The following is a 72,089-nucleotide window of genomic DNA, read 5'->3' on the forward strand; positions in this document are numbered from 1 at the left end:
AATTCAAATTTTAAGCTTCAAAAGAACGCAGATAATTGAGGTACAACTTCTATTAATTTAATTAACATACGATTTATTATTTCAAAAGTTAGATGATCTATCTAAATTTATTATTTAGGAGAAAATTATTCTCGCAATATTTTTTTTGATCGATCATATGTGGGTTAATTGATTAGTCACAAAGAAATTGAGGTTAACACTTTTAATATGCATTCTGATGTTGTCGTAAGTGTATCATTAAATATTTACATCTAATTATGTACGCTCTTCGATTAAAGATATATACAATATTGATTTTGAGTAATTGAAGAAAGTAAAAATTTTGTCCATGTACGATCATTAGCTTTAGCAAGGTAAAGAAGTGACGTTGGACAGGATCGAAAGATAATAATATATTCTTACAAAATATTTTTTTAGTCGTGCTTTCTTAATTTTCTGACTTTTTTTTTCCCTTTCTGTTATATTTCATATTATGAATATTAGTCTCAACCCTAAATTGGATCATAGTGTACTAATAATATTTATGTTTTAATTTTATATGACGTATATGTACAACAAATGCTCCGTTGCAGCTTAATTTTCCTTTACATCTTTTTCTTTGATGAGTAAAATTTTTTAATTCGTTAAATTTTTTATTTTATATAAAATGTTATTTATTAAGATAAAACACTTATAATGTTAAATTATATCTTTTAAATAAATACAACATTTATTTTAACTCAATTGCTATTTCTTTTATAATTTTATTTCTTTGTATATGATTATACTTATCAACACGAGACACACGTGCAAAGCACGTACACTTGACTAGTATTAATTAACTATAACTACACATTGAAAGTAAATTTTTGTCATTTATTTAATTGTCTATCATGTTCAAAACTAATTTGATAATTAATAACTTAAAATATTTAAAAGACATAGAAATTTTATTGACTCTCATTATTTTAGCAATGCCACATAAATTGAGACAAAAGAAAAATTACTGCAAATCATAATAATTGACAACTTAAAATATTTAAAAGATATATAAATTTTAGTTGACTCTTAAAATTGTATCGAAGCCACATAAATTGGGACACAAGGAGTAAATATACTATTCGATAATTACTTAAAAATTATTATAAATCACAATAATTACAAGTTAAACTACTTTTTTAAAAATAGGTAAAAGTTCTATTCAACTCTCAAAATTTTATCGGTGCAGCATAAATCATGACAAAATAAAAAGTTATCTTAATTAATTGCAACTAAATATTTAAAGTAAATCAATTTTATTATTTTAATTGACTTTTATATAGAAAATTAATCTTTTTATTTATTTATTTTAAGTAAATTTAAATTTTAAAATTATTTTTTTTCCTATATAAAAATACTAATATTTAAACTTAACTTTAAATTTTTAAAGTACAAAATTAATAAATTTAATTTAATAAAATAAATTTCTAATGAATATTTTCTTAGAATTTGTGTGTCTATATTGCAATGACATACAACTTATATGTGAACATGAGTGATGCAGCCTAACTATGAAATATTTTACGTCAATAAATATTTACCTGGTATCTTTAAGATATTATTATAGTCTTCTGTATTTTAAAATTCGATCAATATATGTTTTAGAATAGCTAGTATATCATCCATATAAATAATGGTGTAAAGTACCAAAAAATAAAAATAAAAATCCCTCTATGCTAAAAAAGAAGAAAATAAAAAGATACAAATAATTACAAAAAAATAAAATTAGAAAATTTTAAATTAATATTTCTGAAGCATGCATCTCTAAATAAAAAAAGAAGAAACAAAAGAAGTAAAACCGAAGAAAATAGAAAGATACATATAATCATTAAAATGAATATTAGAGAATTTAAGAATATGAAGAATCGAAAAGTAAAAACTTACTTACAATTTTATATTTGAAGAATCTCAAATAATTCACCTTCACCATCAGAAATCCAAAGTAGTTCCTTCATTGCTATGTGTGCAGAAGAAACACAACCAAATAGCCAGCAAGCTAACAAGCTTATTCCCCCAACCCCCCAGATAAAATGAGCATCTGCAACAATACTGAATCCTTCAAGTCTCAGCTATTAGATACAGAGCAAGTTACTTCCTTCCATATGGAAGAATGTTTGGCATCAGATAGCTGAAATGATACTAACGATATTGAAGTCTTAGCTAATGGGATGAAAATTATTTCCCTATCCAAGGAAGAAACAGACAGACTGCGCTCCCCTTGGAAACATTCACTTATCATTAAACTTTTGGGCAAGAAAGTAACATATCAATATCTCCGGGATAAGATCATCTCTCTCTGGCAACTGGCCGAATCTTTCCCTCTGATTGACTTGGGATTAGACTTCTATACTGTTAAACTAACACACGTTGAGAGCGTTTCCAAAATGGGCCCTGGTTCATCAATGGTCACTATTTATCGATCAAACGTTGGGAACCAAATTTTGTTCCAGAAAAGGAAACAGTAACTTACTCTGCGGTTTGGGTTCGACTCCCCCAGCTTCCTACGGAATTCTATGATTCCCAATTACTTAAAAAGATCAGTAATGCCATTGGTAAATTACTAAAAATTGATGTTTGCACCAGTTCCGCCCTCAGGGGTCGTTGGTTTTCTATGTACTGCATGTGGTCGATTTGATCACACTATAGATAAGTGCCACTATAATCCAACGCCTCTACCACCATCTCCTTCCCCCTCGAGCTCGCAACCAGCTTCGATGGAACCCAAATTCCCCATCCAAGAATGGCACACGGTTAAATTTCCAAAACGAAAAATAAACAGTCGCAGACATGCCGGAGGAGCAGCTCAAGCTACTGATGTCCACCATGCTCGTCCAGCATCTGAACCTACTGATATCCGTCATGCTCGTCCTGCAGATGAAGCACCAACAACTAAGATAAACACAAGTACAGGTACGAAGTCGCCATCCTTTACGTTCTCTTCTGCTTCGCCCCTACGTCCTAACACTTCTAATTCTCTCCATGGCAAAGAAGATGTAAAAGGTAAAAATAAACTTGGGAGTTACAAAAAACGTATTAGATCACCCAATAGGGATATTGCTGAACATTCGTCTCTCACCTCCCTTTCCTGTTCCAATCAATTTGCAGCATTAAATGCTACTTCTTCATCTACTCCAAATATTTCCTTCCCCAAAGAAAGTAATGATGTAATACCAGGGCCCACGGCTGCAAATAATCGAGCCCCCAAAAAAAGAAATATCACTTTTTCATATCCTCCGTTACAAACAAGAGAAATTTTCACTGACACATCCCCCAGTGTCAGCAACGTGTCGTTTTTCTAAGAAAACTCTCCTAATCTTACTGTAGATAACCCCAAAAATTTACCAACTACGTCTGATCAAAGGGCTGACATGGCAATCATTTTGCCAAATACCACTCAACAAGAAAACCCTTTGTCCTCACTGTCAGCATACTTGACATCCGACCAATGCATGCAAAACATCTCAATTCTAAACTCCTCTACTACTAGCTCCGCTGATTTAACAGATACCAACACCTCTTACTCACTACTTCACTCTTCCATAAAATCATTGCCTCTCCCACTTCACTCTAACTCCCATTACTTAAATACTTCAGATCACTCAACTGAAGATGAACAGCTGCTTTGTTGTCCCACTTCATCAGAAAGTTCGACTTTTTCCTGTCCCTCGGCTTCCACGCTCTCTCAACATGGAAATTCCAACGATAGCACCTCATGTCCCCCGCCATCCTCTACTCTATGCAACCCAACCAGTTCATCCACTCCATCATCCACAAACATGGATCGAGAAGGCCCTCCAAGGGAAAGCTGCATTATTCTCGATGGACATCAATGGAGTCGAAACATTGGTCATTTTACAAAATCAGAAGTTTCTTGCCCAACTGATCTCGGAAGGCATGAAACAGGCCATCGAATACTTCGTGAACCAAATGTGGCTCACGAACATCATGGATCCACTACCCCAATCAATCACTCCACAGTTTCTCCACACAATGCAGACCTTATGGAATTTGCCTCATCTACTAGCTCAGTTCCCCAGCATGCAGGAAGTTGCTATGACCCCGTTTTTCACTCCTAAGTCAGTGATCAATGCGAACCCCCTTTTCTTTCCATGGGTTCCCATCCCACTCCAACAGGGCCAATTCTTGGTTCCCTCTACTCCGCCACTAGTCCCAATCCAAGCCCTCGAGTCGGAGCATATGAAGATAACCTCCTTCACGGAGATCTCCACCTTCAAAAAAGCGAGTCTCATGATCTTTCCCGAGGACGAGGACAAGAAGTATGTCCACCTCTGTCCAATCTCTTTATTGAAGATCTCCTTCGACCTGCGTCCGGCCATCAACAGTGCCATAGCCAAGTTCACAGTAGTGATGACAGCCACTCTTAGGTGCAGTCAATTTCCTCTTGGGGCCAGCTCCTCTTCTCACCCAAACTTTTTCACCCCCATGACTCAAGCCACTAGCTTTGTTTTTTGGAACACAAGGAGAGTTAATAATGAGAATTTTAGGTGAAACTTTAGAGAACTTCTTAACACGCAGAACCCTTGTCTGGTTGTGCTACTAGAAACTAAGAGGCATGGTCACTTGAGTCTTATGTTCGAATTCGGGTTTGACGACTACTGGGAGGTTCCTGCTCAAGGACAGTCGGGGGGCATCGTACTACTTTGGCATGCAAACTTTGTGAGTGTCACTAGACAAAGTCAGTCTGAACAAGAACTCTATGCCATGATACAGGTACATCCGAAAACCTACTACTACCTTTTATCCATTATTTATGCAGGTAATGATTTAAATAAGCGTCGTTCTCTTTGGCATAGCCTTGAAACTATTGCTAATGATATAAATGGCCCTTGGTTGATTGTCGGTGACTTTAATGAAATTCTCTCTCAATCTGATAAATGGGGCGGCCGACACATCCACAATAGAAGAAGCCTTGATTTTTGGTCCTGTATAAATCACTGTAATTTACTTGACCTAGGTTACAAGGGTAGTAAGTATACCTGGTCAAATTACCGTAAACATAACAAAGGGATCATTTTAGAGAGACTAGATAGAGTCTTTGCGAATAACGCTTGGACAGATCAGTGGCCGAATACCCATATTACTCATCTCCCAAGAACCCACTCAGATTATAACCCTCTCCTTATTTCCCTTAGTAATAAGTTTGTTATGGGCGGAAGCAACCATTTTAGGCTTGAAAAGTTTTGGTAGGACCATCCCGAATTTGATAATGTGGTCAAAGCTAGTTGGGACAGCCATACAGTTTTAGAGGCTATCCCTATCTTTAGGCAGACTGTTTTGAACTAGAGTAGAGACACCTTTGGAAATATTAAGAAGAACAAAAAACTATTTTAGCAAGGCTCTCTGGCATTCAAATCTCTCCTGCCTATCCCTTTAGTAGTTTTCTTCAGAATCTTGAAAAGGACCTTAGGACTGAGTTTAATAAAATCCTCAAAATTGAAGAAAACTATTGGCGCATGCGATCCTGTATCAATTGGCTTCAGCAGGGAAATGCTAACACTAGTTTTTTTTCACCTTTCCGTTCTCAATAGACGTCGCAGATATAAAATCTCTTATTTCTAAGACACTCAGAATAACTGGATCACTGATCCTGTCAAAATTTCCAACCACACTTTGGACAATTTTGTTAATTGTTTTACCACTAGTCACTCCACTTCCTACTGGAAACATATCACGACCTCCCCTGCTAGCTGCCACCAGTTTGATCTTTCATGTCTTGATTCCTCCCTTCAAGACGTGGAAATAACTCATGCCCTTTTCTCTTTCAAGCCTTTTAAGGCTCCGGGCCCGGACGGATTGCACCCCCATTTCTTTCAGTCCCACTGGCACATCGTCGGCCCCTCCATCAAGTAACTTTGTCACCAGGTCTTCACCAACCAAAAACTTCCTACTTCTATTAATGAAACTCTCTTATGTCTCATTCCAAAGTTTGCTAATGCTAACAAAGTTCTGAATTTCTGGCCAATTAGTTTATGTAATACTACCTATAAGTTGATTACAAAAATTATTGCAAATCGTATCAAACCCCACTTAGCGTATCTCATTGGCCCTCACCAAACTAGTTTCCTCAAAGGTCGTAGAGCCTGCGATAACGCTATTCTTGTCCAGGAGCTTGTTACCCATCTTCGCCGTACTGAGAGTACGAAAGGATGCTTTATGCTCAAACTGGATCTCGAAAAAGCGTTCGACCGTCTTGAATGGTCCTTCATTTATCGTATGCTCCTCTACTTCAAATTTCCTCCTAAAATTGCTTCCCTCATAATGAACTGCATCTCTTCTAGTAGCATAGATGTTTTTGTCAACGACACCTAAACGACTTACTTCTCGCCTTCCAGAGGAATCCGCCAAGGGGACCCCATGTCCCCGTATATTTTTATCCTTTGTATGGAGATGCTTTCCACTTATATAAACCATCAAGTCGATCTCCTGTCTTGGGATCCAATTACCCTTTCCCCTACGGGCCCCCAGTTGTCACACCATTTCTTTGCTGACGATTTGATGTTTATCTCTAAGGCTACTTTCAAGTCAGTTCACACTATTGCCAATTGAGTTAAATCTTTCTGCTCCCTTTCAGGCCAAAACATTAACGCGTCTAAATCCAAAGCCTTACTCTCTAAAAAATGCCCGGCGGCCGTTAAGGTCCTTATTTGGAGCCTAATGCGCATTTCACCTGCGAAAAATTTTGGAAAATATTTAAGATTCCCTATTCTTAATAACAAGCCTAAATGCAAAGACACCCAATTTATATTAGATAATATGCGCAGAAAGCCCACTTCTTGGAAAACTAATTTCCTCTCTCAATCGGGACATTGAGTACTAGCCAAATCTACTCTTAATCTGATCCTGACTTACACCATGCAGTACTTTAAGCTCCCTAAAAATATCTGTCATTCCATCGACCAAATTCAACAGGACTTTCTATAGGGGTCCTCCTCTGTCAAACTCAAAATTCATTATGTTGGTTGGGAACAAGTTACTAAACCAAAAGTAAACGGAGGCTTGGGGCTTTGTGACTGTGAAAACAAAAACAAAGCAATTCTCACCAGTCTTTCCTGGCATATGTTTACTCAACCTTCCTCTCTGTGGGCTTGAACGTTATCCTCCAAATATAATAATCGGCACCAGTCCTCCACTCGTTCCTTCATCTGGAAAAATATTCTCCTTGGCGGTGTTATTTGTAATAAATTGACAGCATGGGCTCCGGTTTCGGGTGCCTTCATCAACGTTTGGTCTTACCGATGGATTCCCAACGTCCCTCCCCTTCGCCAGGTACTCTCAGGCCCCCTTCACCGGAATGAAGATAAGCTTCGCTTATCCAATATATGGAATGGGCACTCCTGGGAGTGGGAAAAGATTTCTTTTGACTTACCCTCAGATATTATCCATCGTGTTGCTGCTATTTGTCCCTCCAACACTTTGGGTAATCAAGATAAACCTTACTGGGCCCTTAATCCTAATGGCCTCTTCTCTACCAAATCAGTCTACCTTTCTCTTATCAGCCATCACAGTAATAATTATGATTTCCATTGGATCTGGAACCTTCGCACTTTAGAAAAGATAAAAATTTTCCTTTGGTTGTGCTCCTATGGCAGGCTTCCTATTTTAGCCTACCTCCACCATATAGGTGTCTCTCCTTCCCCTCTTTGCAGTGTTTGTAATTCTGCTCCAGAATCTGCTGCGCACCTCTTCTTCCACTGTTTCATAGCTAGAAAATTCTGGATTGACATAGGTATTAACAGATCTCACTTTGATTTTTCCAATCTCCATTGGCTCTAAGTGATGAAAAAATCCCATCCCCCTTTCTTCAACCATCCTTCGGAATGGCTCAACTTTTTACCTTTTGCGTTATGGAACCTTTGGCTAAACCGTAATCAGAATGTTTTTCATAAAAATGTTAACTTTCTGTCAATTGAATTGGTGCATCACAAGGTTGGGGAATTTCGTTATTATTCGTGCTTACCTAGCAACCTAACCAACACTATTACTATCAATATTAAGTGGGTTCCCCCTAAGCGAGGAACTTACAAGTTGAATGTAGACGACTCGTTCTCAAATACATCCAACTGCAGCGACATCGGCGGAGTCATTCGCGATGCTGACGGCCAATGGATTGTTGGGTTTTCCAACAAAAGCATGGGTAATTCAGCCACGTTGGTTGAGTTGGAAGCTCTTCACCAAGGCTTGTGTATGGCATCGTCCTTTCCGTGCACACCTCTTGAAATAGAGTCGAACTGTACAGATCTTATCCAACTTCTTCGGCACCCAATTTCTCCTTATACTAACATAGTCTCTTCTTGCAGGTTAATGTTGAGGAACTTGGGGAATCTAGTGGTACGGCATAACTTCCAGCTTGCTAACACTGTTGCAGATAGCCTTGCCAAAGCAGGATCTCATCTATTACATATCCAAGCTCAACCCTTTTTGGTCTCTCCACCTCCTACTGTGAAAGCTTTGCTGCAACACGACCGAGATGGAGTTAGTACTAGTATATTAGTGTCGTGGCCTGTATGCCATCACCTAGTTTCACTAGGAAACCAGTCTGTAATAAGTAATTCTAGCGTCAATAACTCTTTCTTAATCTTAAAATATAAATAAATATTTAAAAGAAAAAGAGAGATTAAAGATAACCGTATTAGCAAAACTCTTACTGATTAGCATTTTTTGTTCTTTCTGCAATCTAAACTACTCCTTAACATGAACATAACTAAATCAATTTAATTTTCGGCCAAATTGAAAATCAATTGGCCAATTGTATTGCAATTGTGACTAATGTGATTTCAATTATGACCAAATTTAATTCAAATTCGATATGAATTAATACCTCATTTAATCGTGAGCTTCTTGATTTAATAAAATCAAACACATATTTATTCAAATAAATCATTTTTGAGTATAAATTATATTTAAATTAAGATTTTAATCATTTAAATTTATTTCAAGAAAATCCTTGATTAAAATCCGATATTCCATGAAATAAATATTTAAGCAACAAAATTATATAATTTCGTATAATCGAATACGATAATATATAATCGCTACTTAAAATGGCAAAATTATCCAAATAAATACTTTAAAAAGGTTTTCATTTGGATAAAATAAATATAGTAATTTTATTTAAATTGAAGAAACTCAGAACCAACTTAGTCCTGAAGGGCAAAAATTAGATGGCAGCAACGGCTCCCTTCCTTTGGGTAGGATGGATGCAACTAATCATGGGCAAAGGGAGTTTGACGTTCCTAATTTTTGTCCGACCACAAATTCATTTTTAAAAGAGGTTGATTTTCGCACGAGTTTCATGGATTTGTGGCCGGACCTCGGTATCAGGTTTCCTACATATTTCAGGTTACATGATAATTCAGGCCACTTGTAGTTCATAAAGTTTGATTTAAACTGAAGTTGCGCGGGTCAAGATGGTTGAACAAATACTTGGGCTAATACCCAACCGTACCCAAATGTATTTGGGTCAAGATGGGTTAAACTATGGGTCATGGGTTATAACTCAGCCCGCCCAAATACAAGTTTAATCAAATTAAAAATGCCAACAAGTTTTTTCTTTTTTCTATCTTTTTACCTTTTTCCTTTTTTTTTTTTTTTCATTTTTTATTACATTTTTCCTTCTTGTTTTTAATTTCTTTTTCCTTCTTATTTTTCTATTTTCTTTTTTTCTTTCTCCTTTTTTTCATTTTTAATCTATTTCTTGTTTTTATTAAGAACCTTTTTTTATTTTCTTTTTTCTCTGTTTCGTTTTTTTCTTCTTTTCTTTCAGTTTTTGGTAATTCCTTTTGCTTTTCTCTCATTTTTTATTGTTGAATCGAGAACAAAGTTTGGAATTAAGCTTGAATTGTGTGGTCTTGTAGGAATGGAAGAACAGAACATGTGAAATGAAGATTTATTCAAACAAAAATGAAAGAAAACATAGATAAACAGGAACAAGATTTCACACAAAACAAACATAAATGCTATCCACATTTGTTGAATAGGATAATGAGACAGCTACACATAGTGCAGAACCTTGTTTTATATACAATCAACTAACTGATGTGAAGGACTCGGCAAAATTACTCTGTTTAGATTCTTCAAGGTCGATGCAACTCTCGTCTTTTCCTTCCGATTCTTGCCAGGCTTTGACCATTTAGTTGAGTGGAAAACTGTAATCTATACCACACTCGTTGTCTGTATCTTCCTCAAGAGGCTTCCATTTCTCAACAAGGGGCGCAAATATGTTCACAACATGGGACATATCGGGCCGTTGGTCAGGCTCTCTTGCTGTGCAGTGACCAGCAGGTTCCGCAACAGTGTAGATGCTATCTAATGTACTCTCCTGTTTCACATCCAGAACTGGATCAATTGCTGCAATAAGTTTCTCTTTAGAGGATTTGATGTTCCATGCAACTAAGTATTGGCTCTCATTTGATCTGTCCTCATCAAGTGCCATCCATCCAGTTAACAACTCCATTAGGACCACACCGAAACTGAAGACATCAGCTTTTGTGGTGATTTTACCAGTAACTGTGAATCAACAACAAGCTAAATGAGTAAGCTTAGCAGATGGGCAAGAAGAATCATCTAAAACACATCAAAATGTAAGATTAAGCAAATCCCTTCTTTTAGTTGCTGCAGTTTCTTATTCATCTGTCAACAATGAATCAGCAGGACATTGTTAGATTAGAAGCAATACTATGTAAGTCGAATTGAAAACTTATCCAGATCCGAGAGATCAAAATAACTACACCACGGAGGAGAAACTCCATATCTATAACCCCTTTTCCAAACTGTTTGGCAGGCTTTATTAAGCTGAGGTTCTATCGGAAACAGTCTCTCTATCTCTACAAGGTAGGGTTAAGGTCTACGTAAATTCTATCCTCCGCAGACCCCACGGGTGGGATTACACTGGATATGTTGTTGTTACAAAGGAGATAACTATCAGTTAATATCATGTGATAAAAACAGGTTCCTAAACTAAGAGTTGGGAGGACAAACTTGTAGTGTAACCACAGAGAACTCCAGCGTTACATCAGTTCTGTGAAGCCAAAGGGTCGAACACATGCTAATTCAACATCAAAATTGAGCATTTTCATTTACCCCGACAACTTGACTTGTTAAAAGAACGTACTTCATTTTTTGCTTATTTCTCATTTCTTGTGCTTACCGGAGTTAATTTAAATGTAACGTAATGTTTAAATTTGATTAGGAAGAGGCACAACACCTTCTGTCGGCTCTGGTCCAGAAACATTGCGTTTGCCCTCGCCCTAACCACAAAATCCATTGACATTGCTTCAGGCCTTGTTGTAAGCTGCCTGGAAGATGACTAACCAGACTTTTTTCCCCTGCAGATTTTATTCGAGTTAAATCTTGAGAAAATTCACGATGCAGTGGGGACAGTGCCGAATCCAAAATACCGTAGCAACTTACTGTGCAAATCCAACCAAGTCAAGGTCATCGTCTCTAGACTCCATTCCTGAAGCTTTACTGACTGACCTATAACAAGATAGCAAGAGTATGACATTTGGTAAAAAAGCAAAAATGGAATATGCAGAAGAGTCGATGAACTGAACATACTAGATACCTTTTCATGGATGGCCGTCTGTACTGGGAACCCGTTTCATCTTCATGGTTTCTCATGTCATCAAACCTTGTGCTCTTGCTGAATATTGGTCGACTCTGGATCAAATACAACCAGTTGTCAATATTTATACACGCTAATACGTGCCTCTTCTGTACATTTAATACGTAAATGAACTCTACAGACCAATTATAGAAGGTCTAGATACAAGCCATCATCCGAACCAAAATAAATTTGAAAGAGTAGACAATGAGATGACAATGACATGATGATACGAAAGTCTTGTCTTACATCTCCCAAAAAAGGCAGTAAAGAAGGAATACACTATCAAATCGGCATAACCTATCCAAGAAACAAAAGAAAAAAGATTTCATTTAACAGTTTTTAATCATGGAGTAGAGGTCGGACTACCAAAGTTATTAGGCTGCAGAAATTTGCAACCTTTACTCCGTTTCTAAAAAAAGGGACGTGAAAGTTGAAGAGAATCGTTGCTTTACAGAAGCCGGAATATGTTGCATGTCTGCATCATATCATTCAGACACAGAGATAATTCTAAAACCTATCCAGCAATTTAGCAGCTAACAATTACCCATTTGTCAACCAATTCCTTAGCAAGTTTCCGGTTTGGTGTAATCTCCTCATCTGACTTCGACAGAAACATAATGACCTGGCATACAAGCAGTAGTCGATAGATCACCCCATTGTGGCATAAGGATAATTATGACATGATCACTTCTATATACAATCAAACTTGCCTTTCCAAGGCCACTCTTTTTCAGCAGCACTCTTCTATCAATTAGCTCCAGATCAATTGGATACTGCAGGATCAATAGCAAGTGTTGTCAAAATAATCCCACTAATGCAAGCAGAAAGAACAAACGTGAACCTCATAGCCATGTTCATATATCGGTAAGGATCTTTAGGATTGCAGAACGGATATTTGTATTGGGTAAACTTCCATCTAGAAGGGGTTCAACAAGACAAATCTTTAAAAGTGTCAACACTCCATGCTCTAAAAATTCTTGCAGAAATTGATTCCTGCAATCGAAAAAACAAAAGGAATGTACAAATGGCTCACAGTTCAGACTTCAGAGACATCAACAACAACAACATACCCAGTATATTCCCGCAAAAATGGGGTCTGGGGAAGTGTTAGAGTTCTAAGTTAAATTCACTCTTAGAAACAGAACAAAGGCAAGAAACAGAGAAAGTATTTGTTGCAGGAAAAAAAAAACAGAGAAAGTGTAGTTGTTGCTGGAAAGCTATTTTTTTCATTGAACTGAAATTGTGCTTAAATAGAAAAAATTGCAACAATCAAATCCTATAATTAAGCAACTACTTGTACATGATTCTATGATCAGCACATCCTAAAAAACTGAACCATTAACACCTAACAAACAACAACTAAACTAAGTTGAGAACATGGCTAAAAAACTGGATAATGTCAGTGAGGCAACAATCAACACTCCTCCTTGCTTCAGTTGCTGCAAATTCTAAGTCTTTCTCTGAGAAATTCAAATCTGCTCTTTGGCAAGGCTTTGGTAAACATATCTGCCAGTTGAAAATCCGTCTTGCAGTACTTTAACCCAATCGATCCTTGTTTCTGCACGTCTCTGAGGAAGAATAATTTGATATTGAAATGCTTGGTTTTTGCATGAAAAAAAGGATTATTTGAGATAGCAATAGCTACTTGATTATCTACAAACAACTCTGTGCACTTCTCTTGCTTTAAATTCAGATCAAGTAGCACTTTTCTAAGCCATAAGGCTTGATTTGCAGCAGCTGTTGCTGCAATGAACTCAGCTTCGGCCGTCGACTGTGCAACAATTTCTTGATTTTTAGAGCACCAAGAAAATACACCTGAACCAAGACTAAAACAATATCCAGAAGTGCTCTTCATGTCTTCAGAAGAACCACCCCAATCACTATCAGAATATCCCTGCAACACGTGCTTCAGATTGGCATTAAACTTGATTCCAAAATTCAGTGTTCCCTTAACATAGCTTATCACCCCTTTTTGCTGCTCTAAAATGAGTGTTAGTTGCACAATTAGTGAATCTAGATAGAAGACTTGCAGCATATAAAATGTCGGTTCTAGTTGCTGTAAGATACATGAGACATCCAACCATACTTTTATAAAGAGTCTCATCCACTTTTTCAGCTTCATCATTTTTGCTAAACTTCTCCTTTTGACACATCAGAGTAGTTGTTTCTTTGCAATTTTTCATCCTAAACTTTTTCAAGATGTCTTTTGCATACTTCTTTTGACAGGTGAAAACTTCATTTTGCTCTTACTTGATTTCCATTCCTAGAAAATAAACCATTTCTCCCAAGTCCGTCATCTCGAAAGTATGCTGCATATCTTCTTTAAATTTCTGAACAAGCTCATGATTGCTTCCTGTAACCAGCAAGTCATCTACATATAGTGAAATAACAATAAGATTTGTTTCATCACCTTTAATGTAGAGAGTAGCTTCCCTGAGGCTTTTTCTGAAACCCAACTGCACCAAATGTTCATCAATCCTGCTGTACAAAGCTCTGGGTGCCTGCTTTAGTCCATACAAAGCTTTTTTGAGTTGATATACTTCATCTTCATGCCCTTTGATTGCAAATCCTATAGGTTGCTTGACATAAATTTCCTCCTCAAGATAGCCATTCAAGAATGCTGATTTAACGTCTAGCTGAAACACTTTCCAACCATTTTGTGCAGCTATAGCCAACAACAATCTGATGGTTTCTAATCTAGCAATAGGAGCAAATGTATCAGAAAAATCAATACCAAAAATTTGAGCATACCCCTTTACAACAAGTTTGGCTTTGTGCTTGTTGATAGAGCCATTTGCGTTCAGCTTGATTCTGAAAATCCACTTCACTCTTATGACTTTCCTGTCTTCAGGTCTTTTCACAAGTTTCCAAGTCTGGTTCTTCTCAATCATGGTGAGTTCTTCCTTCATTGCAGCTCTCCATTTTGGATCTTTTTCTGCTTCGCAAAAATCTGTTGGCTCAAGAACAACATGTTGCATCTCTGATAGATATCAGAGAGTGATCTTGTGCCTCTCATCGGAACATCATCCACCAATTCATCTTCTTTCAGCTGGGGTATTTTACTTTGATCTAGAAATAGCACCGGTTCTGCTTCTTTCGAGTTCTATTTTTCATCCTCCATGAAATGAACATCTCTACTTACCAGAATTTTCCTTGTATGAGGTTGGAAAACTCTATAAGCCTTAGAAACAGTGCTATAACCCACGAATATTCCAGCTTTTTCCTTTTTATCAAGCTTATCTCTTTTACTCTGTGGCACATAAGTAAAGCACAAACATCCAAACACTTTGAGATTTTTTTAAAGAATGTGTATACCCATACCAGATTTCAAATGGTGTCTTCCCTTCTAATGCTTTTTTTGGAAAACTATTGAGTAAAAAGACTGATGTATGAGCAGCTTCTGCCCAATACTCTTTTGGCAAACACTTCTCATGCAACAAGCATCATGCCATCTCCATTATGGTATGATTCTTTCTCTCACTAACTCCATTTTGCTGTGGAGTATATGGAGCAGTGAGTTGGTGTTCAATTCCGAATTCTTCACAAAATGTATTGAATTGATCAGATGTATACTCCTTTCCATTGTCGAACCTTAACGATTGAATCTTACAACCACTTTGAGTTTCAATCCACTGCTTGAATTTCCAAAAGATAGTGGCAACCTTTGACTTGAACCTGAGAAAATAAATCCAACACATTCTCGTATAGTCATCAATGAAAACTATGTAATACTTACTGCCTTTGAGTGACGGAGTTCGGTGAGGACCAACTAGATCTGTATGGATTAATTTTAACTTTCCAGTAGCTCTCCAGGTTGCTTTTTTGAAAGGAAGCCTTGCGTCACGCCCCAAAATCCCATCGGGCCGGACTGGCACCCGAAGCCGAGAAGGCCCGGGAGAACCCGTTCAAATACCTGTACTTTCACTTACATGTCACCAAAAATTTGGACAGCACTTCGTTGCATATAGAAGGGTCTAATTACCTGTATCAGCACAACACACACAAATATAAATATATATAATACTTGGCCGTCGGGTCCACCACATATACAAATATAACATCACTATATAAACTTCCATGACTTTACCCTTCCTTATGTCTACAAAGCCTCTAGGATATACATGACATAACTAGGGTCGGGACAAACCCCCGCCCACACATGGCTCCTGTATAATAACAAAACATAAAGGACCGACTCGGAAAGCTCCGAAGCAAACTGGAGCTCACCAACAATAGCTGTATGACCTGACTCCTATTTATGCTGTGAATGAGCTGAAGCACCTGTGCCTGCAGTATGAAATGCAGGTCCCCCGTGAGGGACGTCAGTACAAAATATGTACTGTGTATGTAAAGCTGTAAATTATCATATGTGGTATGGGGGATCAAGAAAATCAGACGCAAGTGAATAAATCATAATAGAAATGAACCACACTTCATAAACACTTTTAGGATCATGTACATTATCTTATCATTAATCTGAATTGGGTTCTTGAATTCAAACACATTTGCGGAACGGTATACATTCGTTCATTTCATTCTTTACAATTATCATTCGCCATTACCTCCTCCTCCTGAACCTCCAACCACCTAACAATAATCAATACTGTACCGTACTGTGACCATTAGGCTGCCCCCAGTACATATCAACTGTAATCATATCAAATATCGGGATCGGCCCATGCTAGGCTTAAGCCCCTGAGCTACCACTCACACGTATATCAAGTAACACACATAAGAGATCTTTCCAATAACTTAGTTCAAAAGCTTTTGAGATTATTACATTAGTGTTCATGCCAATATAGTACCGTTGGAATAATGATACATCAATAGGAACCAAGTAATAGACTTTCTATACAATAACGATGTAATAAAGACTCATTGGTACTTCAACAATGTGTTTCGGAATCATCAATATCACAACAATGAAATAGGAGCCTTTCAGTATATCAATGAAACATTTTGACACTTTATAGAATGGAAACAACTTCGTTGGTAATGTAGAACAATACATGTTTTTGGACAACCTCGGAATCTTACTTGATGGAACATTGGTGTTTTCATGTCAAAGAGCATCGTTAGAGTATGCTTTACATACCTCATTGTAGATTCGGATACCAATTCAACACAACTTCCCGCCTTTACAAATCACTTATCTACAATGAAATGTTTGGCATCTAGTATTAGCAACCCAACACCACAATTCTCTTCCATAATTCCATACAACCAATATTTGCAAAGCATTCCAAAAACCAACTTGAACAATCGGTTTATGTGTGTATATATATATATAATCATCATTTCAATACCACATCATCACACCAAATTCCTTCACAATTCAACATAATCCAACTATGCACAAGAATAATCCAACATCATTTCCAATCATCTTTCAACAACAATCAAATAACATACTTCTTATGCTCACATGCATATATATATACATATCCATATAAATAACACCAACATAATTTACATCCTTACCATAAAATGGCCCTTTTGATTTCGAAGTCCTGTTGGCCCAAATAAGGGGTGCTTCTCGAAGCCCTCCAAACGGTGAACACAATTACGGAATCAATTTGGATTTTCTACGGTTGAATCACAAGATAATTGGAGTTGAACTTAGGCTAGGGTTTCTTATTCTTCAATAATTTGGATGATAAATGATGGATATGAGGCTAAGTATATGTATATAATGACCAATTTTCGTCCACGAGGTGATGAAAAATGACCATATTGCCCTTAAAATTTAAGTAAATCCGAATCTGTCCATGGTGGACTGTTTTGATAGGCTAAAGTAAATCGACTATAACTCTTTGCTCCGATATCGGATTTAGGTGAAATTGGTATTGTTGGAAATATAATTCAAAGGGATTTCATTTAATATAAATTAGGCTACCCAGTTCGTCCTGTACAAGGAGTTATGATCGTTTGAAGTTGACCCTAAAAATCTGTTTTGAGAGGCTGAAATAAAACGAGTATAACTCATTACTCAGATGTCGGATTTGGATGAAACCAATTGGATTGGAAAGAAGACTCAAAGATCTTTCTTTTCATAGGTGGAAGCTCTCCCAGTTCATTATATTAAGGGAGTTATGATCGTTCAAATTTGACCCAAAAAAATGGCTGGCCTCAGTAGTTTGTGTGCAGGAAATTTTCCTGCACATTTATTATTCCCAATATCCCGACCACCGTTTTATGGTTTCGAACGTGCTCGATTATATCCGAAACCTATCCGCTTTTGGAAATATTTATATCGTTGGAAAGCTTATTCAATAACCTTCGTATGGAACCATCGACGGGCAAATTCCGGTATAAATAAAATAAAATAAAATAAATTCCATATAAAGAAGACCAATACACGTACTTGAATACGCCAATATATGTACTTGAATACGGGGTGTTACACCTTGCTTGCTTGCCAAATTGGCAAGTTTTGCAATCTGAAATTTCGGCTTCAAGATTAGACAGCCCTCGAACCAGATCTTTCTTTTGTGAGTTCATTACCACAGCATGGTTGAAATGTTCGAGTCTTTTGTGTCAAACTTGTGCATTGACTTTAGTTGTAGAATAAACTTTTTGCTCATGATCTAAAAGATCCAATGTAAAGCTCCTTTCCTTCATCATTACCTTGAATAAGTTTCTGTTATCTTCATCCTTGATTTGACAGTAATTGTCAAAGAGAAGTTTGAAACCATTCTCAAGCATCTGCCTGACACTCAACAAACTATGACTAATATTAGGTACAAAAAATACATCTTTGATAAGTTTTGTACCTGAGGAGCATTTCATTTCCACAGTACCTTTGCCTTCGGCAGGGATGTAGTCTCCATTACCAACTTGTACTTTGGAAATTACTGAAGTATCTAACTCCTTGAAGAGATCACGATCAAAAGTCATGCGGTTTGTGCAACCACTGTCAATAAGCCACTTGTCACTCGAGCAGCTAGTTGCCAAACATGTCGCTACAAAGAGTTGCTCTTCATCTTCCTAATTAGCTAGCTGTACAGTATTAGTTTGCTGAGTGTTTTTGCAAACCTTATGATGTCCCATCTGCTGACATTTCTCACACTGCTGGTCTGGCCTTCTCCAGCATTTGAACGGTGGATGGCCCTTCTTTCCACAATGCTTGCAAGGAGGAAAATCACGTTTCGTTCCCCTGTTGATCCCAGGAGAATGAGAACTTGAGTTTTCCTTCTTGTTCTGCTTCTTCTTTTCTTTGTCTCCCTGGTTTAATTGAACTTTTGCAGGTAGTGCACCCTCAACAGATCTTTCAGACCTCACTAGTCTTTTCTGTTCTTGTGCCTGCAAAGCATTCAATAGTTCTGCCAAACTAATCTGTGACAGATCCTTAGAATTTTTCAGCGAGAAAATAGTTGTTTCAAACCTTTCGGGGACTGTTACAAGAATTTTTTGAACCAATCTAGAATCAGGAAATTCAGAGCCAAGTAATCTTACATAGTTTGCAATGTTGAGTAATCTATCAGAATACTCTTTCATTGTCTTTGAATCCTGCATCTTCTGAAGTTCAAATTCTCGGATCAAGTTAAGAGTACGCATACCTTTGATCCGTTCATCTCCTTCATATTCTTTCTTTAAGAAATTCCAGATCTCAAAAGCCGATTTCAATGTCATAATCCTAACAAAGATTTCAGATGAGACTGCAGCGAATAACGTTGCTCTAGCCTTTGATTTTCTTGTTTTCTTTTCCTTGTGATTCCTAATCTGCGCCATGGTTGGATTTTCCGGCAAGGGAGGAACTTCATAGTCCTCCTCAATAGCTTCCCACAGATCATTTGCTTCCATGTGTGCCTGCCTCCATTCTTGCTGCCCAGACATGATAGCCTTCACCTTTGAAGACTGGTGGTGCTAGTGCAGTGAAAGGAGTCTCTGAATCCATAAAAGAAAAAACAAGAAGAGAAAGATATGTTTCCCTCAAATGCAGGTCCCTCAAGAAGAGAGCTTTGATACCAATTTGGAGTTCTAAGTTAAATTCACTCTTAGAAACAGAACAAAGGCAAGAAACAGAGAAAGTATTTGTTGCGGGAAAAAGAAACAGAGAAAGTATTTGTTGCTGGAAAGCTATTTTTTTCACTGAACTGAAATTGTGCTTAAATAGAAAAAATTGCAACAATCAAATCCTATAATTAAGCAACTAATTGTACATGATTCCACGATTAGCACATCCTAAAAAACTGAACCATTAACACCTAAAAAACAGCAACTAAACTAAGTTGAGAACATGGCTAAAAAACTGGATAATGTCCAGCAACTATTCCTACTTTTACAGCAGAAACTGAGGCAACAATCAACAGGAAGACTTCAGAGACACCAATAAAACAAATTAAGTGACTGCCATAGAGAGCAAAATGAAGAAGTTGCTCACCTTGATAAAACTTCTACAAGTTGAGGAAGCTTTTTAAGTTTATTTATAGCAGGTTTTGACCGACTATTCAGTAGTGCATCTTCTTCAGCGGCAACTTCAAGCTCGGCCATAACTTTCTCTACTTGCACTGCGATTTCTGCTGCACTTTTTTCATTTTTCTTTCTCTTCTTGCCACCCCTAAAGAGCAGCTTGATTTCTTCGTCCTCTTCTCCTTCAGCCTAATAGAATGGGAAAACATAAAATTAGAGCATTAGGCTTCAAAAGCAATCCAACTAAAAGCAAGAGTGGTCTCAAAGCAGCAAATAAGGCGTAAAGATTTTGCAAGCCTCAAATACAATAACACTGATATGGAAAATGGAAATTAAAAATAAAGCATTAGTTAACCAACTGTAAGGATATCACACTCACCTGTGGAGCTCTGCTTGGAGATCTTGGTTCATCGTCGCTTACATACCTGTCAGCTGGATCCAAACCACTATCATCAATGAAGTTATCATCTTCCACTGTCTTGCCACCTTCACGGTCATCCTACAGATTTTCGGAAGCAACAAATATAAATCAAATGGCAATAATCTTCACACTCAACTATGCAAGTTCGTTAAACAGAAACAACAATCTTTTTTCCTTTGTGTATATGCTTGGATCTACAAACCTAAGTATTTTTTTTCCCTTTTAAGAAGTTAAAGAGTTGCAAATCTATAGAGAAAATGATACTACTATAGGTAAGGGACCAATAACCTCAGAGTCACCACCAGCAACGGTGTGCCACATGTCCTTCATCTCCTGATCCCTCAACCTACTTCCCCCGGAGTAACCCCCATTCTTCCTTGGGTTAAACTTCTTTTCAGCTTTCTCTTTTCTCTTCTCTCCACTTCTATCCTTCCCGGACATCTTCCTCTTCCACCTCTGGGCGATGGTAAAGGACCACCGCCATCAGACTCATCACCCACAATCCTGGTCATGTCCATCATCAGTGAAACCACCATAAGCATAGTCATCCCTGATCCCAAAACCAGGTGTACTCTCTCTCATTGACAACTTCTTGATCAACCGCTTCCTGGGCTTCAATTCGTGATCGCATGTGTTATACAAGGGAGTTGGAGAGCGCCGTCGCTGCCTCTGATTCCATGCATCATCATCATCAAGATTGTCAAAGCATGTGGCCATATTGCTCCTGATCGGATTGGAAATCCTCATCAAAGTTCACCAGTGGCTCTCCTTCCTCGTCCTTGAGCCTAAGAAACCGAATCAATTCATCATCACAGATTCTATTCTTCCTGCCCCCAGACAAAATCCTAATTCAACTCATCACCAAGACAGCCACTGAATTCAGCAAACACAAACCTAATGGCCGCATCAGCAAAACGATCCACCAATTCATCAAAAGAAATCCTAAATTCAAATCATTACCGCAAAAAGGGAAATTCTTCACAAACGCCAAATCAATTAATCATCAAAAAGGGTCACACAATTCATCAACACGTAAATGCTAATTCAACTCATCACCAGAATGGTCACATAGCTCATCAAACACACCATAATTCAACTCCGCACCAAAAAAGTTCAGATAATTAAGCGTCACAGACTCTAATTCAACTCATTACCAAAAAAAGGGATCAATTTTACATAATGACCCCTAATTCAACTCGTCGTCTGGAAGATCACACAATATTTGCCTAACACAACCTAAATCAACTCGACGCCAAAAGAGTTCACACATTCATCAAAAGCAAACTACAATTCAACTCAACACCGAAAAGGGGTCAACACTACTCATTATATACAAATCATAATTCAACTCATCGCCCAAAAGGGGTCAACTTCATCAGACACAAATCATAATTCAACTCAACACTAAAAGGGGCCACACTATTCATCAGACAAATCATAATTCAACTCAACTCCAAATGGGGTCACACTATTCATCAATCATAATTCTACTCATTACCCCAAAAGTTTTGTCATAATTATCCCCAACTCACATCAGCGGAAAGAGGACAAAATATTTGTCAACACAAACCTAATTTAACTCAACACCAAAAGGGGGTCACACTATTCATCAAACATAATTCATAATTTAACTCAACACTACTCATTCATCATACACAAATCATAATTTAACTCAAAAGCAAAAGTGGCCAGACTATTCATCAACCTCAAATAGCTAACTACTTTAGGCATAAAGAATAAAAAATCAAAAAAAATCAAAGCACTCACATCATCAGAACATCGTGTTACTTGAGCTACTTCTGTTATGCCACCCGAATACTCCACTGATCCCATAGATATGAGCAGCTCCTGCCATTCAAGAGAATCAGGCAACATAGATATAAATATGTTCCTACAAATCATACACGCATGCGCTCACACAATAGTCGAGAGTAGCCGCACAATATGTGGGAGAGGTGGAGGCTAGCCTCATCCTTTGTTGTCCTATTAGTAGCGGTTGGTAGTTTTTTCTTTATTTTTGGAGATTTTGTAAGTTTTGAGGACATATTTTGTTCTTGTCAATATATCGTAGCTTCATATTTTGTTTGCATAACTATAAGCTCTATAGAAATGATGTGATGTTTTATGATTGAAGCTATGGCCAGACACTGAACTTATTTTGATCTTTGAGGTTCAAAACTTCAATGCTATGGACTACTATAACTATGAAAAAATGGGTATAATATGCAGTTTCAGAAAAGATGTAATCTGAGCTGGTAGATCAGAAAATATTTCACATGCCAGTTAAAATTAAAACTATGTAGTAGTTGTCAAAGCAACACACAAAAATATGTAACAAATGGAAACACTGAGAACGACAGGTTTAAATTGACACAAATGCAACTTTCTTTTGTTTAACGTGGATAAGCATATGTATACCCCAGCAGTGTGGCAGTTCAATGCCAATCTTGAAGATGTAAAGGCCCTTGGAGATGCTGTACATATTAACAGTCTATTTGGTTAGCTCTCTACTGTCAAACTCCATATACCATTTCAGTCAGTCTTCTGAACCTAAGGCCGCTCTATATTGCTCGGACTCTCCGAATATGCACCCATACCCATGTCGGATCCTCCAAATAATATACACTACTTTGGGTGGATCCAACACACACCAAGTGACATTTTTGGAGAGTTCGAGCAATACAGAGACCACTTGCAGTTTGGTCCTATAATGAATCATGGAAAGCAGTGATGACAGTAAAACAGACAAGAAGTCGTAGAAAAGCAGATTAACACTACAAAACATCAAGATTACAAAATTTTAAAGTCTACAAATATATACTTATAAAACACCTGATCAAGTATATCCCTGCAGTAAAATGTAAATATAATCACCAGCCTCTATCGACGTTTCTTGCCATGTTGGATCAGGTCAGCAAAAGACTGAAAGTTCACGCCAACATCCTCATCATATTCAACGCCATGTTCCTCCTGAAATACACATGAAAATTAGGAGTAAACATTAGAAAGAACGAGCAAAATATGAAAAGGTTTACATGTTAGTACCTTAAACTCTTTTGGATTTTTGGGTGAGTTCTCAGTTATGGCATCCCATACATCTCTGAACATCCTTTTTCGCCTTCTCCTCTGATTTAAAGCTTTCGAATACAACCCCTCAATGGCTAATCTATCTTCTGGACTTACAAGAGTAACACCTTTCCACAATTTAATTAGTTTCTTTTCCATCTCATCAACCATAAAATGATAAAGAAATTAGGATACTTTTCAAGTTATGCTGGAAGACCAGATTCATATGTTTCTTTTCATCTCCTACCTCTTTTCTCAGCTTAGATTCCTTATCTTGTATCTCTTCCATGGTCAAATTTGACTGCAGAAACTTCATCTATGTAATACAAGGAAGACAGTCTTAAGAAACTAAGAGGAGGCTAAGTAGATGAATAAGAGGGGATAAGGGAGGTCAGCTTGCTAACAATATTAGCATTCTCATATCGTTCCTACTCCAAAGTAGCTGATAGGGTTACAATTTTAGCAAGTAGAGCCACCTTCTCATCATCATGGGTAGTTTAAGCAACTTCTAGTGTAGCCTGAGCAACCTTCAGTTCAGCAGCCTTTAATGCAAGTGCATTCCTTAACCTTTTCATAGGGTTATCAACACTCCTCATAGAAATAGGTAACATCATATGGTTCATACCCCCTATAATATCTTTGGTCATTTGTGAAGACCACACTTGGAAAGACACTCCAAACTCTTCAAACATAGGGATGAGCCAGAATTTATAAGGAAGAGCATGTCCATGTACTTCCTTGAGGAGAACCCTTTGCATATGCTTCAAAATGAATCGAGGCAAATCAATTTTCACCTCAGTGTCCAGCAGCTCCATAAAAGTAAGATCAAGAAAACTAGCCACAATCCTTCTTTATTTCCTAGGGATTATCATCTTGTGCACAACATTAAAATAGAGTTGATGGAGTGTGGACATCTCTCTCTTAATAACCCTTCTATGCTTTACCAAGTGTGGAGTTTCAAAAAAACTTACGACGAATGTCAAGAGCAAAAGCAAGATTGTTAATAGGTGGCCAAGTACCCTTGACATAGTGACCCCACCCCTAGGAGGACTATGCATGATTTGAGAAATATTTGCAATATAAACATTCATGGTAACCCCCCGGATAGTAGTAAATAATATTTCACTAATAGCTACCCCATTAGTATAGAACTCATACATTTCAGGTTTGGCAAACCTCCTCTGAAGGTCACCCTAAAGAAATAGGTGTGACCATCCTTGAAACTCTAGTTTGACCAACAAGGTGTTCATGTCAATACTACCAAAACCACTAATAACCCATCCTCTACCTAGCTTACGCTTTTGAAAATAAAGATAGTGTTCCTCAGGAGTGTCCTAATTTGAGGATGGTTCTTGAACTTCAAAGACAAGGTCCAACTCAGCAGCGGCGTCCAGAGGTAAGTCAGACTCAGATGAATCAGGAGAAATAGGTTTGTTTACTTGTTTGTTCAGATAGGAGGATGATTTTGGAAGAGATACTTTGGAGGATGAGGATGCTTTAAAAGTAAGGGTGGATTTAGAAGATGAAGAAGATTTTTGGGTAGGCTGAGATAATGGTTTATGAGAAGAGAAGGGTTTGGGAGCTTTGACAATGATTGTTTTCTTCCTTCATACTGAGCGAAGAAGAATATCATTAGAGGATGCACGGGGAGGGGGAGGAGCAGTTGTAGCAACATATTTTTTTTACTAGCTTGAAGTGTTTCTGCCAAGGAAGAGTCTTCCCATTTCTTTTTACCATGAGTATGCGGTGTTCGAGGAGTAGTGACAACAGGGGGAAGGCTTCACTGGAACATTGTCATCAACATCAATAGCAAGGGAAGAGGGTTTTCATTTTGCTTTAGGTCTAGACTTTTGAGGGATTAGGTCTGCAATAGGAATATCATAGCTATAAATAATCTGAAGAGGTATTGGTGGTGGTAGTAAGGTCTTAGAAGATGATGAAGGTTTGGAAGAAAATTGGGTAAAAGGGTTTTGCAGATTCTTGAACATTGCAAAATCGGATAGTTTGATCAAAATTAGGGGAGGAATGAGTGGAGGTAAGGTAATATCAGGATGAAGGATAATGGTTGTTGAGGGAGTAGTGGTAGAGTCTATGGATGGGTTAGAGGATAAAGATGACATTATGAAAGAGAGGGAAAACAATGATTTGTCTTTGGTTTTTTAAGTGGTGAATGATGAGATAAGAAGAGAAAGAAGTGTATTTAATGTGAAGAGAGAGAAGATAAATCATGGATGAAGTGTATTTGGTGAAGAAAATGTAATGATGAAGAGGTTTAGTTCTGATGGGAAAGGGTTGGCAGCTTTTTGAAAAAAGAAGGACTTTTGAATTTTTGGCGGTTTAAGTGTAACAGAAAGGACCATGTAGACAACCTATTTCTCTTTATGCTACTATAGGTAATCAATAATCATACCTTAATTTTGAGGATAAAATGGACAAAAGCACTCAGACAAGTCAACTCTGGTCCTGGTGTTGCCATTATGTCAGTTTTATATACATTTCTGTATCTCCTAGCAGTGAGAAAAATCTCTTTGGTGTCCATCCTCTTGACTTTGAGTCATGTAGAAGTAAAAATTACTTTTTTACCTTTATCACACAGTTGTGAAATGCTCAACAGGTTGTGCTTCAATACTTCTACAAGATAGACATCCTCCAATGCTCTTGACTCAGATCAACCAATTTTTCCAACTCCAGTAATGATACCCTTTCTACCATCACCAAAAAAAATCCTCCTCCATTTATCTTGGAGAGTGAAAGGAACTTTTTCTTATCACCAGTCATGTGTCTTGAACGAGCACTGTCCAGGTACCAATGCTTTTTTGCTTCCTTTCACCTTCTCCTGCAAGAAATCAATGGTTAGACTTAGGAACCCAGACAAGCTTGGGTCTTGTTTTACGAGTAAATGGATGAATTAAATTTCTTCTAGTCCATGCTGGCAATATATAATATGACCTATTTCTCTGACTTGAAATAGTTCATTTCTTTTTGGTCTGAGAAAATTTATTTTCCAAGTTTTGACTGTTACATCTACTTTTAGCATCCCCTGGACAGTTAGTGGTTGGATGTCCAAGGTTACCACAGATGTAACATAAATCTTTAGGATCATCAAAACCTTTGTGGAAACCCAAACCTGCCTTTTCATTGTGATTTCTTCCACTTAACTTGTGAACAATTCTTGAAGAATTTGCTACGTATTAGCTCTTTCAAGATCAAGTTTCAGTTTGGAGACTTCTTGACTCAATTTATTTATCATGTTTACTACATCACTACATTCTTGTTTGTACTTCTCTAATTCAAGTTCAACAATTTCTTGTTCCTTACTCATAGCCCTTTTCCCATTTTTAGTGAGCGTCAATTTTAGGACTTCAGACTTAAGATTATTATTTAAGAAATCAAGTTCTGCAATCTGTTTCTTGAGAGTGTAGTTTTCCTTTTCAACTGTGTTCTTGCAAGCTTTTAAATCAATGAGATCAAATTTCAGACTTGCAAAATGGTTGAACAACTCATCCCAATCAAAAGTTAATTCTTGGAAATCATCAATTAGTGCACTCATCAAGGAAACTAGTTTTGATTTAGAAAACAAATGCAGTTTTTCTTTAAGTTTAAGTATACTTACCTCAGAAGCATCATCTTCTTCCTCTAAGTCTGAATCTCCAAGAGCCATGAATGCAGTTTCATCAACTTCATCATCATCTGAATCAGATCCCCATGCAGCCATCATTGCATGTTCTTCCTTCTTCTTTTTGGTCTTTCCTTTCAGTTCTTTTTCAGCCCTTTGCTTTCTCCATTCTATTTCCCAGACAGGACAATCTCTGATCTAATGATCAGTCTTACTACACTTGTAGCATCCATTTGGATTGTCATTTGAACGTTTCTTGCTACCTATTCCCTTCTTCTTTTTAAAGAATTTGCTGAAGTTCTTAGTTATGAAGGCAACTTGCTCCTTGTCAAGTTCAATTTCTTCATCACTATCAGATGCCTTCCAGGCCAAGATTTTCTCAGGAACTACTTATTTTTTGGTTCCATCAACTTCCATTTCATAGGTCCTTAAATTCCCTACCAGTTCATCCAGGGTCATACCCATGAGGTGTTTATTTACCTCCCTAATTGCAGTTACCTTAATATTTCATTTTGATTTTTGTAGTACCGTCAGTACCTTTTCAACTTGTTCCTCCTCAGTGATGACTTTTCCCAAGGAAGTCATCTCATTTGTTAAGGCAGTAAGCCTAGTCATCATCTCATGCAAGGATTCATTTTCCTTTCATCTTAAATGCCTCATACTCAGTAAAAAGAAGAGAACTCCTGAATTTTCTTACTTGAGAAGTACCCTCATATGCATTTGCCAGTGCATCCCAAATTTGCTTAACAGTGGTGCAGGTTGACACACTATTGTATTCAGTTGGTCCTAATCCACAGACTAAGATGTTCTTAGCCTTAACATTTTTCTTTAATGCTAATAAGTAATCAGCAGTAAATTCACTCCTTACTTTCTTGACTGGTTCACCATCAACCAACTTCATTGGAATAGTAGGACCATCAGTAATCCTATCCCATAATTCGTAGTCTTCACCTTGGATGAACATATCCATCCTGGCTTTCCACAAGATAAAGTGAGAGCCATCAAAGATTGGAGGTCTAATAGTTGACTGACCTTCATTATGACCAATAGGAGGTGCGGAATTGATTGTGATCTTTTCTTATGTGCTAGCCTTATTTAAGACAACCTCGCCCTGAAACTATTTGTTAGGGTGCGTGCCCTATTGATTTAAATATTATACTCTACTGGTTGCACATCTGTGGAACAAGTAAGCTAACGTGATTCACAGAAGTAAAAGCTGAACACTGTATTTTTACGTGAAAAATACCCGACTCAAGAAAGGTGTAAAAAATCACGACCAGTACCTCTACAGGATTTAACCCCAACTTCACTATAACTCTTGAGCCTCAACAATAAAAAAATTACAAAACTTCTTGTAAACTAGGAATTAAAACTTCTAACTCTTATTTCAACAAAAACACAAATCTTTCCAAGATAAGTGTTCCCAAGTCTTCGAGTTCCCTAACTTGAAGACATAACTCCTAACTCAGTTTATACTTTACTGAGACTAGAACAAAAGACTCATTACAACTCAAAGAACCTACCTATTACAAAGTCTACAACTTGCTAAGTAAAAAACCAGGTTCTTCTTCAAGTAAGTAAACTGTTGTGCTGATTGTTGATTATCTTGTTAGTGCATGAGTGAAAATTGGAATCACGAATGTTGTATTTAAGCCAACTCCTTAATGAGTCCTTCAGTTTATGTACTCTTCTATCTTCAATAGGACTCCTAAGTAGTTTCACTCTTTGTTGCTGCCGTCTCTCTCTTCTTGACTGACTAGGACTCTTTTACTCCATCTCCTTGTATAGCTAGACTCCTTGATCAACTTAACCTCTAAGTGCTGCACTTATGTTCTCCTCAATCTTTTTGGTGTATGTGATAAGCATTAGCAACAATTTTGAACTTCCTTGCTTATCCACTTTTGTATTAACACCTTGTCAGCCTTGCATCAACTTCAATCTGCAGTACATATGAGAACCAATAGCTTCTCTTTATTCACTTATATGGAACAGCTTGCACAATATGTTTCATTCATATGTCCATCATCAAAACTTCACATTCCCTAACAAATTTAACTTGTTATACACTATCAAGTTAAAGTACACACTCATATTATACTCTATCAATTCAAAGTGAATTATATCTTTCCGCTAAATTAGGTTTGGGCATGATAAAATAGATACCACTTTATCAAATTAAAATTTTTAAAATTGATATCTTGATTTTAGTATTATGATATTTAATGTACGTTTTTTTTTTATATATATTTGATACGGTAATTGATATTTAAAGAAAATTGAAATATTTTGTGTATCTCTCTATACTGAATTAATTTGATATAATAATGATATCTTATTTTAGTAATCAAAAATCAAAATTACCTAACCAACATTTTTAATAATGTACCATTCCCATTCATTCCCTAAATCATTGGCTTAAAAGAATTCAATTAAATCATCTTCAGTGCATGTGACTCCACCACTTGAAGATTCGAATCATTTCCACCTTTTTAGTTGGAGCTACATCATCAAATGAGTCATTTTCACACAGAAGTTATGATTAGTATAAAATTAATTGTTTTGACGTTATGTTGTATTTCGACTACTTTATTTTTTTAAAATATTTTTAATTGATTAGCGAAGAAATTACTTATATTTTCTTTTGAATGTTTCACGAGTAAAGAAGAAAATTGCTTGTATTTTTTTAAAAAATATTTCTACATGTGTAATTGATTAAATGCGTATAAAATTGCTTGAACATTCTTATGAATATTTCTACATGTGTAATTGGTTAACGAAGGAATTTGCTTGTACTTTCTTTTGAATATTACTACATGTCTAAGGTGTTATTATGATATAGTTTGAATGTTTCTTGAAAAATCAAAGACAAATAAATTATAATTATGGATTTATATTGTACTAAGATATATCAAAAGCGAATTTAAGAATAACGAATCATACTGAATTAATCAATCTAGAATGATAATGATATAATATTTTTAAAAATCCAAAACCAAAATTACCTAACAAAAGTTTTTAATGCAATACTACCATGCCCACCTCTTTCCCTACGTCATCGGCTTAAATGAATTATTGAATCCACTCAAGAAATCCACTCTCTTCTTCCTCATAGCCATTCCTTAAAAATGGAAGAAATTCAAATAATTTCCACCTGTTTAGTAGCAACATCAAATGAATCAAATTCATACAAAAACACCTCAAAAATTTCTAAAATTGAAATGACACCATGGGATTTACAACTCCTCCTTCGTGATACTATCCAAAAAGGTCTCCTTTTCCACAAACCAAAACAAGAAAATAATATTGATCACTTAAAAACATCCCTTTCTCACACCTTAAACTTCTTTCCTCCCTTAGCTGGTCGTTTTTCGATCATCAAAAATACAGATGATGACACAGTTTCTTTCTTCATCAATTGTAATAACGCTGGCGTGGAATTCATTCATGCCAGCGCTCCGAAATTAACTGTATCTGCTATTCTTGATTCTACACTCGTACCAATTATGGTTCACCATCTTTTCCCACTGAATAATGTTCGAAATTTTGAATGTGTTACTAAGCCTTTGTTTGGGGTACAAATAACGGAGCTGATTGATGGTCTTTTTATTGGATGCACTATGAATCATAGCTTAGGTGATGGGACTTCTTTTTGGCATTTCTTTAATTCTTGGTCAGAAATCTCTCGTGGATTCAAAGTCATTTCTAAAATTCCAGTTTTAGAACGTTATTTTCCTGAGAAAATGAATCTTCCGATTCATCTTCCCCTGAAGACGGATGATGAGAAATTGTTAGAAAAATGTGAAGTTCCAACATTTGTGGAGAGGTTTTTTCACCTTAGTAAAGAAAGTATTGGTAGGCTCAAGGGTAAGGCCATTTCAGAAACGAATGTTAAATCAATTTCTTCTCTGCAAGCTTTTTTGGCGCATCTATGGCGCGGTGTGACTCGTTCTCGCAAAATTATTGCTGAGGAAGAAGTGTCTGTTTACTTAACCATAGGTGAGCATACACTTTTCATTTGAAATAATTGTCAAAAATACATTTGGATTCACTCTTTGCCAGTTTTACACCATAACTATACGTTGTATTCTTTTTTACACCTAGTTGAGTTGCTAGTGATAGTTTAGCTAGCCCAAGGTAACAACTAATGGTTGGCCTAACCAGCTCTGAAGTGTGTTTTAATATATACATATAGTGATAGGTCGGGTAAAAATATGGAACAATTGATAGTTGAGCTGTGAAACTCATAAAAATGTGATATTTCAATGATGTTTTCGACCATTAACTCTTTTAATCTCCTAGTTATATATTGTGAAAATGTCCAAATAAGCCATGAATTCTATAGCTGAAGTATGTCTCATCTGTTAATAATGGAGTAAAATTGGCCCAAATATGTCCTTATTCACTAATGACAAAAGTTTTTTAACTCATGGCCTTTTTTTATTAGACAAAAGGCTAAAATTTTCCCTTCAACTTTTGAAAGTAGTCAAGATTTACCCAAGCCCAAATCATTTAGAACGATGATTGATGGTAGTTGAGTAAAATATAATATGTGCAATTTCACAAAGTTAAGGGGCAAATCTGGATCATTTCACAAAGTTCAAGGGAAATTTGAGTCTCTCATGTAAAAATCTGCTATGTGTTGGAAATATTATGTTGTTGGTAAATAAAGGCATATTTGGACCAAATTTGTAATGCTAGGAGCATATTTTACCCCAACTATTGACGGATTGTCTAACTCTTTCTTTGACTGAGCACACTTGTAAAAATATGTGTCACTGTTTAAGACATACTGAAATGAGAATAGTATCACATAAATTGGAATGGAAAAAGTACTCAAGTTTGTCGACAACAGGTGCAAGATCAAGGCTAAATCCTCCTCTTCCAGAAGGGTATTTTGGAAATGCAATTCATATGAAGCAAGTAAAAGCAACTGCAGGAGAGCTACTGAAAAATGGACTAGGATGGGCTGCAATGAAAATAAACAAGATGATTGTTGCTCAAAACTTTGAAGAAGTGATGGTAAAATTCTATAAAGAGTGGGCAGAAAATCCATTTATATTCTCCAGGGACTCACAATTTGTGAGGAATAATACTAGATTGGGAATAAGTAGTTCTCCAAGATTTAATATTTATGGTAATGATTTTGGTTGGGGAAAATCAATTGGTGTGAGGAGTGGGATGGCAAATAAAAGTGATGGGATGATTACTTTATATCCTGGAGTAGAAGAAGGAAGTGTAGATATTGAAGTTTGTCTTTTGCCAGAGACTTTGCAAGCATTGGAGAATGATCAAGAATTCATGGAGGCTGTAACCAAGAATTAAAAACATTCCTTAGTTACTGGGATCAATTTTATGTTGTATTTACTTATTTAATTTTGTTAATCAGTAATAAATACTTTGAATTAAAAAAAAGTATTTATTGTTGCTCCTAAAAGCATATGCAAATATATATGGTTGCCAAGTAATAAAGTGATGATATGATCAAGTATCATTATCACAGACTTATGATCAACTATTCACAAAATTTAACTAACATTAATTATTTCTTAAACTACTATGAAAATGTAAAAATAAGTACTTAAATTGAACGAGAAAGCTCAAATTGAAATCAATGAGAGAAGTATTACAGAGTGATTGTTCCACGAACAATTTTGTTGGAGTGTATATATATATTTGAACTGACTAAGTGGTTTATCTAGTTTATTGATTAACATACAATTGGTATTAGAGCAGTTAGTGATTAGGAGGTTGTTAAAGTAGTTAGATTAGAGGGTAATATAGTCTTTACACAAGACATAAAAAGGCGGTTACCAACTCTATATGTACAATTTCAAAGTAACAGTGAAAAGGTAATCAAATGAAAATAATTTTTCTTCCTCTCTGTACTCTCAGTTGGTTCCTTCATGTGAAGTAAGAGAGCTTCAGTAGCTCATTTTCTCATTGTATCTGAGCGGGTACTTGCGTACATAAATCTCTAGTTCCAATCCTGGTTGAGATCACCATTGCTGAAGCTCGGTAGGAAGATCGGCCATGGCGGAAAGTGGAGCTACTCAAATTGGACAATCTCAGACCACACAAATAGATTACAATCATTCATTATTTCTACAGCCCAGTGATACTCCAGGTGTTGTGCTTATTGGATTGAAATTAACGGGACCAGGAAACTACACATTGTGGAGTTGTTCTCTCACAATTGCGTTGTTGGGAAAGAACAAAGTAGGATTCATTAACGGAAGTTGTTTACGAAGCTCGTATAAAGGAGATTTGGCAAAATAGTGGGCTCGTTGCAATGCTATCGTATTATCATGGATATAAGATGCACTATTGCACCGGAGCTGGTTTCGAGTATTGTATTGGCTTCTACTGCAAAGAAGGTATGGGAAGACTTCAAAGAAAGATTTGACAAATCGAATTTTACCAGAGTTTATAAATTACGGAGAGAAATTGCGACTCATACTCAAGGTAATGATTCTGTAACCACATACTTCTCAAAGATGAAAGACTGTTGGGATGAATTAGACCTGTTAATGCCTACTCCACCTACTTGTGATTGTGTAGAATCAGGTTTTTACATTGCACATTTGAACAATCAACGTTTGTTACAATTTCTTATGGGGTTAAATGAAAGTTATAGTAATATGCGAAGTGATACTGTTAAGAACTCCAATTTTATCTCTAAATTAAGCATATGCCATGGTTGTGCAAGAGGAAAGCCAGAGAATACTAGGAGTAGTAGACATCAACTGAGAATCCTTGAACCTATTTGTAGGAAAGAAACAAATTCAGAATTACAAGCAAAAGAAACCTGGTAACAATGCATATAATGCATCAGGAAATACTTGTCAAAGTTGTGGTTATAAGGGACATTTGACAAAATATTGGTTATCCAACTGACTTTCAGAGTAATAAGAAGATGCATGAGATAGAGGAAAGGAGATATACTCATCATGCTACTGCTACTACTGATGAACCAGGTCCTACTGATGGTCATTACTTGTCAAATAGCCAGTATGAACACTATAAGAAGCTCCAGGAAATGGAGAAATAGGGTTTGACTAGACCAGATGAAGCCACAAGTAGCTACTCCTCTAATATGGCAGGTATATCTGCTTTACTGTCTAGGATAGAGAGTTGTGACTGGATAGTGGATTCTGGAGCATCTTATCGTGTTACCTCTCTTCGAAAAGTTCTAAATGACTTCAAGCTTGTTGACAAAAACAAAAGTAATATAGTACAAGTGCCAACTGATAGTAAGTGCAACGTAATTCACATAGGAGACACAATAATACTGAAGAACCATACTCTTAAAAATGTCTTGTTTGTCCCAGATTTCAAGTTTATTCTGTTATTTGTCTCTAAACTGACAAAAGAGTGGTGTTGTTTAGTCAAATTCTATCCTGAGTTTTGTGTGTTTCAGGCACTTTACAGTGGTAAGGTGTTGGGGATTGGTAAAGAAAGTAATGGCTTGTATTAGTTGAATCAAGATGATTCTATTAGAGCTGGTGCAGTTTTACAGAGCTAATATTGACTTTAAAGTTTGGCATTTGAAAAAAATAAATAAAGAGACACAACGAAATTGCATGATCTGTCCACAGGAAAAACAAACCAGGTTCAAATTCCCTCAAAGTGAAAGTAAGACTAGTGTTATGTTTCAGCTCATTCGTGTGGATGTTTGGGTCCCTCCAAGGTTCCTAACTATGATAGAAAACTTTATTTTGTCACTATAGTAGATGATTTTAGCAGGCATACTTAGGTGTGTATGATACAATCTAAATCTTTCATTATTGTGCTTAATGATTTCTTGCTTAGAGTCAAAACATAATATGATACTACTGTAAAAATTCTGAGATCAGCTAATGGAACTCTTCAACTCTGGTTGTGGAAACTTGTTTTCTTCTTATGACATTATTCATCAAAGCAGCTGCCCATATACTCCATAAAAGAATAATGTTGTGGAGAGAAACACATTTTAGATATAGCAAGAGCATTAAAGTTCCAAAGTTTCATTCCTAATTGATTTTGGAGAGATTGTGTGAAGACTACAGTTTATTTGATTAACAAACTGCCTGCTCCTATTTTGAATGGTAAATCTCCTTATGAAATACTACATAACAAGCCTCCCACATTTGACCACTAGATACACTAAAAACTTGGAAACACAAGAAAAGTCACAAAACATACACCAAAATCAGTCCACAAGCTAAGATAGTCGAGGACCCCTTTTGGTGACCTCTCTCATTCAAGAACACAACAAGAACACTATGTAATAAGGTATTTAACACCTATTTTCCAGCAGCAACCCAAACTATTTTAGCAACAAGATAACAACAACAACAATGTAGTAACAATAACAACACCTCACGGGTTGGAGTACAAGAACAACAAACAAACGATTACAACAATAAAATGGATAGATAGTTAGACAAGTGAAGGTATAATCTTAAGAATCCAAGAATTTGGTGGACTCTTGGATCCTTAACACCATACTCAACACAAACCTAACTCTATGTTGACACAAGAGGGCCTTTACCTCCTCTAAACACAAACATTTCAAGCCAATGTGCAAACACAAGTGAATCCACACTTGTATCTACCCTAGTTTCGGTTGGAACTCATTCTTACAAGACTAGAGAGAGAACTTTAAGTGTTACAAGTTTCAAGTCTTAAAAATAATCAACTAAGGAGCAAAAGACCTAAAATGTTCTATTTATATTACATCTCAAATAAAAGGTGAAAAGACAAAAATGCCCTTTAATGACCAAGTGAACATTAGGCACCTATGTAGTGCCCATTATGGACGGTTATGAACATGTGCTCCTTCTCGGTTGAATTCAACAAGCTCGAAAATATGTCCACCTACAAGGTCGTACTCGTATCATCCTCTCCACCTTGAAAGGAGTTTGACCTCAAACTCATGGCTTCATCAACCTCATGGATCCTCCATAGAATCACCTCCTCATTTTCTGTTTCGAAGTTTTGAGGATTTGCCAAGGTTCCTTGAGTTCATCAAGAATGTGTTGGTGATAAAGTTGCTTGGTGTCTCCCCTAGGAAGCACATGATCATGTACCTGCATACAAGAAAAGTCGGTACTAGGCAAAATGCTAGTACCTACGTTAGTGAGAAGTAAAGGATTCCCGAGGGTAAGTCCCAAAAGTAAGGACCCCTTGTCTCTTTGCTCCTTGGTTCCGTCTCCTTCTCCTCTACTCCCACTCTTGGCCTTTCTCTTTCTCTTCTTCTTTCTATTTTCCTCCAACTCTCTCACTTGTTGGCTAACTTCGGCTACTTGTATCGGTGAGAGAGGGTAGAGCATATACCTTCAGCCATAGAGCTCCAAAGTATAGCTATTGGTTCATCCATCAAGCACGGTATCTCTATCGTATTTCCATGGTCTCCACAATAATAGGTGGGATGCTTGAATAGGAATAACATCACACAACACCTCATCAAAGTAGTTGCCTACCTTGAACTGTATCACCACTTGTCGGTTTACCTTTAGCTCACCATACTCATTTAGACATTGAGGGTTGTATGAGCTGGAATGACGGATAGTGGGAAGCCTCAAAACATCAACCAATGTACTACTAGCAATATTGGAGCAACTACCTCCATCAACAAGCATAGAACACACAACCCCTTTAATAAGGAATTTGGTGTTAAAAAGGTTTTCCCTTTGTCTAGGATCACCCAAAACCTTACTAATCATGGACTTTCTCACTAAAAATCATGGAACTTCAACCTCACCATCACATGGCCAAGAATCCTCCTACCCCTCTTCATTTGTCTTCTCGGGTTCTACCCCTTATCTACCTTGAGATTGATCATCAATTTCCTTCGGTCCAAGTACCACCTCCTCCCCAAGAAAATACAATGTCCCCTTCCTTAGAATCATATTTATCCTATTCGGACACTCACTAGCCTTGTGTCCCCTACCTTGGAATTTAAAACATTGAAATCCCTTAGAATTAGGAAAGGAATGTGGTTTACCTTCATTTCTTTGAGGGTACCTTTAGTGAGCCTTATTCTCAGCTTGGACAACCTTGGCCTCGGGTTGCTCCACTTTGGATGGATCATTTTTGTCATGGTGCCAACCCGAGGGTTATTGGACTTTGAACTTGGACCCTAGTTTTTCCTGCAACTTTCTTTCAATTTCCAATGCGGCTTGGAAGATGGCATCAAGGGTGTCAAACTTGTGAAGTGTCAAATGTGAAGCAATATCTCTATTCAACCCCACCTTGAATTGGATGATGTCATGACTCACTTGTTCCCTCTATGATCAAGTTTCAAGATGAGTTATTGGAAATCATCGTAGTAATCCACGACGCTTTTGTTTCCTTTCCTCAAGTTATACAACTTGGAAAGGAGCTCTTGATAATATCTTTCAGGTAGGTACCTTTGTCTCATGAGGTACCTTAGCCGAAACCAAGGAGGGGTCTGCCCCTCTACCAAAACGTTGCCAAAACGCTTAACATACTCCCACCATGTAGTATCATATCCCTCAAAGTGAGAAATAGCGTAGCAACTCTTCTTCTCCTCAGTAAGATCATTGACTTGGAAGACCCTCTCACATCCAGATTTCCATGTAAGAAAATCTTCGGGATCACTCTCACCCTTGAAGATTGGTAGCCCCATTTTGATGGTATTTAGTCCTACTTCACGATTTTGGTTCCCTTGTTGGTTCAATGACTAACTCTTCCTTCTCGGCCATGAACCTCCTGTAAATCAACATGTATACCCCATACCTCTTCCCCCTTCATTTAATCATCATCAAACAGTCCATATCCCTCATTTTGGATAGGTCTATTTGGTTTAAGTGGAGCTTGAAGTGGCGGGTTTAGATTTGGTGGATAATAAGGTTTTTGGTCAAGTGGAGTTTGATTTGGAGGGCTCGGGTTGTGGGGTGGTATTTGGGTTCTAAATCCTTCTTGTTGGACTTTGGTGAAGTGGTGGTTGGATTTGCCTCTCATGGTCTTGGGTGAGGGAGTATAGTGGAGTTCAGTTTGTGACATTGGAGGGTTGTCTCAGTGGATGGAACATTTGGTGCAAGGCCTCGGGAGTAGTGGTCGGGGAAATATGTTGAGGGGTGGATGGTCGACTTCTTTGACTTTCCACATCTCTAATCTCCCACTCATTGATGCCACATCCGTATCTAGTTTCTCAATACCCATATTCAACCTAGACACATCTTGGGACATAGTTTCAAGGCGAGCCAAAATGAGATTGATGACACTACTATCCATTATTTGAGCATTTGAAGCCTCGGGTTCCATTATGATGATATCAGAATTAATCCTTCAAGTTACGGTTCAACAAGTCACCAAATCAATCAACTATGTAACACACAACAATACAATAGAAAACCTACAAAACAAGACACACGTTAGTTCAAACAACCTCACTATTCTCTCACTTACGTTGTGGACTCACACTTGATGTCACAAATGTTTGCAAGTCGGCTTGTAGTTGTAGTGAGTTGAAGAGTAAGTCTACTCCATAACCGGAATGGATTCTTTGTTGGATGACTCAAGTAAGTAATGTCCGAACTTGAACCAAGAAGCACTACGATTATAAAAATGAAAAAAGCACAAAAGAAACGTAGACACAAACAATGGATTCAAAGGACTAATTGACAATCTAGTAGGAATTTACTAGTTTGTTAATTAGTTTTAGGATCAACTAATGAAACCAAGAATCAACAATTCGAAACTAGAAAATCCAAATTTGAGCTCAATATTGACGAGAACAGTAACAAGTGGTGACGTGGCAGCAAGCAATTATCTCGAGCCCACACAATTTATTCATAAATTTTGAATCTTCAACTTTCACATATTTTAGAATTGGAGGACAATTGGTTTTTGGAGGAAAAAATACAAGTCTTTGAGTCCTTTGTAAGTTTAATCTCAAAAGATGATCTTGACTTGTACTAATTTCACCAAACAAGGCTCCTTGATTTAAGGATAGTAGTTGGAAAAGTTGAAGTCAAGTCTAGGAGGTGATGGTTCAAGTTTTCTCACAAACAACTTTAGAACATTTGTCTTACAACTTTTTGGATGTATTTTTTCACTTTTTGTTGTCTTAAGTTGTAAGAATAGATGAAGAACAAGATGAACATATCAACAATCCTTCAAGAACATAACAACAACTTCTCAAAATCACAACAACAACAACACCAATCGGCTACACATGGCCAACTTCAAGTCACCACAACAATAGTCAATATTACAAGCTCAACTTTAGATCTAGACACTTTAGCGTTGGTGAGAAAGAAACCAACACTAGAAATACACTAAACAAGAAAAAATCTACTAGATCTAGTCACAAAAAACTCTTGTCCAATTCAACACCACAAGACTAAGAGTTTTGGCCAAGGTCTAACAACAACAAAATGTTTCTAACTTTGGTAAGATCTTCCCAAGATTGGTTTTGTGAGAACAAAATCAAGCCTTGAGATTTGATACCAAATGATACAATCAAAACTTGGAAACACAAGAGAAGTCACAAAACATACACCAATAGCAGTCCACAAGCTAAGATAGCCGAGGACCCCTTTTGGTGACCACTCTCGGATTCAAGAACAAAACAAGAACACTATGTAATGAGGTGTTTAACACTTATTTTTCAGAACCAACCCAAACTATTTTAGCAACAAGATAACAACAACAACAATGTAGTAACAATAACAACACCTCACGGGTTGGAGTACAAGAACAACAAACAAACGATTACAACAATAAAATGGATAGATAGTTAGACAAGTGAAGGTATAATCTTAAGAACCCAAGAATTTGGTGGAATCTTGGACCCTTAACACCATCTGCGACACAAACCTAACTGTAAGTTGACACAAGAGGGCCTTTACCTCCTCTAAACATCAACGTTTCAAGCCAGTGTGCAAACACAAGTGAATCCACACTTGTATCTACCCTAGTTTTGGTTGAACTCTCTCTCACAAGATTAGAGAGAGAACTTTAAGTGTTACAAGTTTCAAGTCTTAAAAATAATCAACTAAGAAGAAAAAGACCTAAAATGTTCTATTTAAACTACATCTCAAATAAAAGATGAAAAGACAAAAATTCCCCTCTAATGACCAAGTAAACATTAGGCACCTATGTAGTGCTCATTATGGACGGTTTTGGAGTCTCCATCACACTTAACGTGTGTACCTTCTCGGTTGGGTTCAAAAAGCTCAAAAATAAGTCCACCTATGAGGTCGTACTCGTATCATTTTATGCCCTTAACAAGATAATTTTTTGAATGTGTTGAAAGAATGAAGCATGTTGTTTTAAAGAACTAAAAGTTGGTCTTAAGAGAGCTAGTAGGTTACCTGAAAAAGGTGTTTAAGTGTAAGGGCTCATCGCTGAAAATCGTAATTGCCGATGCGGGTGTTATGATATTGTATCCTACATGGGAGGATAATAAAAATGATTAGGACATCTCACATAGGTGGATTCCTGGGGTGTGCTCACATGGGGGGTATCATTAGCTCCAAATCCTGGCGGTTACTTGGATTGGAGGCTCGATCGTCGAGTCATAGGAGGGTCCCATATAGCCCGTGGGAATACAAATCTGTAGGGTGTGCCCACTAGCTCAAAAGAATAATAAGAGTGGGTCAGTATGGCAAACTTGTTTGAAGTCTTAAAGGTATTCCCAAGTACGATTTCTTTTACTTTTATAATTATTTTTTACATCATGAAAAAATCTCTTCTATTTGTATAAAAACATGTTATTTTGAGTTGTTTCACATACCAGTACAATTGTATTGACCCCTTATATATCAGGGTCTGAGGCTTAGTCTAGGGGTTCTGCTAAGCCGTAGATTTGTCTCAGATAGAAGTGAAGTGTGCAGTTGGTGAGCCTTCTCTATTCTGGAAGGCCTATTTTATTTTAGAAATATGTTATTTATTTTGATTTAGGTCCACTGGGGTCCTTGTCCCAGTTTTCAGACAATTTTATCTATTTTCGTATGTAATAGAGATTTCGTAGACTGATTTACATGTTGTCTAGATATTGATGGAATTCCATCAGTATTGATTAAGTTGAATTTAGAGTTTGACCATGGTTTTGTAATGTCATTTATTTTTGCATTTTATCTTTGTATATGAATGGTGTATGATTGCAAGTTAGAAGGGCTCTCGGGCCTTCATGGTTTGGGATGCTCGTAATGGCCAGGGCCCAATTTTGGGTTGTGACAAACTTGGTATCAAAGCACGGTTCATGGTCCCATGTTGTTTGCAAAATCTTGTTAGGTAGAGTCTTATTTATGGGTCTGTAGCACGCCACACTTATAAGCAGGAGGCTACAAGACGTTTAGGAATATTTCACTTTTCTTCATATTCTAATTCGTGCTTTGGAGTCAGAATATTCCTCTTTCATACTCTAGTTAGTGCTATGGTTTCGTCCATATGAAATTAAAGTTATTCAAATTCTTTCATCACTCTGATATTCTTAGATATGTCTCCTTGTTGAGGTGGTTCAAGTGCAGAAGCTTAGAATCTAAATGATGTGGTCCTTTCTGATTTAGTCATAACGATTATGAGATTTTACAAGGACTTGATAGGAGTCCATAAGTACTTTAAAGATGTATTGATTTGAGCTTATACCCCTATGTACATCAATCGTGTGTTTGAGCCTGAGTTATAAAGTGTGTTCAGTCCCTTTTTAAAATTTTTGTTGCGGATGTCATGCATAAGGGGAATGATGTGTAGCATAATATTGAAACTATATTTCCACCCGAGTAGTAGTGTATGTTAAAGTGTTATGACCTATTGGTAGTGAGATTGGACCAAGAAGTTGGTGATATGAAATCAGAAGGTTAGAATTCAGAGTGAGGGGGGACTTTTGTTTTGTGTAAATAAATATATTTTTTAGTTGTATAACCATCGATCGAGGGATGATTTGTCATTTTATATTGATAGACTAATGTGGTAGTAATATTTATAGATTGTAAGGTGTTCGATAAAGTAAGTTTTTGGTTGTGATTATTATCTACTCCAGAATAGGGAAGGAGCCTAGAGTGGATAGTTATGGTGGTTATAGAAATCCCTTGTAGGTTATGAATGGAAATGTTTGGATTTGCCAATAAGTTATAAGTATAGACTCATTGTTGTTTGTGGAATTTGAAGGTAGTCTAAATGTTTGCTTGGGTAAGTAAGTATGATGTGAGAAAAAAGAATATGTAGATAAGATTGTATAGGGTTATAGTATAAGATTAAGGTTGACCATGTCTATTATGTGAATTTACTCCCTTAACCTTTTTTTCTTTAGTAGTTATAAACCAGTACTACTTGTAAGAAAGTATGTAGTAGATTTTGAGGGGTAGTAGTAATATCATGGAGGTGATTTGGTTGCAGGTAGTATCTAGGTGAAATGAGGCATTTGGGTAGAATTTTCCAATTTGATGGACTAGTATATTATGTTGCATTCTTCATTGGTGGTAAGTGATTGTTGCTAGACTATAGGCCCGAACTTTAGATGTAGAATGTGGTGGTAGGAGTAGTAGCTTGAGGTTAATGATGTATGTTTTGTGGGAATGAGATAGTAGGATTGATGTGATTTGTGAAAGAGCCTAGGTTGATAATTTATGAAAATTTAAGTGGAAATTGTGAGGTTGTGTATGCTCATGAGACTGCGTGTTGTAGGTTGATGATGATAGAGGATAGCAAAAATTCAGAGTAGCATTCTGGGAAAGCAATGCCTTTAGAATATACTTAAAAAGGGAAAGTTTAAAATTTATGTGTATAAGTGTTTTACGTACCTAGTTTGTGTTCTTAAAATTATAGTGTGGAGAATTCTGGTGAGATGTTATTCGGTGTTCATTAGAGTTAAATTGAGGAAATACTGGTAGGCAATATGAGCCTTGGGTATGATTTTACAAATTTGTTAAGTTGTAAGTTATGTGATTAGAGGTGTAATGTAAGTATTCTAAAGAGTTAAGGATTGAGTGTTAAGTGTTTGGAAGCGTGGATGTCCATGCACATAATTATGTTAGTCATAAGTTGGAGACTCTGGGTGTTAGAGAAAGTTATGATTAGCGTTCCTGAACGGATGTCCTTGAAAGAATTTAGTGTCATTGTATTAGAAATAAATAAAAAGGAGTTGTATTCATGTGTATATTGATACCCCTTTGTGATAAGGAGTGTGGATGAATACGCTCATGGGAGTAGGAGTTGTAGAGTGATGGCTATAGAGGTTAGCGAAAGTTAAGAGTTGCATTTATTTTCGAAAAGCAAGGCCTTCAGAGTATAGTTCTCCAAGGAGATTTTAGAGTTTAAGTTTTGAGGTGATGTCTCTTTTATGTTGAGAGTTGTGGCTATAAAATTGGTGAGGGGATATGTCCGTAAGTCTAGGATGGTGACTTTAATCTAAGGGGGAGATGGGGAATTAGGTTAGTTTCCAAAAATTTTCTCAATGCGGCAAGTTGCGGGGAGGAGTCATGATAAATCTGTTCCTACTCAAGCATACTCCTCCTACTTTCATTTCGGAGGTTATTCAACTAATGTCATACGATATGTGTTCAAGTCATGCCTATGCCTATGGTTCGAGTTCTCTATGGACTTATGTTTATGATTTGACCTCCAAACTAGAAGCAATTATGTCTCTCAATAATTCAGTCTTTCATGTATTCAAGCCATATGTTATGTTGTTCGTGATCAATGAAATCTATATCTCTCAGTATGCTTGGTCCTAAGACAATATGTTTCTATATTTCACCTAGTCATCCTATGTCGTGTTTAGCCAAAGTGATTAAGTTTATGCAAACTCATGGCAAATCTCAGTTCCTTAAATGAGGAGCAATCGTTTCAAGCAGAAATCTTTGTCTTAGTTGTAATGTGACACCCTGTAGCATTCTCGACTCAATACCACTCTTGGTTGCATATAAGGAGAGTTAACAACCTAGAATTTTTTTCTAATTCTCAAAAAGGACTTAGTCATATTTTAAGCTCCTAAACTTTGGTGATTTCTAAATCGATTTTTTATAAACCTTGAGGTATGGGTTTTTAAGTTGATTTATGTTCATGGGAGTAAAGGAGATGTTTTAGGAAAGTTTTGGATTTTTTGGACAACATTAGAGATGTGTTTGGATGTTGGAAATAGTGGCCCGATGCAAAATCGATGCGCCGCATCGATGATCATGTTAATGAAGCAGTGGCCCGACGCAATATCGATGAATCGCGTTGGTTGGCGCATCAGGTGCCCAATTCGTCTTACTAACTTTATGGTCCAAGAGGGTAATCCAGTTTCTTTCCCTTATTTTATCTTGATACGTGCACCAACATTTTCTCACCATGCTCTATCCTAAGAATTCATGCTATATTGTATTTCTTTCGAATGACTCTCAACTTATGATACATACACTTGATATATGGAGCACTTCGTGTCTATTTTATCATATCTTCATTTCATGTCCCTTCTTGAGTTGTGCAATAAGCATAAGTTATGGTCTAATAGTGTTACTTTCATTCATGACCTTTATGCTCGGGTCCTTAATGACCCTTTGTATGATTGTATGATGGTAGTTGTGAAAGCGTGGTGATGTGTTAGGTAGGGGAGTAGATGTTCTTGAAGGTGAAAAAAATTTGAGGTGAATTCTCGAGCTAAGGTTATAGGTGAAATGAAAAAGAAAGAGATAAACTTTTGTTGTGTGAAATAGCTAAGGAGGAGGAATATGGCGAGATCTATATAGTGGGTGTAGTAATGATTAGTCTTGAATGTTCTGGTTGCTGAAAACACAAACCTATGTGCTATATGGTTAGTACTATCTAAATTAAATCTTGAGTGTGTTTGATGGTAGAGATAGGATGAGGAAATATTCTTAAGGAGATGTACAGTATAGTGTCCTGTAGCTTAAGTTACCTACTTGTTACTCTGGGTTAGGCTTCAACATAAAAGCATTTTGCATTGGGATTCAAACTCTTGTGGTTAGTTGTGTGATGGGATAATTGTAAGTTGGAAAGTGTGAAGTATATTATTTATTGTTTAGGCTGTAGACAATTGGTGTCTCTAAGTTTAAGTCTATTCGTTGTATCTTGTAAAGTGAGGAATGCTCCTAAATCCTATGTCCCATGGAAACCTTACTTCATGATTAGTACCGATGTAAGTTAGTCCTGTTGTCACCAAATTAACTCATGCCTCATGTTGTGATGATTATGATTCATATGACTCATGTGGAAGATCATCCTTATGTAAAGTCTCATTATCCCATGTTTCATGCTTTCACGTTTCACTAGAGGTTATTATGAAGCTCGCTGGATGCCTTTGCATATTTTGTTAGGAAAAAAATGTTCTATGCGAGGTTTCGTTCTTTATTCTACACTTTCATAACTTCAACAAGTCCCTACCCATCATTCGGGGATGAATGATCCCATGGGGGAGATAATGTAATGCCCCATATTTTGAGCTAGAAATTAAACCGTCGTTTCTACATGTGTAAGCTCTAATTCCATAATTTTTATTTAAATTCATGTGTCATGATCTTTCTCCTAGTATATGAAGTGATTATGAGGTGAAAATATGTTCATAGAAATTGCCTAAAGCAAAGTTGAGCTAAGAACCTTTCATTCATCCAAAATTGGAAATTTTATTCTACAAGGGTCTACTTTGAATGTTTATAAATTTTAATAAACATATAATTTTACATCTCAAGACCCACCAAATTGTAGATAGTTGAATTAGCTTTTCAACGATACCAATTTTGCCAAAATTTGATAACCGAGCGAAAAGTTATGACATTTTTCGTGTGAGACAGTAAGCTAACGCGATGTTGACGCGACGTGTCGTCCTACGCGTTACAGAGCTATTTCACACGCTATTTCAGTTTCTAATGGTTCTAGGGGTATTTTGGTCATCCCCTCTCACCCAAATCCACCTATAACACTCGATTTCCACCCCCAAAAAGGCATAATACACTCTATAATTCAATTTTCCTCTCAAATTAAAACCCTAACTCATCCCCAAAGATCAAGAACCCATCACTAAGATCAAGAATTCGAAGAAACAGACCAAGATCTGGGTTCCATCTTTCAAATTTATAATCTAAGGTATGTGGGACTACTCTAAAAATAACTTGGGCATAAGTTTAAATGTTTTATCAAGATTAAAGATCCCCAATTATGATTTATAATGAATTATTAGATATTGTTTTAGAAAAATATGCATCATGGGATTGTTTTGATGAAAATATATGTTGTATTGAACCACTTTTCATGGAAGTTGAACTGTAACTATATATATTTGAATTCGTATGTTTGTAAAGTTTGAATGAGAGCATGAATGATCAAAATTCCCTCTTTTATCATGATATTGTCGATTTTGCTTGTTATGGGCTGTTTAAAGGCATGAACTTTCTAAATGAAAACCAATGAGCGAATTTTTGTGAAATGATCATGGTTTGATACTATTTATGACATGTTGAGCATATGTTTTCACATGGTAAATGGTTACTGTGTCAAATTAGCATCTTCCTTGGTTTTTAAGAAATTTAAAATATGAGGCGACTACCTATTGATTCTGCAATTGGGAGGAGAATGTTTTGATGAAGATGTTGAATGAAAGATTTAATGAATAACTCTCTCATATGATGTTTAAAAGTAAGGGTGGTCACTAATATGATAATAAGTGAAAAGGGCTACAAATTGATATGATGTGATTTGATTGACTTGCAAGTCAGGGTATGATGATGCCCGGTGATTATATGATACAAGATCAAACACACAACATGGATTCAAGAGATCCACAAGATAAACAACAATAGAGAATCAAAGGCCCAACTCGGTTTCTCTATGTTTTCAAGATAACAACAACAATATTCAACAAAGTAGATAGAGAATACAAGATTATAAGTACTATAGTGAATCGAAGAGGCCTCACACGGCTTCACTATGTCAACACATAAACAACAAGATTACAACAACAAGAAAGTTATGGGTACGTTAACAACTACAAGAAACCAATAGATTCAACAAGATACAAGATAAATAGTTAGACCAAATGAATGGAAAATCTTAAGAACCCAAGAATTGTTACACTCTTGGACCCTTAACACCATCCGCGACACAAACCTAACTCTACATTGACACAAGAGGGCCTTTACCTCCTCTAAACACCAATGTTTCAAGCCAATGTGCAAATACAGGTGAATCCACACTTGTATCTACCCTAGTTTTGGTTGGAACTCACTCTCACAAGATTAGAAAGAGAACTTTAAGTGTTACAAGTTTCAAGTCTTAAAAATAATCAACTATGAAGCAAAAGACCTAAAATGTTCTATTTATATTACATCTCAAATAAAAGGTGAAAAGACAAAAATGCCTCTTTAATTACCAAGTGAACATTAGGCACCTATGTAGTGCCAATTAAGGACGGTTTTGGAGTCTCCATCACACTTAACGTGTGCACCTTCTCGGTTGGGTTCAGCAGGCTCAAAAATATGTCCACCTACGAGGTTGTACTTGTATCATTATATGCCCTTAAAAAGATAATTTTTTGAATGTTTTGAAGCATGAAGCATGATGTTTTAAAGAACTAAAAATTGGGCTTTAGAGAGCTAGTAGGTTACCCGAAGAAGGCGTTTGAGTGTAAGGGCTCACCGCTGGAAATCATAATTGCCGATGCGAGTGTTATGATATTGTATCCTACATGAGAGGATAGTAAAAATGCTTAGGACATCTCACATGGGGGATTCCTGGGGTGTGCTCACATGGGGAGTATCACTAGCTCCAAATCCTGGCCGAGTCATAGGCGGGTCTTACATAGCCTGTGGGACTAAAGATCTGTAGGGTGTACTGACTAGCTTAAAAGAATAATAAGAGTGGGTCAGTGTGGCAAACTTGTTTGAAGTCTTAATGGTATGCCCAAGTATGATATTTCTTTTACTTATATAATTATATTTGACATTATGAAAAGCTCTCATCTATTGGTATAAAAACATGTTATTTTGAGTTGTTTCATATACCAGTACAATTGTATTGAGCCCCTATATTTCAGGGTCTGAGGCTTAGTCTAGGGGTACTGCTAACCCGTAGATTTGTCTCAGACAGAAGTAAAGTGTGCAGTTGGTGAGCCTTCTCTATTTTGAAAGGCCTATTTTATTTCAGACATATGTTATTTATTTTGATTTAGGTCCACTGGGGCCTTGTCCCAGTTTTCAGATAGTTTTATCTATTTTTGTATGTAATAGAGATTTCGCAAACTAATTTAGATGTTGTCTAGATGTTGATAGAATTCCTTCAGTATTGATTAAGTTGAATTCAGAGATTGACCATGGTTTCGTAATGTCGTTTATTTTTGCATTTTATCTTTGTATATGAATGGTGTATGATTGTAAGTTAGAAGGGATTTCGGGCCTTCATGGTTGGGGATGCCCGTCACGGCTGGGGCCCGTTTCGACACTACAAGAAAAATATTTATTTAAGACCAACTTTCCAGGATGACTCAATAATTTGGTCTCCAAAAGTATACTTATTAGGTCGAGATTAAATTATGGTCCTTAATATTATATTTTAATGTGAAAGTAAAAAATTTGGTCCCTAATTTTTTTCAGCTGGTCCCAATTGTTAATTGGGAGCTTTGAGAGGGGAAAAATGCCAAAATAAAATATTTAATTTCAATAAAACTTATTTACGCGCCAATTCTTTTTGTTTTAACATTACTGGAACCGCCACCCGCCCTAAAAAGAAAGAGCTCATCCTTTTGCAAAACCGCCTCTCTATAGCATATACGAGTACTGTAGTACATGATATTGTTGCCTTCAATCCTCAAAGAAAATACAGCGGATGGTCGCAAATCAAATACTATACACACCAATTTTGCACCAATTTTCCAATTGCTTCTTCAATTTTATGGGTTATTGCAGCTAATAATTTGTCCTGGTTTATCTGATCTATCGCGAATCCGAGGTATGATTTAGTTTTGGTTTTAGTAGTATTACGCTATGAATTTGTAGAACAGAGTCAAAATAGAGCGGAATTCGATATTGAAGATTCATAAGCATAGTCATTTCACGATTGTAGAGTTTAATTGGAGTCATTGCTCGTCGGAATCTATTATTGAGGTTGTAATTATTGGCTGTGTTATTTTTTTTCAAAGGAATTGCATTGCTAGTGCCGTAGGATTTACTAGTTTCTTCTAGGGTTCATAGTTCACTTCGATTTGGATTAGTAGTATTGCGCTTTGAAGTTGTAAAATGGAGTAAAAAATAGAGAGGAATTAGCTATTGAAGATTCATAAGCACAGTCTATAATTAGTACTAGCTAGATTTTCACGATTGTAGAGTTTAATTGGAGTTGTTGGTCGTTGAGGCTTTGTGTGATTCTTTTGTTAGGGAATTGCATTTTTAATGCCGTAGTGTTTACAAGTTTCTTCTAGGGTTTATAGTTCACTTTGATTTGAATGTGTTTTGGTGCTCTGATTTTTTGCTTCCACTGATTATAATGTTCATTCACAAGTCAGTGTCATGTGAATGTTTAGCATATGATTTCTTAAGGAAGGGATGGGGCTAATGGATATGTAAAAAATTTTGTGCCTATAATCATCTTGCCAGTAGCTCATACCCGTTTGTGCCTATCTTTTTGATGTTAAATCTTTACACAACATTCAGGTTTCACTTATACCAGGGGTATTATATACGCTAAAGGAATAAATCTCCCATCAGCTCCCACAGGATGCAACTATTGTGGTTCTTGTCTTAATCCAAGAATTTGTTCTTGTGCTAAACTCAATGGTTCTGATTTTCCCTATGTTCATAAATATGGTGGTAGGCGAGTACAGTGTTGCATTCGTTTGTTGGAGATGTAAGTTTAAGTTAAAGATGATTTTCATTTACCTCGGTTACTAACATCCACCTCCGCTTCTAATCCTACATGCTTACTTGCGCAGAGATTGCCTACTGTAGAGGCATGATTGTCTAGGTCTACGTGCTACTTATTTTATTATGTGGATCTTTGCACTTTGATCATCCCTTTTACATATAATAGTGCTCCTTCTATGCTTTCTGTGTATTTTTTATTTTAATAGGAATAGATATTTTTTGATCTCTTGGGATTTCTAGGGGATTTGACAAGGGTGCCTTATTTAACTGCTCCTTTTCCTCTCTTGAAAGTCCTCTGCTGACTAACTGAGAAAAATGAGGAAGGTAGTTTTATGACTGTATTTGTTTTAGGCAATAGACTAGTGGGAAATTTTTTATACCTCACTGTTCTTTCATATTGCTTTATATTTTCTTGGGCCTTATATAAAGAACATTATTATGGTTCTGTAAGCCCTGAAGTTAGGTGCAAAACATGTTAACTGCTTTGCGGAAGCCTCAGTTCGCAGGTAGTGCAGGCACCAAAACTCTTTATGGCATTGTTGCCAGTGGGTGTTATCTTGAAAGTCGTGTCACTAAACAAGAAGTAGTTCATTTTACTCTAGACTTAATTGATAATTTCTTGTTCAGAGAAACAAAAATGTTTAAGTTTCTTGACTTATTTTGAAGGTATTTTATGGTACCCGTTAGTAAGTAATTCTGATGAATAGAACAAAGAATATTTCAAGATCCCTTTTATATGAATTTTCCTTACCTGATACCTGTTTGGTTTGTCTTATAAGTTATGGCACAGACAATTTCTTGCTCATCATTTCATTATAGTTATATGAGATAGCATAATGCAATTTCTTGCTCGTTAGTTCCCTGTTTAATTTTTGTCAACTGCTGATTGAGCTTTGTTTGGTACTCGACAACAAAGCCGAGAACTTATTAATATTCTATTTGCAGTAGAATTCCTTCAACATGCCTTTTATTTTCGGTATATTTTTCTTTGTAGACTTATCGAGCCAAAGGCTGGTGTTTTTGAGTGTGGTCTGAATTGTGGGTGCGGACCTGCCTATGTCAACCGCACTTTTCAGAAAGGATTGAGATATCGTCTTGAGGTTCTTTCACTTGTTCGTTAGCCAGAGTTCTATTCATATGATGCTGCATATTCATTTCTGAGGTTGTTTCTATATCAACGGGCAGGTTTTTCGTACTCCAAACAAGGGATGGGGTGTGAGATTATGGGATTATATTCCTTATGTAGCAACCATATGTGAATACATTGGTCTTTTGAAGAAGACAGATCAGATTGACCCTGCAGCAGATAAAAATTATGTTTTTGACATTGATTGCTTGCAAACAATGAAAGGGCTTGATGGGAGGGAGGCAAGTATCCTGTTATTTTATCGCCCAAATTTCCATTTCTTGTTCTCTTATGTCATATACAGGTCTTCTAGGTTTAGCCGAAGGCCGCCTCCAAAACTACTATTTTCTCCTGGACTTGATATAAGATCTAGCTGTGTACAAATTATCCAACTTTTGCACTCTCTGATAGTTTTGGCTGTTGCAGTTTTCCCAGAGATCAGGCATCATGACAATAGCGCAATTCTCCCATTTGGGCTTTGGATTCTTTGTTTTGTTTTCTTATCCACTTTATTTTCTTTTGTTGTTCTACAGAGACGGCTGGGTGAGGTTTCTTTGCTGGGAAACTGACCGAAGGATGTTGAGAAGACATTTGATGGAGGGTCAGAGTATTGCATTGATGCTGTCTCTGTTGGAAATTTTTCGAGGTTTATTAATCATAGGGCCTAGGTAGTCGGATAAAGCCAACAAGACATCTATATTAATAGTATTAGTTAATAGAGAATGTCAATTTTCTTTTTTCCATGAAGTATTTGTGTAAACAATGACATGACTAATGTGTGTGTGTATATATATATATATGGTGTTTATGTGTATATATGAAAGCAAATAATGGTAATTTTAGAGACCAATTGTCCCTTCTCTATTGAGTGTATTTCTTGTATTTCTCATTGCTAAAGAATAATTTAGGACCAATTATTTCTTGTCCCTAAAAGATAATTTAGGACCAGGTAGTTAGTCTATTTGAGACGAGATATATCGTCGCTAAAAGATAATTATGACCAAGTAGTTAGTCTATTTTGGACGATATATTTCGTCCCTAAAAGATAATTATGACCAAGTAGTTAGTCTATTTGGAACAAGACGTGACCAGTTTTTTTTCGTTCCAAAAGACCAATTGGGATGAGATTTGGACTTTTTGGGACCAGATTTCTCTTTCTTATAGGCTATTTTTCTTGTAGTGCGGGTCGTGACAATTGGCATGGATTGCATTCCTTTATTATCTCTATTTGTATGCCCAGATAATGCCTTATGAGTTTATTTCCATGTTTGTCTTATGGAATTTTAGCGGATCAACTTTAGTTTTTTGATTTCTCCATGATAAGATGGAGTGGATGAGACTTAGGTGATTTTCCTCCTAGTTTGGAGTTGATTGAATGTGTAAAATGGTTAAGGAATGTTATTTTTGGGTTTGGAGTTGGTTTTATGACTTATGTATTGGTTTTCTTTTGGCTTGGATGAGCCTTTGTTAATTTATATGGATATAAAGATGGTATCAGCATGATGTGATTCAGATGTGCGTGCATCATCCTTTCCAGTTCAGTTGGAGGCTAGTTAGCAGTTAAGTTTAGTTGGTTATTTTGGAAGTAGAATGAGAGTATTGGTTGAAAAAGGGGTACCTATGGCAAAATCCTTTAGAAGTGTTTTCTCTCCATTGAGGCTACTTGGGAAGTATTTCTTGGAGTATGTGAGCCCAGTATCTCATCCTTTCGAGCTTTGAGATTCTTTCTATCTGTTGACTTTTGGGGGCGAAAGTTTTTTTAGTAGTGGATGTTGTAATGACCCTTCAGGTTATCTTCCATATTTATGCTTATCTTCATAGTTTGAGCTTCTCCATAGTTTCCCCAAGTCATTTATGACTTGTTGGAGCCGATGTGTAATACCCCGCGAAGTCCTCTTCCAGTCGGAGCCTTAGAGCATAATCAGTAAAGTGAAAATCCGAGTCCAAAAGTTTCAAAAATATCTTCTCAAGTATGAAATATTTTGAATCGTGTGGAATTTCCCTAATTTATACTTTTTGTCATGTAGAGCATTGAATAAGCTTTTCATCGATACTAAGTTCGCCCAAATCGGACACTCGGGTGAAGAGTTAGAGCCATTTTAGTGAGACAGTGTGTTACCTGGCCTTCTGGCGTATTGCAGAGCCAGCCAAAATGGCAATCGTCAAATTTCAGTAGACCTCCGCAATTCCTCCGCATCGCGGTGAAGTTCCAGTTCGCAACCAAGTTGGCAAAGTGATCCCCACTGCGCCGCGCCGTCCTGCAATTTCCCAATTGTCCATTTTCTAGTGATCTGGCGTGATTATGGCGCGTCGCACCAGCATGTAAAATCGAGATTTTTCAGCTTAATTCCAAGGGCTTTTTGGTCTTTTCTCCTTTCTCCCTAGCCTCTATAAATACCCGGTTAAAGGATCTCAGCCTTATTTCTCTTTTCCCACTCCAAAAACTAGGGTTTCCAAAATAAAAAATCCTCTCCACTCTTCTTTAAGCAAAAATCAAGAAAGATCTAGAGAAATCAAGAATCTCTCCAAAGGCCTTCAAGAAAAGAGTTTCCCCAAGGTATGTAGATGTTGATTCTTGGATACCTTTCATCCAAGAAGCTCAAGAACCCTTTTTAAAACTTCAAGCTTTTTATGTTTATGAGATTCCATGATTTGTATGATTTGAAATTGATGTTCCTTCTGATGTTAAGTTTTGATTCATGTTTGTACAAGATTTATGAGCTTTGAACCTAGTATATGGAATTTATGTGATGTGTTCATAACATTTGGTTGTAGAAATGGCTGAATAAGCGAAGCTATCCCCCATAGGTTTGATAAAGAGCTTAGGTGAAACATAAGGGCCATTGTAGTATGTTGAAGATGAAACCTCAAATTGTGAGTTAGTTTATGCATGCCTAGTGTTTGATAAAATGCCCAAGTAGACGAATTATTCCATGATAGTGGGAAATCCCCAAATAAGTATGAACCCGTGCGTGTCTAGTGATTGTTGAAGGACCTTAGTGAGCAAGTGGAGATGTGATGGTAGTAAATTTCCCCAATTATGTGCACTTTGATATATGGTAAATTTTAATACGTGCCAAGTGGTTAGCAAGTAAGTTGTGACGTGACAGTATGAAGCTTTCCCCAAATCATATGATGTCCAAATACATGTCAAGATTGATTTAGGTGTGAAGTACTTAAGTAAAGACCTTGTTGAATGGAGTATGATCTAGTAGCATGTTTCCCCTACGTTATTATATGTTTATGATCCCTAAATGCTCGAAGTGATGCCTTAGTGATTGTGAGGGTGAATATATGATATGATTCCTAAATACTTGGAGAGATTCTTTAATGATAATGATGATGAATGTATGACTGTGATGATGAATGAATGATTGTGATAATGATAATGAATGAATGGTTGTGATGATGGAGGAATGATTAAGCTTTATTCTATGTTATCGAGTCTTGGGGGGTATTTATACCTGATAATTTAGCTGCTGTCTAGAGCCCGTGTCAGTTTCACGATAATTCCAGTCGAGCCATGATTCTAAGAACTCAGTGAACTAAAGAATTCTGTATCCTCAGACAATTGCAGAACTTAAGAAATCTCAGTAATCTCAGTTATCTCTGTAATCTCCGTATCGCTAGTAATCTAGCCTCAGTCCTAAAATAGGCTCAGATCTAATAGTACTCAAGTGTTCAATTCTAATCTCAGAAGCGATTCGAATAATCTATTCAAGCTCTGTATTGTCAGTCAGATACCGTGATCTAATAGCATTCTATCAGATATAGAACCAAGTGATATCAGCGTAACTCAGTCAGATCTTTTAAGAAATATGATCTGTATCAAATTCAGTTCAGAGTCTTTAGTTGGGAGTAGAAACTAACACCGAGCAAGGGAAGGGATGGAGGCTTCTCCCGTCAGCGAGAGAGGCCAGAGTTGTTAGTAGCAATCCCTGACCTCCAAAACTGCGTAGCCAGCGTAAGATATAGGATTCACCGTCAGGAAAAGGATGTCACCTCCAGAGAGAGAGTATTTGACTATTATATTGCCTTAGGTCGACTGCCTGGTAAGGGTCATCCGTCAGAGAGGATTGACCAGAGAGAGATCTTTACCTGTGGAACGGTATTGACACCCTTCCAACTGGGGTTACAAGTTGGACCCCACCTATGGTAGGTCAGGGCATGTCGTTTAAGTAACTACTTTCCATAGTTTCAGTATCAATCTTCAGCAATCAGGACTGTCAGATATAGTCATCTATCATTATGAGGAACTCAGATAATTCCATTGATTCATGGACCATCCCATTAGATAAACTTGGTCTCATATACAGTTATTTGATTCCATATTCAGAGATATGCCGCCAGACAGGCTTGATTCACAGTCTCAAATTCTATTGAGTACCCTTGTTGTTAGATTTAGATATATTCATATTTCTTATCATTGATAATAGTTTCTGAAATCATCCGTTGGAGAGGTTGATCTCAAATCCTGTCAGTCAAAAAAAGTAAAGCTTAGAATTCAGTCCTTGATATAAGTGTATCTAGATCCTCAGTTATCAGTATCAGATGAATCAGTGATTCAGTATCTCAGTGTCAGTAGTGAGTTTAGTCTACGGTAAAGTGGTATCCGAGTTTCAGTATCTAGAGTTGTGATGATTGTGATTATTGTCTGTGCATTTATATATGTGTTCTTGTGTGACATTTTCATGATTGTTCAGTTTAGATATTGTGCACGCATGAGCCCTTGCATTTGGACTCACTACATTCCTGTACTAACGCATTTGCGCTGTGGTATTTTATTTGGCACCATAGGTTTTGAGGCAAAGGATCCAGAGTGTCCTCAGCAGTTCAGTTCCAGTTAGCAGTAGTAGTAGTGAGTCATCTTCTTTTGAGGACAAATCTCAGTTTACTAATTACTGCATTAGATTTTATTTATTCTCAGTTGACGGAGTTAGTTAGGGACATATACCATCAACTCCATAGTTCAGATAGTTTAGAGGCTTTTCAGACGGGTATTGATGTATTAGTATTTAATTTTCAGTTTGAGTATGTATATGTATAGATGTGTTGAACCTTATGGCCAGTTTCCATATTTATTTCGGATATTATGCAGTGTACAGGTACAGATATCAGTTAAGGGTTAACTTGTGGTCCTTCAGAGTCATAAGAACCCTGTGATGTCTCGGGATAGGATCTCGGGTCGTTACACGATGGTTTGATTACCGGGCAATTTATTTGATTTTTAGAGTCAATTCCCTGTTTTGAAATCTTCACTGGTTCCAAATGGCCACCGAGTGAAAACTTCAGCGAAATGATCTCGGATGAAAATTTTGACTGTGCCAGCAGATCTGAAATATCTATTTTAGTCTAGGAAGACCTTTGGTTCGGGTCCTAAGGCTCCCGAACTTATTTCGGGCAATTGAGCGAAATTTATGAAAATCAAAACTATAAATGTGGGCCCCACTTTTTATCGAAACGATCTCAGATAAAAGTTTTGATAATTCCAATGAATTTGTAATGTGGTTTACACTCAAATTTCACTATTGAATCATATATTTTGGATTCCGAATGGGTTTCGAGGGTCAAAAATAAGTTTTTGACTTTGCTGGGGGCCAGACAGCGACTGCGGCATCACCAAAGCTGGTAGGGGTATTTAAGCACTCTATAGGCCGCGTTTTTCACCATTTTGACTCATTTTTAGAGCCTAAAATCCTAAATGGTATGATAACTCATAATTGAGTCTTGTGGGTTTCTAAGGAGTTTGGTAAACATCTGTTATCACGATTATCATCCAGATTAAGTTTAGATTTTATCTCTTTATTGGTGAATTTCTTAGTTCTTGACCCAAAATTCCAATTTAGCTTAGGGCTTGATTTAGCCCTAAATTTGGTTTGTTTTCACCCATTAATTGAGGGTTATGATTCCTTGGTGATGTATGAGCATTGGGTTGACCTCGAAAATACGATTTCCATATGTGGGACCCACTTAGGGTTTTTGGTGTCGTTTTTGGACCCGAAGCACAATAGTGTAATGTGGGTATCGTTAGACTCGTATTGATGAGTAGATTATATTTTTGATAGTGTGATGGCATTTTGGGGATTGTGAAGTGAAGACGAACATGTGGTGCTTGAAGTGTGATTTTGCGGTTTAGCCTTCAGGTAGGCTTCTGTCTACTCTTTTTCATGGATGATGTATGATATATATTGCGTGTGAATGTGAATGTTAAGATTGATATTGGATAAAATGACTTTGATATTGGATAAAATGACTTAGTATTGAATATACATATAGCTTTGGGGATTAGATGGGGGTTTTGACCCGTAGGTTGAATTACTTAATACCCTTGTAGAATCCTATTGCCTTCTCCCTAGTTTGGGTAAATTTGTATCATGAATATGATATAATTCTATGCTTGGAATATGGTTTTAGCATTTGAAGCATTATTTGTATATTTAGCCTTATTGGGCTAGTGCGATAGTTTTGAAACCATAAGTTTGGTAGAGTTGACTTGAGTATTCTTGTTTCTAGTCAAAGTTACTATCTTAGGGTTTTATATGGCTTGCTTGAAACCTAGAAGATGAACTAGATACCTTAGCCTAGTTTGGGGCATAGTATGCCTAATTGTGAAAATTATGGATTAGAAGTGAGATCGTTCGGCCCACTTAGGCCTAAGCTTATGTTAAGTCTTGTGGACTTAGTTGCAGATGTTAGACATAGATGAGGCTAGTAAACCTTAGAATAAGGTTACTTCATAGCTTGGTAATTTTTATTAATGTTTGAAGATTGTGGCTTTTGAGTTATGGTTATGATACTATTTGTGGAAGTGATATTGGGCATTTAGAGATGATATTCCTTCTAGATACATTATGTGGCCTATAGAGATGCTATTTTCTCTTAGACTTGATGATTAACCTAGAGAGATGCTATTTCCTCTTAGACTTGATGATTGGCCTACAGAGATGCTATTTCCTCTTAGACTTGATATTTGGCCTATAGAGATGCTATTTCCTTTAGTTATTATTGTTGGACCTATAGAGATGATGGTCCTTGTAGATATGTAAATTGGCCTAGAGAAGCAATACTCCTCGTTGTCTTGATGTATGACCTATCGATATATGATTTTCTATAGACAATTACACGTCTATCTATATTATGCCACCTAGAAGTGAGATGTCTCTTGTGTGACAGATGATAACATATTTATTGATACGATGCCTCCTATATGTGAGATGATTAGAGGTATGCTACGACTTATACATATGATTATTGATATGAGTTCCGGAAATGTATATAGGCCTAAGGCCTTGATTATGATGTTGTGATTATTCCGAATAAATTAATGGGCCAAGTATCGTGTTATGGTACTAATTAAATATCCAAGAAGTGTTTATCATTGTGAATGATGTGATTGTGATTCATGAACAAGAATATGTATATGTTTGTATACAGATCTCTCCGGTATGGGACGGAGGAAGATATGATATGATGCTTATTATTCTACTGATTGAATACTGGTGATGGCATGCATAGGTTTGGTAGGTTCATGATTATTTACCATTATAAATGATGTGATTATAACTGAAATGTGATCTTATGATTTTTCTTCTAGTTAGACGGTTAAGCTATGTGGTAACTAGTTGTCTATTAGATGACAATTGCACTTGATGGCTAGGAAGCTAATGTTTTAGTTAATGAATCTTGCTTAGTTAGAACATGGTAGCTAACGATGGTTAGTTAATGAATGATATCAATTGATAAAAGATGGTTAGGCGACAAGTAGTAATGTGCTGTATAGTAATGATTAACAAAAATAGGATGAATAGTTGATAATAATGAACGGTGGATAAATGACGGTTTAGGTCTAATGATGAACCTAGACTAGATGTTAGATGTTGACTATTAAATGAATAGTGGCTAGTTGTTATCCCGTGAATAAGGATTATGTGAAGGATAATGTTTAGGCTAATAACTAGAGGTTATGTGATGACTAGCGAACTAACGGTTTAATAATAATAAGTGTTGGTTAGCTAATAACGAGTAGTTGGGATGTATTGATAAGATAAATATCTTAACGATTATGAGTATTTCGGCTTGCGTCTATGCACCTATTATATGCCTATATTTATGTGTCAATAGTTATGATGATACATTGATACCCGGTAAGGCCAGAGGATATTGTGATGACATATTGATACCCGACAAAATCAAAGGATATTATGATGATACTGATACCCGGTTTGAGTTTGGAGAATACTATTAAGATGATATTGATACCCGACAAGATCGAAGGATATTATGACGATATTGACACCTGGTTCGATTCCGGAGAATACTATTGAGATGATATTGATACCCGGCAAAGCCGGAGGATATTGTGATGATATTGATACCCGGTTCAAGTTCGGAGGATACTATTGAGATGATATTGATACCCGGTAAGGATGGAGGATATTGTGATGATATTGATACTCGGTTTGAGTCCGGAGAATACTATTGAGATGATATTGATTCCCGGCAAGGCCAGAGGTTGATTACGATGATGATGATCCTGATGAGGACAATTATTATGAGTTATGATATTGATGATATACTTTACATTCATTCCTTTATGCGCATCGCCTATCACTAGTATATACCTATGTCTATCAGTCGGTATGGGATGGTTGCATAGATATGGGTGAAGAATAGGCCTTGTGTTGTTGTATGTTGATTGAACCTTTTGAGTCTAGGGTGGTGGGGGTATGCATAGGCTTGGCTAGGTATTTGGTTATCCGGAGTAGCCGGTTATTTACGATGTTATTGATATTAGTATTATCATTGTTATGATCATTATTATGGCTAGCCTATGACAGATTGGTCATTGATCCAGGATTGCGATTGAGGTATGCCTTCGTCCTTTACTATCTTATGATTGCATTACTATGCACGATTATTCTATGTCTAGCTATATGGATTAGAAATCCTGAATATGTTGGTATTGAATCCTGATAGTATTATAATAAGGTCTTAAAATGAGAACATGATGATCTAGGTTAGGTTTGAGATGACCTCCTGTTTATATGTATTATATATATATATATATATATATATATATATCTGGCTATATGAAGCCATGATACTATCGAATATCCCTTCCTTCGTTGTTCATATTGTATAGTCGTTTCTTCGCCATGTATATTATAATATATCTTTCTTTCGCTCTTTATTTGTATATTGACCTGGGATATACGGTATAGCATTGGCATATATTGAATGCAGCTGGAATAGGATAGTGCACCTTGATACTTCCTTAGTCTTATTATGTTAGGCTCTTGGACATGAATAGGATAGTTGTCCCTTGTTATTCTAATTGACTTATTACATGATTTATGGACTCTTGGTTATAGTTTCCATTCTTTTTATATGTTGTGTATATCTACTTTATCTTTGAAGCTCAGTTGGCAGTTGCCTACTAAGTACCATTCGTTTGGTACTCATACTACACCTCTGCAGCCTGCAGATCATAGTACGGGTTATCGCCGTTGATGTGTGCATCGTATGGAGTAGCTTTGATTTGGAGACTTAGAGTGAGCTCCGTTCGGAGTATTACTTATCTCTCTCCTATATATTAGACTAGCCTCTAAGTTGTATTCAGAGGTAAGTTGAATTCGTGTATTTCTCCTTGATATATCACTTTTGTACTCTTATTATGTTTAGAAACACTTGTACTGATACCACCAGGTTTTGGGATTCATCTATTTATTGATCTTTATCTCATCTATTCCGCATTATTTTCCTTATGTTATTGAGTAGTCCGTTACTAGCCATTTCGGACTACAGGTTGTCTTGCCTACTGCTGGGTTATGGTAGGCGCCATCATGACCTGAAAAGTTGGGTCGTGACAATTCAAGACCTACCTTAGTCTATCATCTCCCCCTTAGATCAAATTCATAATCCTAGACTTGAGGACATAACCTCACATAAAATCTATAGCCAGAACTCTCAACACAAAAGGGGTATCTGATAAACTTACTTTGAAGGCATTGCTTTCCGGGAATGCTACTCTTAACTTTCGTTATCCTCTATAGCCATCACCCTACAACTCACACTCTCATGAGCATCCACATCCACATCCACACTCCTTATAACATAACAATCCATTCTCCGCTACTTAATATACTAGCATTAAACCTCTAATCGCATACCCTTAATAAAGTTTTTAAAACTAGACCAAGATCTCACATCATCTATGTATATTTCCCCCAATTCACCTCTAAAAAGGACCAATAGCTCTCTTGACTTCTCCATACTAAGAAATTTAAGAACATGAACTAGGTAAACATGACATTTTTACACATAAAACCTTATCTAACCACATACTACCTGAGGTTCGACTTATTCTTATATACTTAACACTCTTATCCACTTAATGAATCAACCACAATTAATCATTTTAACACTAGTCCTCATGTATATATATCACAATTATCCATTTCTTTTTCCACAAGTTGCCAACCTAGGCTATTTCATACATCACATCAAGCCTATTAATTCGTTCCCACAAAACATGCATCATTAGTATTAAGCTACTATTCTTACCACCACAATCCACATCTAAAGTCCAAACCTATAGTCTAGCACTAATCACGTATCATTGATGAAGCATGCCACATACTATACTAGTCCATCAAATGGGGAAATCAACTCAAATTCCTCATTTCACCTAACTATGGCCCACAAGTTCATCCTTTTTACGACATTACTAACACACCTTATAATCTACCACACACCTTCTCACATACAGTACTAGCTTACAACTACTAGAGAAAAGACAATCAAGGGTGTGCAATTTCATAACCTTTTATGACTCAATTAGAAAGGAGCACAACATTTAGACTCTAAGATCTTGCACTTAAATCGCCTCAACAATGAGACATAGCTAATAATAAAAGTAAAGAAGTAATTTGGATAACTTCAATATGGACATCACAATGGCACGATCTAGAGGATGAAAAAATAGGAAATATCTCCTAGATGACTCGTAGCTTCCTCCTAAGAAGCGTGGCATGCTATACACCCATAAAAAGGACTCTACTCGACATGGCTTCGTAGACAACCTAGGACTATGAACTTTAATATGATACCAAGCTTGTCACAATCTTAGCTGAGGTCCTAGCTGCGACGGGCATCCCGAACCATGAAGGTTTGGGAGACTCTTTAGCATACCATCATAAGCATAATTCATACAAAAATCAAAGTAAGAAAGATATAATGAAACTAAGGAAATTTGAAAATCAAATTATGTCAATAATGTTATGGCAATACAATAACCAAAACTCATCCACGAAGCCTTTTCTAAATACTAACTATCTAGGCTGGGATAAGGCCCCCGGCTGGACCATAAACTGGAAGTACTCAACATATGTGTAAATGCCTTCTGAAAGATGGATGGCTCACCAATTCATTCATATCGCAAATATTCTAATGATGTGATAGACCATGGGACTATACTGCACAACTTGAAATATGGAGGGGGAGGGAGGGGGTAACTAGTTGGAGAGTATTAGTAAGTAGAACTAGACAAAAACAATATACATTTCATATAAAAATAATCGAGAGCATTGTGAAAATAATTTATCATAATATATATACAAAAACACATGGGCATAATGTAAAAAGTTTCAATTCCTGATTGTAAAATGTTGATCAACTCTTTGCTTTAGTTCTGAGCTAGATGGTACACCCTACAATTCTAAATATCCACGGGCTATATGGGTCCACCCTTGACTTGGTGGTCAATCCCCCTATCCGAGTTTACCACAAGGATTGGAATTTTATAAGCTGGTTCACCCACCATGTGAGTATACCTTAGGAAACCCCCATGTGAGATGTCCCAATTATCCTCCTATATAGGATGACATATCATAAATCATGCATTGATAAAACACAGTTTCGGAGAATGAGTTATCTGAACTCACACCTTCTTCGGGTAACCATCAATCTCTCTTTTAAGCCCATTTTTAACCTTCTTAAAATAATACTTTATGCTTATGAAAAATTTCATTTCTTATTCTGTAAAGGGCATATCATAACAGGGTATCTTCATACCCAGACTTGCAAGTCGTTCATATCATACCATATTATATCCATAGCACTTTTTATTCAAAAGAATGTTAATGACCATCCAAAAGATTTAAACATCACTTGAGAGAATTCTTATATCAAATATCATATAAAATTATGCAAAATACTCTCTTTTCAATACCTTAAAATGTGGTGGTCAATTCTTACATAAAACACATGCAATTCTTCATTAAGAAACAATAGCATTTAGAATAATAATAACCTCTTTGAAAAACATGTAAAACAACTATGCATAATATGTAAAGAGGCACTTAAAACTCAAGAATTATCCTTATTCGTAAAACAACCCCAACATTAGTTATACGTAAATCTCATGATAAAAAAAGGGCTTATAATTCAGGCCTTCAAACCCGTTTCATAATCCATGACATGTTAAGACCATAAATTTCATCATGGGAGGGGGAAATTCCACAAATCATACTCATAAATCACTTTTCAAAACTCATGTCATATATGCACATGATTATAATTCAAGTTCATGAAAAACCTCCCTAGAAATTTCATAATTTCATTGAACATGGATTCATGATTCATGCTTTTCAAATGATTTCCAAAACCTATTACATATGCGTATTATATATCTTTATAAATTGTTAAAAATATTAAACTTACACCCATGAGGTTTAGGATAGTCCCACATAACTTGAAATCGAAGAGAACATAGAGAAATTTGACTCTTGAAGATTAAAATCTTCAAATCTTAGGTATTTTCTCCTCTTTTGCTTATGTAAAGATGATTTAGGGATTTTGTGAGTGATAAGACGTGTTTAAAGTGCTAAATTTCATTCATAAGGGATTAAGGATAGTTATAGGGTGTGAAAAGACCTCAGTGCCCTTAAATTAAATCAAAACGGAGCAACTTTTGATGCTTGGTTTTGTATTTGTGACGCAAAGCCAAAGCAACCACAAGGTTTGCTGTGCCAGGCCAAAGCAAACCTTAGGGTTTGCGGTGCAAGGCCAAGGAAAACCCATTCCAGTGGAGCTTTGCGATGTCTCTGCGGCGCGGAGCCTTTGAGGAACATTCTCTTTGCGATGTCAACCCCTTTCCAAAGTCTAAAAGAATCCCCAACACTCACCATCCCAACTAGACATGGTTTACCATTGATATAGGGGTCCTAAAGTTCATTTTTTATGAATTATTCGAGCAATTAATGTATGGGGTATTACACATATCCTCATGTGAGGGAGGTGGGAAACTGCATCCCAAACAGTTGATTTTGGCACCTCAATTCTTGCTTTATTTGTTTGTGTTTTCACTATCTACGAAAATAAGAATGAAAGAAGTCAGATACCAATTTGATTGCCAGATATTAATTAAAATCAAGTAATAGAATGAAAGAAAGAACAATTTGAATTTTGCTAGAGTCCTCTAGCCTTTCAAAGAAAAGTACAGACATCCCTGTATCGTTCTGCAAGACTCTACTAGACATGTCTTTGTACGATGAGATCGATGAACCTAGGGATCTGATACTAACTTTGTCACGACCCAAATGGCCATGAGTGACACCCACACTAATCTTTTCATGGGAGAATCATCTAACATAAACCATTACCCAATCATTTAGTCAACATAAAGACGAGATTATCATAAAAACCAACTAACGGTAATAACTCCCAGTCAAATCATTATTTATGCAAAAATCAAACAAACTGCCTATTAAAATTCTGATGACCTGAAAGTCATCGTATAAGAACTTCTAAACAAAAATCATATCTAAAAGACATATCCAAAATAAAGAAAAATAAATAATGTCTCATTGCCTAAAAGATGGACAAGAACTAATATCATGATCCGTGGTACCCTGGAGATAGAGTGCTCACCCTTGGATCGAGATCAGTTATAAAACGTTAGAGATGAGGTCGTATCATAGGCCTCAATTTCACATGCATACAATATATACTGAATAACAAGTAGACATGCATCAACACATAAAAAGTGTTTAATAAATCAACAAATATATCAATGACGGGAAAACAATGCTTTACAAACAAGCAACGTTACCATCAAGAGTATTAACCATCTCGTAAAAAGACACGAAATCAACAATAATACCATAAGTAACAATTATGTCCTTTTCAACCTCACAATTAGGACACCATTAGTTCACTATCATCTTATTAAACCCCACAACCTCTCAAAGTCAATACTAATTTGTACACATGTAATACCCCGTACTTTTTTCTAGCTTGAAATCGTCTCAAGAATGTTAGAATTAGATTTTTACATTTTGTCACGTGGAAAATTGAATTAGCTTTCCAATGATACCAATTTCGTCAAAATCCAACATCAGAGGAGAAAGTTTTGGCCAAAATACAGAAGGTAGTAAAACAGCCCAGATGCGACGGTAAAGCTGACGGACCGTCGGAATAGCGACGGACCGTCGCCCATGACCATCACAGTAAGGCAATAAGAACTACCTTATGCCTAGGAGCAACGTCCCAGGCCGACGGGCCATCGGACAAGCGACGTACCTTCGCTCAGGCCGTCGCAAGGGAAACAGTGAGGCCACCTTCTGGATAAGGTGCGATGATCAGGTTGACAGACCATCGAACTTGCGACGGATCATCTCCCAAGCCTTCGTAGCCAAGATAGTGAGACCCCATTCTGCCTAGAAGCTACGGCCAGGGCTGACGGACCGTCAAACCAACGACGGACCATCACACCCACCGTCGCAAGTCCCGTTCAGTTTTTTAAGTCATTTTAATAAGGGTATTTTGGTCATTTACCACACACCTATATATATACCCAATTATATCCAATTTCATCCATTTGGTTCATTATTGCTTCACAACCAATATTAGTGTTTCTCTCAAACATTAATCTCTAAGAACAAAATCCAATCATCTGTAAGAACTAAGGGATTTCCAATTCTTCAAGTTCAAGAACATCAAGAACCTTAAACCAGGTATTCATAGTGTTCATTCATGGACTTATTTCATCTATGAAGTCCAAGAATCCCTTTTCCAATTTCAAGTTATGAATTTTCTTTATGATTTCATGATTGGGTTGTTCTTGTTCATGTTGATAAATGAGAAATTGAATTTTTCTCCATGTTGGGTGTTAATCTCTATGTGGGTTTAATTATTATAGATATAGATTCATGCAAACCTATGACTAAACCCTTGAATGATGAAATTAGAATGTGACCATAATGTTTAATTGTTGTACAATGATGTTTACATGTACCATGCCTACAATATGTTTGATTTAATGCCTAAATGAAGGAAAAGTGCCTAACTAGCATGTTATCATGAAATCCCCATGTATGTACAAGGTTATGCCTATCACATGTTTGATGAAATGCTTCAGTAAATGAGTTATGGTGATTATTATGTATTCAAGCAAGTCATGCTTTGTCAGTTTCCTTCTATCGAATCCTGGGTGATACGAGTACTATCACGATCATGTACACTTTTTGAGTATTTTGAAGACCACCTAAGAGTGCACAAGTCTAAGTGTGAAGGAGGCCCAAAACCATCCCAAGCACACTCCATGGGCTATTTTTGGAGCCCTTTTCATTAAAGAGTCTTTTAGTCTTTTGTCTTTTATTTTGTAATGTAATATAAATTGAACATTGTAGGGTTTTAGCGGGTAGTTTTTATGAGTGTTGAAGAAATAACACTCCTCTTAGAGAGAGAGTCCATAACCGAAACTAGGGCATAGCATAAGGGTGGATTCTCTTGTGTGTTGCATTTTGCTTGATACGTTGGTGCTTGGGTGGTGGACGCCTTTCTTGTGTCAATTGTAAGAGTTAGGTATTTTTGTGTGAAGTGTTAAAGGTTCAAGAGTGAAATATGCTCTTGGTTGTTAAGACTGCATCAACACTTGTCTAACTATCTATCTTGTATATTGTTTTTATTTCGGCTTCTTGTGTTGTTAATGTAACTCGTTTGTTCTTGTTGCTATTGTAATATTGTGGAGCTTCTTCTTGTGTTGCTAAACTTTTTGTTGGATGCCTGTTTTGGTGTATTGACACCTTGTATCCTTTTCTTTGTTGTTCTAGATAGTGAATTCGAGAGAGGTCCCCATTTGGTCCACGATTTGTTATGATTTGTGGACTATTTTGGGGTGTGATTTTGTGTTTCCTTGTTTGTTCCGTATCATTGGGGGTACTTGTACCTGAAATATTAGTTGTGTGCCTAGAGCCATGTCATGTTTTCACAATACTCTAAGTTAATCTATGAATCCTTAGACTTCAGACAGTCTTATGACTCAGGAAATCTCTATGATCTCGTGAACTCAGTCAGTTGTCAGACATCAGTAGTATTCCGTCAATCAATGAAATTTAGTAACTTAGCTCATGTTTAGTTCATTAAATCATGTTCAGTGTCTATTCAGATGTGAGTAGAAATTAGCACCGAGCGATTTCAAGGATAGGAACTTACCTATTATATGAGGGTGTGATTCTTAGAAGCAATCCTTGCGTTCTAGAACTATGTAGCCAGCATAGGTTGAGACATCATAGCCTGATATATGAGGGTAGATGAGGTGGCTTAGCCTTCTATATGAGGGTTTCCACTGTCTCACTAGAGTTACCTGTTATATTAAGGTTACTCACACATTGTCCTTACCTGTGGCGCAGTATTGACACCCTTCCAATTAGGGCACAGATTGGACCCAAATTCAGCTATAATGCGTTATTTGAGGCATGTCGGTTAAATGACTACCTCCCATAGTCTCAGTATCAGTCTTAGTAAAAGAACTTAGATAGTTTTTCAGAATTCAGGACTCTCAGATATAGTATGGAACTCAGCTAGTTCCATCAGATTCAGGACTTTCAGATACAGTCACTCATGTTATTAGTTATCAAAATTCAATCATTATTCATGTTAGTCATCAGCATACTCATGCTATCAAGATTTCAGATATAGTTACTATGTATACATGCATGTATTCTCATGTTTATATTAGTCAGTTAGCCAGTATTGTTCATGCATATGAACCCCATGTATACAGCCTACCTCACATGCATACAAGTACATTCAAAGTACTGACGCATTTGCGCTATGGTGTCTTATATCACAGGTTCAGAGACACAAGCTCCAGAGCATCAGTAGATTCTAGATATCAGCAGTCAGAGTTAGCAGTGATTCCTCATCCTTCGAGGACATGGTTATTTCTCTATTATCTCATTAATTAGTTTATTAGTTGGAGTTAGTTGGGAAAATATCCCATCAACTCCTTACTCAGACAGTTCAATCAGTTAGAGGCTTTCCAGACTATTATGTTCAGACAGTATTTTCAGTTTTGTTTTGGGTATTCTATTACCCCACTCAGATGTTTTATTATTTAGATTTTGTTCAGTATTGAACCTTGTGGCCTTTCAGTCATGTTTTCATAGTATCATGTTATATTATGTAGTGTACAGGTACAAATATCAGTCATGGGTTAGCTTGTGGTCCTTCAGGGTCATGAGCACAGTGTAGAGTTCCGGGTACCAGATTTGGGGCGTTACAACACACATGATAAAGGACTTAATTTTGCTCAATTAGTCATGACCTTTAGGGGATAATTTAAGTCCATATATCATACCGCCATAGTACCCGATCCTCCATAAACAAGTAACATCAATATCCATCTTTGTACCGGCATGGTACCTAATCCTCCATAATCATATTATAAACATTTTATCAAATTCACACTATCTCTCAGTAATACAAATCAGTCCACCAAGATGCCAAAACAGTCCACAAAATGTGAGAAGAACAAGCAACACAAAGGGATACAAGATGACAAACACAAAAACACACGGATTTGTAAAATAATAAAAGGATGGATAGTGAGACCAATATTATTACAAGATTAAGAACCAAGTATATTTCACAATTATCCCCTAATGAATATAATAATCAAAACCACACTCTTAGGATGACCGCCAAGGTAATCGACTCACCTTAAGATCCACCATTTCCAACCAAAGAACAATATTGACTTTTCCAAGCCCTATAATAAGGATGACTTTTCCAAGTCCTAACTAAGACTATACTAAGGTGGTCTACTCTCAAGAGAGAGGATTTCAAGTGTTTCAATTTTTCATCTTTCATAAACTAACTAGCAAATGAACTAATAGAACCTATTTATAGTCTAACTTATTACATAACAAAATGATCAAAATACCCTTAATGAAAAGGGGTGGTCATGGAGTGTTACTTGGACAAGGCTAAGTATCTAAAATATCCTTAATGAAGGACCAAAATCGTGAGTCCTCAATCTTCAATGCTCCAAGCAATCTTTCACACGTGGGATTGCTCTTTGGTGTACTCCGATTGGCCCCTCCATGTAGGATTCCATTTCCTTAATGTGACCAAAGCTTGATGCCCCAGGTACTGACTTCGAATGATGTCATTGAAAGCTAATATGACCATTTGAATTGTATCATCCTCCCCTTCTTGAAAAGGATTCGACCTCGAATCCAAACATAGAAAAACCCAAGAAAGGACATACAAATACAAACTCCTCATGGCATGAGGGCTAGGGTAAGCATAAAAAATCACCTTAACATGCCAAGTTTTCATATATTTAGAATATAACCAAGGATCCTTTGAACTAAATATTACATAATTAATGAAAAATGAACAGAGGATTTGGATATAGAATTCACCAAAAATGATACTTTGCTTGTCATGTAAACCAAGCACCAAGTTGGGTGCACCATCATCACCAATTCTATATTTGGCACCAGGGTCAAACGGGAAGAGTGGCCATAGACATGGGTCTAGACAACACTCCCCTTTCCCGTGGTATCCACCCAAAATAAACGACACTCTCTACAATAACATACATATTATGCAGAGCAAATAGAAAGTAGAGAAAGGTATCACTCAAGTCGACTTCTACTAAGGTGTCCTCATGTGTGTACTCACTACTAGTTTCACAATCATCACCATGAGTACTCTCAACAATAAAGTCACAAAAAGTAGGAGAAGTAGTTTCCAAAACCACACATCGCTTACCCTTAAGAGTACTCTCATCTTCCAAGAAGAGATTTCCATCTTTACGAGGAATATTGTTACACCATAGTGGGTTAGCATATCGGCTATAGCTTCTAAGGCAAGCAATACCATCATTTCCACCACTAGGTTCATTAGGAGTGGTTATATCATCTTCAAACAAGACATTATACCTTAAGAGAGCATGACCTATTTCACGGGCAGATTCAGAACAAACACGTTCATCACTCTCTAAAAGATCAATATCAAGTTTTGAAGAGATTTCAAGTGCAAGATTATCCCAAGAATAACTCTCGGGTTCACTCCTATTCCTTTGATCAATATTTTTAACATCATCACACACTTGAGATTTATTAATCACATCACACACATCCTCAAGTGGTGGGTAATTTTCACACAAAATTTGATCAACATAAATTTCACAAGACGATATACTTTCATTCAACACAATGGTTTCAACACTAGGTGGATATAAATCGATCTTACAAGAAGATTCGATTCGGTCATGAATAGGATCAACTAGTGTATCCACACTTACAACAAGTACATCATCATCAAGTGGCAAAGAAACAATAGACTCACATACAGGCAAGCTATAACTCACACTGAATGGGCAACTAGCCACACAATTATCATTCACATGCACAAAAGTGTAAGGGTTAGCTATTTTACCTTGACATTCATGAGTATTTTCGTATTTACCTCGGTGTGAAGGTTCATCACAAGATTGGGAAGCAACTTCTATCAGAAATCTCTTATCACAAGTTGTTTGAACAATTGGATTTTGAGGGAAGAGTTTGGGTAACAATTGGCGTATAATTTCAATGTGTTGTTGCATATCTTCAAGATCGTCATGGATGCGATCACACGTGGCCTTGAAATTATGTGCATCCATGGTACCTAACAAAACAAACAAAAACAACAAACAAAAGAAAACAAAAAGATTCTTACCATCACTCGATACACTCACCTTTGTGGTTCTCACAATTAGAGCGGCGAATATTGAAAGTTGCTTATACTCCGGTAGTCAATAAGATGTCAATCTTACTTGGAGGCCGGAATGGATTCTTATTTTGATTGACTCAAGACACAAAATAAAATTCACTTATGAACTTGAAATAAAGAAGTTACTACGAGTCACAAACGAGAAAATCACACAAATAACGAAGACACGAAAGAAACGTATTCAAAAACTAATTTACAACTTAGTAGGTATTTACTAGTTGACAATTAGTATAAGAATAAAAAAATGAAACTAAGAATCAACAATAAGAAACTGAGAATCCAATATTTTGAGCCCTAAGTTTTGGTATTGTACAAAAATTGGTGATGTGGTGGTCTAGGATTGGTTGCGGTTTTTGAAAGGTTCTTATTTTTCCAACTTTGAAATTTTGGTTCAATTTTCAATTCTTGAAGAAGTGTATTTCATCCTTGGGGAAGAAAAATATCAAGATTGGATCCATTTTCCACATTCAAAAAGGTTTGACTTGCCTTACACCTTTTGGGCAAGACACCTTTTTGAAGGGTTGTGGCCCTTTCCTCTTTTGGACACCTAGAAAAGTGTTTTTTCCCTCTTTTAGTACCAAGTCTTTTTTAGATCTTTCGTCCTCCTTCCCTTTTGGCAGGTCTTTGGAATTTGTTTTAAAGACTAACAAAGGCCTCACTTATTTCCACTTGGCTTTTGGATCAAAAAACAATATTGAAGAGCTTTTTTGCAACCAGACATGAAGATAGTCTAGAACAGCAAGAAGTTTCAATAGAAGTTTGAAAACCTAGCCTCACATTGAACCACCAACAATCAACAACACCTTTTTCAAGCTTAAAAATCACAACAAAATACCAAAAACATGAGCTCAAACCACCTTCAAGTTTTGTTCCACACAACAACACCAACAATGTTCAAGTTCTTGTGCAACAATACCATCAACAATGTTCAAGCTCAA

General features: G+C 36.6%; 3 protein-coding genes and 1 pseudogene across 8 annotated transcripts; 2 read left to right on the top strand and 2 right to left on the bottom strand.

Annotated features, from left to right (window-relative positions):
• Positions 1-10,034: 10,034 nt before the first annotated feature.
• Positions 10,035-21,327, bottom strand: LOC107850655 (annotated as a pseudogene).
• Positions 21,328-22,243: 916 nt separating this feature from the next.
• LOC124889424 (homologous-pairing protein 2 homolog) lies at positions 22,244-23,859 on the bottom strand. Of its 2 annotated transcripts, XR_007048409.1 has the most exons (3): positions 23,523-23,859; positions 23,310-23,447; positions 22,244-22,325 (listed from the first exon to the last, which is right to left on the bottom strand). XR_007048409.1 is itself a non-coding variant. In XM_047401122.1 (2 exons), exons 1-2 carry the CDS (start codon positions 23,712-23,714, stop codon positions 23,358-23,360), a joined length of 282 nt encoding a protein of 93 aa, XP_047257078.1. In that variant the 5' UTR covers positions 23,715-23,859; the 3' UTR covers positions 23,310-23,357. The 2 variants fall into 2 exon arrangements, 1 of the variants encoding a protein (XP_047257078.1); XM_047401122.1 differs by lacking the exon at positions 22,244-22,325.
• A 6,342-nt stretch (positions 23,860-30,201) lies between these two features.
• Positions 30,202-32,671, top strand: LOC107857392 (uncharacterized acetyltransferase At3g50280). Its single transcript, XM_016702273.2, has 2 exons — positions 30,202-31,155; positions 32,012-32,671. The coding sequence occupies exons 1-2, from the start codon at positions 30,285-30,287 to the stop codon at positions 32,479-32,481; spliced, it is 1,341 nt and encodes a 446-aa protein (XP_016557759.1). The 5' UTR covers positions 30,202-30,284; the 3' UTR covers positions 32,482-32,671.
• Positions 32,672-48,797: 16,126 nt separating this feature from the next.
• Positions 48,798-51,947, top strand: LOC124889428 (histone-lysine N-methyltransferase, H3 lysine-9 specific SUVH4-like). 5 transcript variants are annotated; one of them, XM_047401131.1, is made up of 5 exons: positions 48,798-49,050; positions 49,752-49,944; positions 50,956-51,061; positions 51,147-51,329; positions 51,621-51,947. In XM_047401131.1, the coding sequence occupies exons 1-5, from the start codon at positions 48,888-48,890 to the stop codon at positions 51,654-51,656; spliced, it is 681 nt and encodes a 226-aa protein (XP_047257087.1). In that variant the 5' UTR covers positions 48,798-48,887; the 3' UTR covers positions 51,657-51,947. The 5 variants fall into 5 exon arrangements, 4 of the variants coding, with proteins under 4 accessions (XP_047257087.1, XP_047257088.1, XP_047257085.1 ...); XM_047401132.1 differs by having other exon boundaries at positions 49,752-49,911; XM_047401129.1 differs by having other exon boundaries at positions 51,147-51,947.
• Positions 51,948-72,089: the final 20,142 nt, after the last annotated feature.

This window comes from Capsicum annuum, chromosome 1, assembly GCF_002878395.1.
Source record: "Capsicum annuum cultivar UCD-10X-F1 chromosome 1, UCD10Xv1.1, whole genome shotgun sequence".
NCBI lineage: Eukaryota > Viridiplantae > Streptophyta > Magnoliopsida > Solanales > Solanaceae > Capsicum > Capsicum annuum.

Bases quoted from the DNA above. Each gene is read 5' to 3' on its own strand.
- LOC124889424 (XM_047401122.1), bottom strand. From the start codon at position 23,714: ATGGTTGATGAGATGGAAAAGAAACTAATTAAATTGTGGAAAGGTGTT. The intron at 23,448-23,522 runs GTACTAACATGT...TGTGTATTTCAG, and splicing joins AAAATCCAAAAGAGTTTAAG to GAGGAACATGGCGTTGAATA.
- LOC107857392 (XM_016702273.2), top strand. From the start codon at position 30,285: ATGGAAGAAATTCAAATAATTTCCACCTGTTTAGTAGCAACATCAAAT. The intron at 31,156-32,011 runs GTGAGCATACAC...TGTCGACAACAG, and splicing joins GTCTGTTTACTTAACCATAG to GTGCAAGATCAAGGCTAAAT.
- LOC124889428 (XM_047401129.1), top strand. From the start codon at position 48,888: ATGATATTGTTGCCTTCAATCCTCAAAGAAAATACAGCGGATGGTCGC. The intron at 49,051-49,751 runs GTATGATTTAGT...CACAACATTCAG, and splicing joins TGATCTATCGCGAATCCGAG to GTTTCACTTATACCAGGGGT. The intron at 51,062-51,146 runs GTTCTTTCACTT...ATCAACGGGCAG, and splicing joins GATTGAGATATCGTCTTGAG to GTTTTTCGTACTCCAAACAA.